Source organism: Rhinatrema bivittatum, chromosome 16, assembly GCF_901001135.1.
Source record: "Rhinatrema bivittatum chromosome 16, aRhiBiv1.1, whole genome shotgun sequence".
Taxonomy (NCBI): Eukaryota; Metazoa; Chordata; class Amphibia; order Gymnophiona; family Rhinatrematidae; genus Rhinatrema; species Rhinatrema bivittatum.
In genome coordinates this window covers 2,096,391-2,168,479 of record NC_042630.1, presented here as the reverse complement: position 1 = coordinate 2,168,479, position 72,089 = coordinate 2,096,391, and the positions used below count along the sequence as shown (strand labels likewise).

General features: G+C 45.5%; 1 protein-coding gene across 1 annotated transcript; it reads right to left on the bottom strand.

Annotated features, from left to right (window-relative positions):
• Nucleotides 1–33,937: 33,937 nt before the first annotated feature.
• Nucleotides 33,938–71,196, bottom strand: RIMKLB (ribosomal modification protein rimK like family member B). Its single transcript, XM_029581959.1, is given in 8 exon segments — nt 33,938–36,331; nt 36,333–36,454; nt 36,456–36,682; nt 37,324–37,528; nt 38,048–38,133; nt 38,710–38,940; nt 67,727–67,941; nt 71,173–71,196. Coding segments are annotated over 7 exon segments (1,182 nt in total). The 5' UTR covers nt 67,899–67,941; nt 71,173–71,196; the 3' UTR covers nt 33,938–36,192.
• Between the last annotated feature and the right edge of the window lie 893 nt (nt 71,197–72,089).

The window sequence follows — 72,089 nt, the reverse complement described above, 5'->3', positions numbered from 1 at the left end:
GTAAATGCATGCTGGCTGTGTTCCATTAAACCATGTCTTATCTATAGGTCCTGTGATTTTGTTCTTTATTATAGTTTTCATGAATTTTCCTGCACTAAAGACAGGCTCACTGGGCTATAGTTTCCCAGATCTTACCTGGAGCCCTTTTTAAATATCAGGGTTTCATTGGCCATGTTCCAGTTTAAGTACAATGGACTATTTTAATGACAGGTTACAAATTACTAGCAATAGATCTGAAATTTCATTTTTGAGTTCTTTCAGAAGCCTGGAGTGTATAGTATCCAGCTGGATAATATGATACGCTTCAGTTTCTCAATCTGGCTTACTACCTCTTTCAGATTCAGTGATTTGGTTCAGTTCATCTGAATCATCACCCTTGCAAACCATCTCTGGAACAGGTATCTCCCCAACCTCATTAGTAAACACTGAAGCAAAGAATTAATTTAATCTTTCACTGGTGGCCTTATCTTCCCTAAGTGCTCTTTAACCCCTCAATCATCTAACAGTCCAACCAACTCAGTCACAGGCTTTCTGCTTCAGATATATTTTTAAGTTTTATTATGAGTTTCTGCTGCTAAAGGCCAACTTCTTTTCAAGTTCTCAGCCTGTCTTATCAGCAAATGTTGCTTACCTGTAACAGGTGTTCTCACAGGACAGCAGGATGTTAGTCCTCACATCTGGGTGACATCACAGGATGGAGCCCAATCACGGAAAACTTCTGTCAAAGGTGCCAGAACTTTGACTGGCCCCTACTGGGCATGCCCAGCATGGCACCAACCCTACAGCCAGCAGGGGTCCCCCTTCAGTCTTGTTTAAAAGCTACAGGCAGTGGTGAAAAATAAAATAAGAAAACATAACTAACCCAACACTGCGGGGCGGCGGGCGGGTTTCGTGAGGACTAACATCCTGCTGTCCTGTGAGAACACCTGTTACATCAGGTAAGCAACATTTGCTTTCTCACAGGACAAGCAGGATGGTTGTCCTCACAAATGGGTGAGTACAGAGCTGAGGCTGTCCAAGAAATGCACCAAATGTATCCAGGTGTGCAAGGTACTAGGACTAGGATAAAATTTGGCCGAGGGCATCCTGAATCCTAACGGGCAGGGGGAAGGGTGTTGGTACGTCACGTTGTAAACAGGTTACGAAGGACAGACTGGCCGAAGATGGAATCTTGTCTTCCGGCTTTGTCCAAGCAATAATGGGCTGCAAAGGTGTGGAGAGAGCTCCAGGTGGCAGCCCTACAAATGTCAGGATGCGGCACTGATCGCAGGTGTGCTACTGAAGTCGCCATGGCCCTCACAGAGTGTGCTTTAACACAGTCTTGGAAATGAATGCCTGCTTGCTGGTAGCAAAAGGATATGCAGTCCGCCAACCAGGAGGAGAGAGTCTGCTTACCCACAGGCTGCCCCAATTTGATAGGATGGAAAGAGACGAAAATTGAGTGCTTTTCCTGTGGGCCGCTGTACGGTCTAGGTAGAAGGCTAGAGCACGTTTGCAGTCAAGGGTATGCAGAGCCTGCTCTCCTGGGTTGGAATGGGGCCTGGGAAAGAAGGTAGGTAGTATGATGGATTGATTTAGATGAAAATCCAAAACTACCTTGGGTAAGAATTTAGGGTGAGTGCAGAGGACTGCCCGGTCCTGCAGAAGTTTAGTGTAAGGCGGGTAGGTAACTAGAGCCTGTAATTCACTAACTCTGCGAGCTGAAGTGATTGCCAAAAGGAAAATCACTGTCCATGTGAGATATCGAAGTTCACAGGAGTGAAGAGGCTCGAATGGTGGTTTCATGAGCCGACCCAAAACCAGGTTAATGTCCCAAGAAGGGGCTGGAGGACGCAGTGGAGGCTTAAGGTGAAGCAAGCCTTTCAGAAAACATTTTACAAGGGGTTGTACTGATATAGGAACGAGGGATGTGAATCGTTTTAAATCGTCAAAAATAGAGCCGCGATACAATAACAATTCCCCCGATTCATCGTCAAAAAATCATAAATCAGGGGAGGGGGGGAGGGCGGGAAAACCGGCACACTAAAAAAACCCTAAAACCCACCCCGAACCATTAAAACAAATCCCCCACCCTCCTGAACCCCCCCAAAAAGTTTTTAAATTACCTGGGGTCCAGTGGGGGGGGGGGGGGGGGGGCCGGCGCGATCTCCCGCTCTCTGGCCAAGGCTGCATTAAGAGAAATGGCGCCGGTGGCCCTTTGCTCTTATCATGTGACAGGGCAAAGGTAGCGCCGGCGCCATTTTGGTTCCTGGCTCCCGACGTCACGCATGCAGGAGATCACCCCCGGACCCCCGCTGGACCCCCAGGGACTTTTGGCCAGCTTGGGGGGGGGGGCCTCCTGACCCCCACAAGACTTGCCAAAAGTCCAGCGGGGGTCCGGGAGCGACCTCCTGCACGCGGGCCGAATTGCCAATATTCAAAATGGCGCTGGCGCTACCTTTGCCGTCACTATGTCATACGGGTGACCGTCGGCGCTACCTTTGCCCTGTCACATGATAAGGGCAAGGGCCATTTCTCTTAACGCAGCCGTGGCCAGAGAGCAGGAGATCGCGCCGGGACCACCCCACTGGACCCCAGGTAATTTAAAACATTTGGGGGGGGTTCGGGGTGGGTTTTAGGGTTTTTTTGGTGTGCCGGTTTTTCCACCCTCCCCCGATTTTTAACGATTTAAAAAAAAAAAAAACACGACGATCAGATTTCCCTTCCCCCCCAGCCAAAATCGATCGTTAAGACGATCAATCACACGATTCACACCCCTAATAGGAACATCCGATACCTTTCTGGAAGGCGGCTACCGCACTGACATGCATTCTGATGGAAGAAGTTTTTAGACCTGACTCTGATAAATGCCAGAGATAGTCCAAAAACTTCTTAATTGGACAGGTAAAGGGGTCAAGGGACTGAGAAGAGCACCATGGCATGAACCTGTTCCATTTGTAAGAGTAAGCTTTTCTCATGGAAGGCTTCCGTGAAGCAATCCAGACACGGAAAACTGGTTCAGAAAGGTTAAGTGGCTGAAGGATTAACCTTCAACATCCATACCGTCAGGAACAAAGCATGAAGATTGGGATGGCGGAGGCATCCGACGTTTTGAGTAATCAGAAGGGGGTCCTTTCCCAAGGAAATGTGCCTGCGAATGGAGAGATCCTGCAGTATTGGAAACCACACTTGGCGTGGCCAGTGAGGTGCTACCAGGATCATGGTTCCCTTGTCCTGATGTAACTTCACGAGACTCTTCGAGAGAAGAGGAAGTGGAGGGAATGCGTAGAGTAGACCGGTTGCCCACGAGAGGGAGAATGCGTCTCTGGGCTGAGAGTGTTAGCTGCGAATGAGAGAGCAGTAGTTCTCTACTTTGCGGTTTTGAGGAGACGCAAAGAGGTCTATCCAAGGATAGACCCATTGTTGGGAGATGGAGTTCGCTACCAAGGGGTTGAGAGACCACTCGTGCGGTTGAAAGATGCAACTCAGCTTGTCTGCCAACACAATTGGCCACTCCCTGCAAGTAGGTGGCCCTGAGGTACATCGAATGGGAGAGAGCTTCGCCTATATCTGTGCAGCTTCCTGACACAGAAGGAAGGATCCCGAACCTCCCTGTTTGTTGATGTACCACATGGCCATCTGGATCAGGATAACTTGATTTGAGAGGCAATCCTGAAATGCCCTGAGAGCATATCTGATTGCTCAAAGCTCCTGGAAATTTATTTGGGGTTGGCTTCCTCTGGAGACCAAGAGCCTTGTGTCTGCAGATTGGCCACATGGGCTCCCCATCTGAGGGTTGGACGCATCGGTGGTGAGAATTAATTGAGGGACTGGAGCCTGAAAGAGCAAGCCATGGAGGAGATTGATCTGATTTTTCCACCAGGCTAGAGACTGACGGAGTGAGTCAGTTACATGGACAATGGTCGACAGGAGCTGAATGCTTTGAGTCCATTGAGACCATAGAGTCCACTGCATGACTCTCATGGCCAAATGGGCCATTGGTGTGACCTGAACTGAGGACACCATGTGTCCCAGGAGGATGAGAAATTGGCATGCAGTCGCGGAGTGCTGAGACTGCAGCTGGTGTGCAAGAGACACGAGAGTGAGGGCTTGCTGTCGAGGCAGGAAAGCCTTTGCCTGCAAGGTGTCCAAGTCTGCCCCAATGAATGACAAGGTTTGAGATGGGACTAAGTAGGATTTGTCATAGTTGACGAGAAATCCTAATGACAGAGTGTGTAAGGTTAGATTGAGGGATGACAGAGCAGCTTGCCGAGTGGGAGCCCTGATTAACCAGTTGTCTAGATAGGGGTAGACGTGAACACCTTGGGGTCCTGAGGAAGGCTGAAACTGCTACGAAGCATTTTGTGAAGACTCGTGGCGCAGACGCTAGGCCGAATGGAAGCACTCTGTATTGATAGTGCTTGGGGCCTACTAGAAACCTCAGGTATTTGCGATGAGATGGAGTTATCGCAATATGAGTGTATGCATCCTGGAGGTCCAGCGAGCAGAGCCAGTCTCCTCTTTGTAGAAGAGGAAGAAGCGAGCCTAAGGTTACCATCTTGAACTTCCCTTGCTGGAGGAACTTGTTGAGGGCCCGTAGGTCCAGAATAGGACGAATGCCTCCCGATTTTTTGGGGGATTATAAAGTACCGGGAATAGAATCCTAGGCAATGCTGAGAGTAGGGTACAGGTTCTATTGCCTTGGACTGGAGAAGGAGGGAGACCTCTTGATCCAGATGGATGGAGTGATCGGATGTTCTCCACATTGGTAGAGGTGGGGAGTCCGGTGGCACGGAGATAAAGTTCAGATGGTAACCCTGAGCAATTATCGCCAGTACCCATTGGTCTGAGGTGATTGTGCCACTTCCACAACATATGGCACTCAAATCGACCTCCCACTGGTATGTGAGGCATGGAAGCTGGCTGCTGCTTGGTGGCAGGTAGGACTTCTTCGGGCGGAAGACCTCTATTATATCCCCACCCCCCATCAGCCATCTCATCTCCAAGCTGAAGCTCTCTAACCTTTAGCCTTTCCTCATAGGGGAACAATTCCATTTCCTTTAGCATTTTGGTCACACTTCTCTGAACTCTTCCAATTCCACTATCTTTTGAGATGTGGTGACCAGATTTGCACACACTATTTTACATGTAGTCTGAATCACCTTCAATATGCCTATATGCTTTTAATGAAACAAGCACCAGCATTGGAGTCAAATCTCAGGTCTCACCGACAACCTCTATAGCATTTTCACCTCTTTTTATCTGCCGGTTATACCTCACTCGATGCACTCTAGCATCACCATGGCTCCAGCCACTAACTTATCATATTGTTTCACTATCTTGAGGTCATCATACCTGAGCACCCACAGGTCTCTCTCCTAATTAGTGCACATTGGTTTCTAACCCTCATGTACTGCACCCTTGGCTTTCTGCTCTCAAGCATAAGACTACAATTTTTTTTGCACTGAATCTTAACTGCCAAACACTCAACCAATCCTTGAGCTTTCTAGATCTTATGTTCTTAATTGTCTCCTCCCTCAGGGATGTCCATTCTGCCTATTTGCAAATAACACAAAGATCTGCAACAGACTCCTCCACTATATCACCTACAAAGATATTGAATAGAACAGGTTCAAAAACAGATCCCTGAGGCACTACACTAATCATCACCTACCTTTCCTAAGATTGAATTCCATTTGCCACCTTTTAATCACTTAACCAGTTTCTAATTAGCCTCCCACCATAGGTCCCAACCTTCAACAGAGTGCTCAGTTTGCTCATGGGTCCATGGGGATAGTATGAAACGCTTTGCTGTAATACAAGTAAACCACAGTCCGCACATGCTCTTGATATAAATTCTCTAGTTACCCAATCAAAAGAATTAATCAGAGTTGACACGGTTTCTCTCTGGTAAAATCATGCTGCTTTGGATCCTATAAGCTGCTGGATTGTAGATACTCCACTATCCTTTCTTACCATTGAACTCAGACTGGTAGCCAATACTTTCCAACCGCCTCTCTTACCCTACTCCAGTCTAATGGGACTAGTTCCATCTCCAAAGATCTATTGAAAAGATCATTTAGATGACTTGCCAGAAACTCTGAGCTTAATTTCTCAGAATACATCCAATGCAGCCCCATAACATGCCCTTTCAATTCTGCTAGTCCACACCAACCCTTCTCTATCATAAGGATGCAGTACTTACCCCACTACCCTAGGTACCCCTGCCGACCCTCAGCAGTCCATCTCCAATCCCTTCATCACTGACTATTCAACAAAAATATTTAGCATGTTTTCATTACCACCCCCTCCCCTTTTCTATTACTGCCATCTCTCAGACACACCTGAAAAAAATTGTTGCTTTTCTTTACCATCTTAGCTATCCTATCTTCCCTGCTTCTTTCAGTTTTTCCAGATATTTTACCCTGTGCACCCAAATCTAGAAGTAAATCATGGTTTGCATGACAGCTGGGATGTAAAGTGAAAGGTTGAGGGAGGCTTGCAATGTGTTACCTGCGTGGTGAGAAGAAAACAGATAGAAACAGCAAAATTGTATGTGGCAAAAGGGATACAGATTCTCTCATCTCATCTCATCTCATTAATCCCCTTCAAGAGAACTACTTTTGTAGTTCTCTTGAAGTATCCAATCATTTCAATTCCAAGAATGTGAGACATTCACAATCCTGATTTTGCTTTGGCATAATAAAAGATGTGTAGTTCCTACCAGTTCATCAGAAATGTATTAACTTACTCTAACATTTTGAGTTTTAGTTTTGTTCTGAAGGCATGATTTTAAGTGGTTTCTTTTACTTCTTTCCTTTAATAGTTTATATGTGCGCCATGGGTTTTATCTGTTGCTGTGGTTATTCATCTGCTCTATGAAATGATTTTCTCTTTGAGAACTTTTTTCCCCTAGTGATTTTAATTAACCAGCAGGTGGCAGCATAGTCATTGCAGCCAGTACTCACAGGGTGAATATCATGCAGTTCTAAGGCAGTGATGTCAGGGTTCAAGAGACTGAGTGCTGGTACTGTCGAGGTGCCATTATTGTTCAGTAGAGCGTTACTAGACAGAAAGAACCATAAAAATCAGAAACTAACTGCTCAGCCATTTCTAATATAAGAGCCTAAGAAGTCTGGCTGTGTGTACCTCAGAATTAGCTCCTCTCCTACTGGGAAAAACTACAATTCTTAATTTTGTAGATGTCCATGGTAAAAGTATTAAATTAGTGTGAAAAATATATTTTGTTTTTCTCTGTTTGTTAATAACCTTTTAATTTATTAGCATTATGTCTGAGACTGATTACTAATCCATAAAAGAAAACTCATTGGACAATCCAGAGTTTTCAGTAGTGGTGCGTGAATGCCTCTTTGAACTCTAATCTCCCATCGACAAGGGGTAGTTTCATAGGCAGGTATTTACACAGTGGGAAGTGGAAAAGCAATTGGTGTGTGGGAGATTGCCAGGACAGAGGACATGTGCAGGTGAGGCCTATGCAGTGCTTGATAGGACCCTCAAGTGGTCAAAGGCTATCTGATGGGTACTGGTGTTAATGTAGAGGCATTATATGACAGATTACATTATCAGTTATATCCATTACCCAATGTGGTTAGCAACTTAAATGTCTACAATTTAAAATGCATAAAACAAGAAATGCAAGCAGATAGCAAACCAAAACATCCACACAAGCAAATACAAATAATATCAAGAAATCACAACCCAGAATTATCAAAACCCAAAAGACATCCACCAAGCATTACAGCATAGCCATTACGCAAACTAAACGAAACCTGAGATTTGAGACACTGTGGCTTTTTTTCTAAAGGCTACATAATTCAATTATGAATTAATTTTCAAAGGAATATCATTCCAGTGGGAAGGAGTGCAGCTCTGCCACACATTTATTTGTTTATGAACCTCTCCAACTAATGGAATCTGGAGCAATTCATTTATTTTATTTAGATTTTTATATTGTATTTTTGCACTTTTTTCAGCACTTCAAAGGGGATTATATTTAGCTACTGTAGGTAGTTCCCTATCCCAGAGGGTTTACAATCTAAGGCCTGGATTTATCAAAATTCACTAAATATCGCATGCGATAGGAAAAGGGGTGTGTTTTATGGTAATAGGCTGTTTATCGCAAAGTAGGTATTAGCGCAAACTGTGATAAATTTGTTGCACTTTGTGATAAGTGCCAGAATTGTATTTCCTGAGAGAGAGAGAGACTAACCATAATGCCCTCATACAAGTTAGGTATTTATACCTCTATAGGAGGCCCACCTAGTTACTCAAGGTGAGGTTTAGGTATTAGTGTAGGGGGGTAGGGCCACTTTGACATTCAACATGAGACGTACGAACAGAACAGTGGTCTCTTGTGAACATTTGATGACCTTCGGAGTGAGGAAACTCGCCCAAAGATGAGATTTGTGCAATGTTCTCTCAACCTAGCTTGATGTTACCTAGGTAGAGAGTCCATCATATTAGGTTGAGAGAACATTGCACAAATCTCATCTTTGGGCGAGTTTCCTCTCTGAAGGTCATCAAATCTTCACAAGAGTGCATTGTTTTGTTCGTATGTCGCACTCTGAATGTCAAAGTGGCCCTACCCCCTACACTAATACCTAAACCTCACCTTGAGTAACTAGGTGGGCCTCCTATAGAGGTATAAATACCTAACGCGTATGAGGGCATTATGGTTAGTCTCTCTCTCTCGGGCCGATAGGCTGGCTCTCCAAAGCACGATAAAGCCATATCACATGGCTTAACGCAAATGAAAAAGGTGTAGTTAAAATCCACGTTAAAGCCTTTGCATCGCACTATGTGTTATGGCATTTTCGCATGCGTTAAAGGCATTTTTTGGATGCAAAACACCATAGAACATAGAAATGACGGCAGAAGACCAAATAGCCCATCCAGGTCTGCCCAGCAGCTTTCACACTTATTTTTTTCATACTTATCTGTTACTCTGACCGCTGAGGTCAGGGCCCTTATTGGTAACTTTTTGGTTCTAATTTCCTTCCACCCCCCTCCACTGATGTAGAGAGCAGTGCTGGAGCTGCATAAAAAGTGAAGTATCAAGCCTAATTCTTTAGGGGTAGTAACTGCTGCAATAAGCAAGCTACTCCGCTGTTTGCCCAGCCTGTGCAATTTGGTTGTTGTCTGAATATAATTCCTTTTTCTTCATTCCCCCCGCCGTTGAAGCAGTGAGCTGCACTGTATATGTATTCGAAGTGAAAGGCTTGATTACTACCCTGAACCAACCGCCATAAGCGTGGAGTAGCTGGCTTGTATTTGTGAATGCAGATCCTTTTTCCCACATTTCCTCTTGCCGTTGAAGCATAGAGCATGTTGGAATTGCATTAACCGTGTGTATGTTTATTGAATAAGGGTAGTAGCCATCATTCCCATAAGCCACTCCCACTCCTCATCTCTTCATTTCATTCACCTCCTCTAGACTTTATGGAGCCACAGTGTTTATCCCATGCCATTTTGAAATCCTTCATAGTTTTGATCCTCACCACTTCTTCGGGAAGGGAGTTCCAGGCATCCACCACCCTCTCCATGAAGGAATAGTTCCTGACATTGGTTCTGAGTCTTCCTCGCTGGAGTTTTAAATCATGACCCCTGCTTCTGCTGATTTTTTTCCCAATAGAAAATGTTTGTCGTTGACTTTGGATCATTAAAACCTTTCAAGTATCTGAAAATCTGTATCCTATTACCTCTGGCTCCTCCTTTCCTCCAGGGAGTACATATTTAGATTCTTCACCATATAGCACTTTGATAAATGACCCCCTAAGTTTGTACCTGAGGCAATGGAGGGTAAAGTGACTTCCCCAAGGGCACAAGGAGCGACAGTGGGACTTGAACCTGGTCTCCTGGTTCATAGCCACTGCTCTAACCCCTCATGTTGAGTTAAGGGAATGACAAGGTGATGTCGATCCAGTCTTTGTCTCAGATAGACTTGGCCACTATCTCATTACAAGAAAAACCAAGAGAGGTATTTTAAAACCAGCATCAGTCTCTACAGGAAGCCAGTGGAGTTAACTAAGCCGAGAAGCTGCTTCCGTCCTCCTTCAACCATCCAGAATGACTGACATATTTTGAACACTGCAATTGCCATACAGTGAAACCCACATACAATCTGTTACAATAGTCCAAATGAGAATATAAGAACATGCCATACTGGGTCAGACCAAGAGTACATCAAGCCCAGCATCCTGTGTCCAATAGTGGCCAATCCCAAGTCGCAAGTACCCAACATTAAATAGATCCCAAACTATGAACGCTGGTAATAAGCAAAGGCTATTCCTTATTGAATAATAGTTTATGGATTTCTCCTCTAGGAACTTATCCAAACCATTTTTAAACCCAGTTACAATAACTGCCGTAACTACATCCTCTGGCAATAAATTCCAGAGCTTAATTACGCGATGAGTGAAAAAGAATTTTCTCCAGCTTGTTTATTATTTATTGAGGTGTTACTGATTTTCTTTCTTCTATATTGTTATGTGTAGTATTTTATCTTAAGTAGTTTGTTTTGATTTTATTACTTTGATGAATCTATTTTTGCTGTACCTCACCTCTTGAGGTGAGCACTTGGGAGTAACGCATTTGAGGTTGTATGTTAAGGATGGCATAGAACTGAGTAGGAAGAAAGTTCTGCAGCAAACAAACTGCACTCTGTAGTTTATATAGATAGAAATGTTATGTATAGATATGGGAAAAAAATATATCATGGCACTCACCTAAATGAGAGACTCTCTTAATTGTTTTCCATTTTATCACAATGATGAAACAAAAGGGCAAGATTAAACATAGTAACAGTAATGACAGCAGAAAAAGACCAAATGATCCAATCTGCCCAGCAAGTTTCTTATGGTAGTAACTGCCACTCCATGCAGATTACCCCCAAGCCTTATTTTAAGGGTAATAGTTTGCCACTGTATTCAGGTTACCTCCAAGCCTTACATAAGAACATAAGATATGCTATACTGGGTCAGACCAAGGGTCCATCAAGCTCAGTATCATTTCCAGCAGAAGACTAATCCAAGTCATAATTACCTGGCAAGTACCCAAAACAGACAAATCACAAGCTACTGCTTATTAATTACTATAATAGCAGTTTATGGATTTCTCCTCTAGGAACTTATCCAAAACTTTTTTAAACCCAGTTACACTAACTGCTGTAACCCATTCTCTGGCCATGAATTCCAGAGCTTAACTATGTGCTGAGTGAAAAATAATTTTTTTTTCAATTTCTTTTAAATGAGCTACTTGCTAACTTCATGGAGTGGCCTCTGGTCCTTCTATATTCTGAGAGTAAATAGCCAATTTATATTAACTTGTTCAAGTCCTTTGTAGACTTTATCATAAACCACCTCAGTTGTCTCTTCTCCAAACTGAACAGTCCTAATGTCTTTAGCCTTTCCTCATAGGGCAGCCGCTCCATGCCCCTTATTTTGGTTGCCTTTCTCTGCACTTTCCCCAGTGCAGCTATATCCTTTTTGAGAAGTGACCAGAAATGCACACAGCATTCAAAGTGCAGTCTCACCATGGAGTGATACAGAGCATTATGACATTTTCCGTTTTATTCACCATTCCCTTCCTAATAATTCCTAACATTCTGTTTGCTTTTTTGACTGCCGCAGCACACTGAGCCGATGATTTCAATGTATTATCCACTATGATGCATAGATTTCTTTCAAGGGTGGTAGCTTCCTAAGATAGTACCTAACATTGGTGTAACTAAAAGCAAGGGTTATTTTTTCCCTATATGCTTTACTTTGCACTGGTCCCTGTTAAATTTCATCTGCCATTTGGAAGCCCAATCTTCCAGTCTCACAAGGTCCTCCTGCAACTCATCAAAATCTGCTTGAGATTTAACTACTCTGCATAATTTTGTGTCATCTGAAAATTCAATCACTGCACTTGTCTTACCCCTTTCCAGCTCATTTATAAATATATTAAAAAGCACCGGTCCAAGAACAGATCCCTGAGGCACTCCACCGTGAAAACTGACCAATTAATTCTACTGTTTCCTGTTTTTTTTTGTTTTTTTTTTTAAACTAGCTTGCAATCCACAAAAGGACATCACCTCCTATCCCTTGACTTTTAGTTTTCTTAGAAGCCTCTCATGCAAAACTTTATCGAATGCCTACCGAAAATCCAAATACACATCTACCAGTTCACTTTGTCCACATTTATTCACTCCTTCAAAAAAAAAAAAAAAAAAATGTAAATTGGTGAGGCAAGACTTTCCTTGGGTAAATCCATGTTGGCTGTGTCTCAAACCATGTCTATCTAAATGTTTTGTGATTTTATTCTTTATAACAGGTTTCACAATTTTTTCCTGGCACTGAAGACATACTCACCGGTTTATAGTTTCCCAGATCACCCTTGGTTCCCTTTTTAAATATAGGATTTACATTGGCCAGTTTGCAATCTTCAGGTACAGCAGATGATTTTAATCATAGGTTACAATTTTAACTAATAGATCTGAAATTTCATTTTTAGTTCAATACCTTAGGATGCATACCATCTGGTCCAGGTGTTTTGTTACTCTTTAGTTTGTCAATCTGGCCTACTACATCTTCCCCCGTTTCACAATGATTTGGTTCAGTTCGTCTGATTCATCACCCTGAAAACCATCTCCAGAACTGGTATCTCCCCAACATCCTCATTAATAAACACAGAAGCAAAGAATTAATTTAGTCTTTCTGCAATTACCTTATCTTCCCTAAGAGCACCTTTAACCCCTTGGTCATCTAATGGTCCAACCAACTCCTTCACAGGTTCTTGCTTCAGATATATTTTTAAAAGTTTTTATTATGAGTTTTGCCTCTATGGCCAACTTCATTAAAATTCTTCACCTGTCTTATCAATGTTTTACACTTAACTTGGCATTGCTTATGTTTTATCCTATTTTCTTCAGATGGATCCTTCTTCCAATTTTTGAAGGCTTTTTTTTGTGGCTAAAATAGCCTTTCACCTCATCTTTTAAACCATGACAGTAATCGTTTTGCCTTCCTTCCACCTTATTAATGCGTGGAACACATCTGGACTGCGCCTCTAGGATTGTATTTTAAACAATGTCCATGCCTGATGAACACTTAACCTTTGCAGCTGCACCTTTCAGTTTTTTTCTATTTTCCTCATTTTATCAAAGTTTCCCTTTGAAACTTTAGTGTTAGAGCTGTAGATTACTTATTGTCCCCCTTCCGTTATTACTTTAAATTTGATCATGTTATGATCACTATTGCAAAGTGGCCCCGCCACCCTTATCTCTCACCACAATCCTGTGTTCCACTAAATTAAATTTAAAATAGCTCCCTCTTGTTGGTTCCTGAACCAATTGCTCCATGAAACATTATTACATCCAGGAACTTTTATGTCTCTAGCAGTCTTGAAGTTACATTCACCCAGTCAATTTTGGGGTAATTGAAATCTCCCAGTATTACTGCACTGCCAAACTGGTTAGCTTCTCCTGATTTCTCTTAGCATTTCATCATCTGTCTGACCATTTGTCCAGGTGGGACAGTAGTATACTCCTATCACTATACTCTTACAACAAACATGGGATTTCTACCCATATAGATTCTACTGAGCATTTAGACTCTTGTATGAATCTTTATCCTGTTGGACTCTATACCCCTCCCGGACATAAAGTGGCACATCCCCACCAAGTTGATCCTCCCTTTCATTGCGATATAATTCATACCTGATGTAGCACTGCCCATTGGTTATCCTCCTTCATCAAGTCTCTGTGATGCCAATTATGTCAATCTCATCATTGCTGCTATACACTCTAACTCTCCCATCTTACTCTTAGACTTCTGGCATTGGCATACAAAAACACACTTTGAAATGTCTGTATTAACCTGTTTTCAGTTGTTAGGGATCATTTGTAAATCATGAGCTTTTGGTGATTTTTACATATAGGGCACATGGACTACATTTGCTTTTATTGGAACCTCTCGGTTGGGATTTATTTATTTATTTACTTTTATATATATACCGGGATGTCCTAACTCTTCTATTCATTAGTATCCTTCCAGGATACATTTTCTCCAAACCAATCACTGCTAAGTGACTTTCTGCTTTCCCCCTTGTTCTAGATTAAAAGCTGCTCTCTCTCTCCTTTTTGAAAGTTAGTGGCCAGCAGTTTGGTTCCACTCTGGTTAAGAATCTCCCCAGTTCCTTACAAAACTGAATCCCTCTTCCCTGCATTCATTGTCTCATCCACGCATTGAAACTCTGGAGCTCTGCCTGCCTCTGGGGACCTGCACATGGAGCAGGAAGCATTTCAGACAATGCCACCCTGGAGGTTCTGGATTTCAGCTTTCTACCTAAAATCCTAAATTTGGCTTCCAGAACCTCTCCCCCACATTTTCCTGTCGTTGGTGCCCACGTGTACGACAGGCGGCTCCTCCTGAGCACAGTCTATAATCCTATCTAGGTGACGTGTGAGGTCTGCCACATTCACACCAGGCAGGCAAGTTACCAGGCAGTGGTGGAGGAGTAGCCTAGTGGTTAGAACAGTGGGCCATGAACAGGAGACTAGGGTTTGAGTCTTGCTGTCGCTCCTTGTGACCTTGGGCAAGTCACTTTACCCTCCATTGCCTCAGGTACAAACAGATTGTAAGCCCTCTGAGGATAGAGAAATACCTACAGTACTTGAATGTAATCCACTTTGAAGCACTGAAAAAAGTGCTAAAAGCGGAATCTAAATAAATAAATCCAACCAGCCACCCTGCTCTCTACATTTCTAACAATTGAATCACCAACTATGATGGCTGGCCTAACCTTTCCTCCTGGGCAGTAGCCCTGGGAGACTTGTCCTCAGTGTGAGAGGACAATACAATCACCTGGAGAGCAGGTCCTTGCTACAGGATCACTTCCTGCTACACCAGGGTGATGTTCTCCTACTAGGAGAACTTTCTGATCCAAGGCAGTACTAGGGCTGCCAGACTGGATTTGGGACTTGGCTACTATGTCCCTGAAGGTCTCATCAATGTACCTCTGCCTCAGCTCCTCAAAATCTGCTACTCTAGCCTCCAGAGATCAGATTTGCACAGAGTGAACACATACAATCTCTCACGGCAAGTAAAAAATAAATCTTATGTGACACTCAATATAAAAGACTGTAAAGCCCTCCTCTTGCTGGACTGCTGCCTTCATCTTAGTTTTATTGAGTTCCTAGTTAAGTTTAGGATACTAAGGGAGTTGGAATTAGAGTACTTTAATTTTACAGGTGAATTTACTAATTAATCAGCTAGTGTCCTACAAGGGGATGATTAAACTTTCAATAAGGGCTGGTACAATAGTATGACTTAGATAAGACCCCGATTGATCTTTAATGAGAGTGTCTCCTGCCTAAAAATCAAGGGTTGAGTGGATGGGAAAGACAGACACCAGAATTAACTATCTCTGGCTTGCTTATTACCTCAGGCACACACAAACTCTAAATATATCGAATTCACCTTTCACCAAACTTTTATAAGTGCAAAGATTTCCCAAAGCTATGCTTATTAATCCTCTTTAATCAACCATTAAATTGTATCATATGCTTCCCATCCTCTTCTACATTTTCAAGCTTCTACTCTAAAAGGATCTTTACTCTGCAGCTCATCTATCTCACTCTATAACCCTCCTTAAAACTTTCATCAGTGCCACCCTCCTCCATCAGCTTGCAACTCCACACCTTGTTATACCCAAATGCCTGGAATAGACTTCCCAGGTTGGTGCATCATAGCCCTTTTCTGCTTAAAGCTCACTTTTTTTTTTTTTTTAGAATGGTCTTAAAATCTTGGCAACACTGCTTACATTCATTAATTTTAACCAATCTTCTATAAACATATTTCAGACACCTATGCTGTGTCTCGACTAAACTCCAGAGCAGGGATTGTCTTATGTGTATCTGTACAGTGCTGTATATGTCTAACAGCACTACTGATATATTAAACAGGGGGCAGTGCTTCAGGGTGCAAGGGGCTCAAAACAGAGCTGGGGTTCACATGATCAAATGTGCATTCCAGGAAACAGATGAACCCTTACTCAATTTCTGAGCAAGGAGCACACACCCATCTTCCATCAAAACAGCAACACAACTGACCATTTTGACACAGAACAAAGGCGCTTTAACTGTTACATTTCAAACTGAAACATAGCAATCTGCAGAACTGAAAAGAGGACCAAACCAGATCCCACAGCCAAAGCCTTCAGGATATAGGGACAGGAGCTAGTTATTACTCTACATAACATTCCAGTAATGTATCCAGCCCCATTGCCATTGTGTAAATTTTTAAGCAACCACCCCTCCCTATAAAAGTGATAGATGCCAGCATCATACCATGACTTTTTGGTATACTCTCCCTTCCATCTGCTGAAAAGGGGACACAACCCACTGGTATGGACTAGCCCGGACTAGTGTATGACAAAAAATTTATTTTCAATCTAAACAATATCTGTCACTGGCTAAACATTCTCCAAACCAGAGCCCCTGTTCTGATACATTGAATAGACAGGAGCCAAGCAAAGTAATGCAACTCAATCATCCCCTGGCACTAAACACAGCCTTTTATCTAACCTTTGGGGTTCCCACTAGCAAACAACTTGCTTTGGAAGTTCCTGACGTGGCCTTCATGGCCCCTCATCCCAAACCTTCCAGTCTCCCCCAGGTTACCCCTTTCTACCTTTCAGGCCGATACAGTAAGGAGTGGTAGGAAGAGCTGCGTTAGTGCCGGGCGCACTGGCGTTTGCCGCACGCACAGTCCAGCTCACCTACCGCTCGATACTGTATGTAAATAGCTTGCAAATGCAAGCTGCATCCAAGAAGCGTCCGTGAAGTGTTAGGCCCGCGCAACCCATTTTACTGTATAGAGCGCTATACAGTATCCTGGGTGCGCTGGCCTAACGCTTCACGGACACGCTGGTATCTGTCATTTCAAATGACAGGTACCAGGAAGTGGACGGTTCTCCTACGCTCAGGATTGCCAGTCCTCTCTCCCCTCCTCCCGAAGCAAGGTTCAGGGAAGGGGGGGGGGGGGGGAGAGGACTGGTGAAACGACATGTAAAGTGTAAAGCAACGAAGCAACTTACTTTTCTTGCAGCCCTCCTCCGGAGACGGACCGCGGCTCCCCTGCCTCCCGGAGGTAGCTGCCAGCGAAGATGGATGCCTACACGGGCGAAAGCTGCCCCTGTGCATGCAATTGGCCGCTCAAGACGTGACGTCACATGCCGTGACGCCAAACATCGTGACGTCACGCCTTGAGCGGCCAAATTGCATGCATAGGGGCCGCTTTTGCCCGTGCAGGCATCCATCTTCGCCGGCAGCTGCCTCCGAGAAGCAGGGGAGCCGCGGTCCGTCTCCGGAGGATCCGTGATCGCTGGAGACTCGATTTTTTTTTTCCCTTTTCCCGCCAGCGGAGCCGCTTTCGCCGCCAGCTGCCCCCCGGGAGGCAGGGGAGCCGCAGTCCGTCTCCGGAGGAGGGCTGCAAGAAAAGTAAGTCTCCGGAGGATCCGTGATCGCTGGAGACTTGGATTTTTTTTTTTTTCCGCTTTTGTTGCTTCGGGAGGGAGAGAGGACTGGGGCTGCCCCGGAGACCAGCACCCATGGACGCGGCCAGGGCAGGTGAGCGGGGGCTGGGGGAAAGTTTGCCGCCTACCTTACCCCTGCCTCTACGCAGGGGTAAGGGTAGGCGGTAAGTTAGCAGGTTAAACGCACGGCAAAACGGCAGGGTTAAAAAAGCGATAGTTGGGGCGCGCGTTACTGTATGGGAGGGAATAGCTAATTCGATCGTTTACATCTAATATACATGCTGCGGGCGGAAGGGGTTACCCGGCGATTTAAAGAGGGCTGTAAGAATGGGTTAAAGGGGTTAGTGTATCGCGGGTTGGACTAACGCGGCAGAAAAGTGAGTAGAAAGCAGGTTAGGAGCAGGGTAACAGCGGCCGCACTTTACTGTATGACCTGTTTGTTTCAAAAGCACTGTACACATATTGCACCCGGCTAGGAGTACTACCATAGGCAAGGGCTTCAGCTGCATGACTTGCAAATAAAAGTAACAAGCAATTGAAGCCAGATGGACATAATTCATCATCTTAAGCAGATGTGCCTAGGTCCCCACACACATAAGCCTCATTAACCAACCCCACCCTACACACACACACATATCCTTATCCTGTATATAATAGGGTGCAGAAGGCTTGAGGACCTCCCACCGGCTCACTACCACTATAAAACAGCAACACCGAAGGATCTGGCCAGATAGAGTTGAATTTGGGATAGGGGCACAGTTTAGGTAATCTGAGATTTCCTTCTCACTATTCTTTAAGTCTGCTTCAATACAGTGCAGAACTCCCAGAACAACAAGTCCAACTCCTCCCCGTACTTCCCAGCTTGAAGACAGAAAGGACGAAGAAGCAAGAAGAAAAAAATGTTAAATATGTTTATTGTATGGGTAAAGGGTCCTCTACCCCCTCCCCCAAAAGCACAGTGCGACACCTTCTTTTCCTCTAAAACGCCATCAGCTTCCAGGACTCCTTCCCCTTGCTGTCGGGGACTTGTTTCCAGCCACATTGGTAAAACTCTTCTCTTCTGTAAGAGGCAGCAAAGGAAGGCATCCTCACAAGACTGTTATATCCAGAACCTACAAAATAACTGAGCCATACACACATACAAAGCATGAATATCTATAGTGTAAGACAGAGAATGAGCAAAGAAATATTCATTATACATAAGCACCAGAGGCCTGAGGGATGTAATGGTGTTTCTGGCAGTGTAACTCATTTTCCATTACTCCAGGAAGCCAGGTCAGACAACAACTTTGTATTTGCAAAATATGACTGTGGGGTGGAAATGGCCCAATTCCCTTTCCAGAGAAGGAGGTGCAACAATCCCATTTGCATAGCATACATTCTTTCCTTCATGCTGCTTTCAGGATCCCTCCCTCTTCAGAGAACCCATCTCACTGTTAAACTACTTCCAGCAGGGTATCTGAAAAGAGCACCACACTCATGAGCTTCCCCCACCCCCAGCTCACATAATGTATTTTGTTTTCTTAAAGAGCCTTTTCTCTGTAATGCATGCCAGTATCACTGCACTAATCACACCACTCCAGTTACATGCACCCAGAATTCAACTGATGAAATCTAACATCACAGCAGGCCACGGTGACCCTGGCTTCCTATTTACCCTTACTCCCCTTTTCTACTGTCCTCTCAAATTGTGCTGGTGCAGGTCCTCCATCCTAAAGGCTGGAGTTACCTGCTCCACAAGTGTCTTGGTTTTTGATTTCTTAAATGCACTCTCTTTTAATGGCTGGATTCTTAAAGGCTCAGATACTTTAGAGTAATACAAATTATCCAATATACAAATTCAATGAATAGTAACTACAAGAAATACAATTATGAATTCTTGCCACTAGAGGGATGCATTGAATAATTTGGGGAAAAAGGAGAAACGCCTTTCCTGATGCACCAAAGATGATCTCCTTTCACAAGGTCAGAAAGAAAAGGCTGGAGTTGTGATGTCAGCAGAATCCAAGCAGACAGCAGCTGCAGCAAAATACAGCACTGGGTGGGGAGAACAGACTACAGAGGTTCTTTAAAGCCTCCCCCAAGCACACACATTTATTCCTGATAAACTTGTGTTTTCTCTTGAAGCTGATCAATTATCCCCTTTCTCCCTCCCATTTCCCCCAGCAGTTCCTATATATGTTCAATGCCCATGCCTGGCCCCTTCACCCTCCCTCAGCAGTTCCTGTACCTCTATTATTGCCCCTGCAACCTCCATCAGTTCCTATATCAGGTTTATTGGCCCAGTTTTTCCTGAGAACTAGCATGACTACTCTGAATTTTTTCAAAGGCCTTTCCTGGATAAAGCAAAGCTGTTTACCTGTAACAGGTATCCTCTGTAGACAAGACAAATCAGCCATGTGGGTGATGTCACTGGATGGCGAAGATTCAGACAGGCTGATGCAGAAAGGTGCATACAACCAAACACAAAAGCTTTACCCACAATTGAAAGTGCATTTTGTGAGCATAAACCTTACAGCCAATGCTCACAAAGTATTGCTTAATGCCTTTGCACTGAAATACCATACAAATGATGTCACCAAGCAGAGAGGTGCACTGGCCCTAATACAGGTTTTAATGCTGTCACCTTACACAGGCTCCCATGTTACCCTCAGCCTGCAGTGTTCTGCAACAAAACTAAGAACATACTAAAACAAATTCCCCCCTTCCTTAACCAGGGTATTTCAAACATACCAATAAACCACAATTGGGATAAATCTACTAGATTAATATCCCCTTACCTTATCCATTGAAGGTTTGATTAAATGTATACATTTTCTGAGAAGAAACAATCGTAGAATACCATACGTTTGGCAGATAAGGGTGGGTCAGACTGGTCTTGCTGGACTCAAGGAAAATATATTATCAGGTAAGAACTAGTTTATCCTTCCCATTCATCCAGCCAGACCAGTCCAAATGAGGAATTGCTTGGGTGCATCCCATTCAAGTGGGCAGGACACTGCCAAATCCACTCTCAAGAGCTCCAAACCAAAGGATGTTTCCCTCCTTGGTTTTAATGCAGGGACAAAGTATTAGTAAAGAATGCAATTAAGACCAGGTCACCATTTTGTAAGTCTTTAGTGTTGAAACTAACCAAAGCTTGACCAGAAAAAGCTACTTACATCCTGTTTGGGAGTAGTAGTCCTCTATGAGGGACTCAGCATGCAATCACATCCCTCTTTAAATGAGCCCACAGAGGACAAGATGATCTGATCCCCTAAAACCATTCTAAGAAATCTAAGCAAATAAACTGCCCTACACAACTCTATGGAAGGAGGGAAGACACTACCCAACTAAGGTGAAAAAGCAAATTGCCTTTGGAAGAACAACAAACTGTTACAAATCTGTACCATCTGCTTCGAAAGATCAAGACAGACTCCCTGCATGAACGAACTTACAACTCAGAAATTCACCTGAGTAAATCGCCACTAGCAATTCAGCTAAAAAAAACACAAAAAACAAACACCACCTTCTTTAAAGGCTCAAAAGTACCTGCCAGAAAGGAAATCACCAAATTCAAATTCCAAAACGAGTTTGTTTCTGTTACTGGTGTTTTACTTGTTTCATTCCTCAAAAAAAAAACAAACTCCAGATGACAGGCTAAAAGTATACCCAGAACAAAAACCTCTGAAAAGGAAAATTGGTCCTTACCTAATTTTCATTCCTGTACCACCACATATCAGTCCAGACTCCTGGGTTTTGCCTCCCTTCCAGCAGATAGAGACAGAGAAAGTGTTACTGACACTGTAATATCACCTGGTGCTCCACCTGAATCCTGCCAATATTTACCTGTACCCAAGCAATGGAAATAAAACCCCCAAAACGGGATTCAAACTAAGGTCCATCTCCCGCCAACGAGCAGGAGAAAACACCGAATCTGAACATGCCTTATAACACTTAAAAACCAAAAATGTTCAACTATCACCTGAGCCAGAAATTACAGTGGAAAATCATTAGAATACACTTCAGCAGGACTAATTGAGCAGACTCTCCAAACCCAGGCGGGGCTCTGGACAGATCTGTGGTATTACAGGAACGAAAATTAGCAGGTAAGAACCAATTTCTTTTTCCTTGTATGTACCCAGAACAGTCCAAAGCTTCCAGCGGGACTGTGAGTCCCGCTGGAAGTACACTCTCCACAATCGCCAGTCAGGAACCTGGACATCAGTGTGCAATGACTTCCAAGTGGACACTCTACAAATCTCCTGCAGCAACACTAGCTGACATTTAGCCCAGGAAACCGCTTGCGACCGTGTAGTGTGAGCTCTCAATCCCTAAGGCACCGGGCAGCCCATGCAGAGGTAAGCCGAAACTATGGCCTCCTTAAGCCATCATGATATGATCGCTTTCGAAGCTTTCTGCCCTCTTCACCACACTCCAGAGCATGAATAAATGATCAGAAACCCGTAAACAGGAGTGCAGGAGTTCGAGTCCTGCTGTCGCTCCTTGCGACCTTGGGCAAGTCACTTTACCCTCCATTGCCTTAGGTACAAACTTAGATTGTAAGCGCTCTAGGGATAGAGGATAGGGAAATACCTACAGTACCTGAATATAAGCCACTTTGAAGTGCTGAAAAAAGTGTGAAAAGTGGAATATAAATCTAAATAAATAAATAAAAAGTGACTTCCAGGTACCTCAAGTCCTTGTCGAAAGGAACCGACCTATCAATATTCGGGAAGGCCAGTAACTCCAGACTGATTCAAATGAAAAGAGGAAGGAAGGACACCGACGGAACCCCGACGCCATGGCTATAGGCCAAAAATTTAGCCTCGGGACTGTCGACTGCCAACGGGCCTCGAGGGCCAAACTCGACGGTAGTCGACCAAACGACGGCAAAAACTTACCGAAGTTCCGCGGAGTGAAAAATTTGAAGAAGGGAGACCCCTGAGGGGCAAATTTTCTTCAGAAATTTAATTGAAGAATTCCTGTCAGGAACGTGGTTAAAAGCTCTTTGACCGCGTGGCTACTGCTGCACGTAAAAAAGAAGACTGAAGGGAGACCCCTGCTGGCTGCAGGGTTAGTGCCGTCCTGGGCATGCCCAGTAGGGGCCAGTCAAAGTTCCTGAAACTTTGACAGAAGTTTTCCGTGGTTGGGCTCCATCCTCGATGTCACCCATTTGTGAGGACAACCATCCTGCTTGGCCTGTGAGAAACGAGAGTTTGTGCACGCTGTTGAGGCAGGAAAGCCTTTGCCTGCAAGGTGTCCAAGTCTGCCCCAATGAACGACAAGGTTTGAGATGGGACTAAATAGAATTTGTCGTAGCCTGCGAGAAATCCTAATGAAATTAAAATGTGTAAGGTTAGATTGAGGGACGACAGAGCAGTTTGCTGAGTGGGAGCCCTGACTAACCAGTCGTCCAGATAGGGGTAGACGTGAACACCTTGAGTCCTGAGGAAGGCTGCAACAACTATGAGGCATTTTGTGAAGACTCGTGGCGCAGATGCTAGGCCGAATGGAAGCACTCTGTATTGATAGTGCTTGGGGCCTATTAGAAACCTCAGGTATTTGCGATGAGATGGGGTCATCGCAATATTTAACACTTTTCTATACCGACCTTCATGGTAGAGACCATATCAGGTCGGTTCACATCGAATAGGGGAACTGAACCAAGAACAGTAACCAAAACAAAAGGTTGAACGTGAAAAAGCAAAGTTACATTTAACAGGGAAATTAAACTTGGAGGCATAGACTGCTGGAAGGAAGGAAAGGCTAGAGATAGCGGAGAAATTATTAGTATAAACAGAGCAGTCAGGAGGCTCTTATTCTGGGCTTAGGGGTAATATGAGTATGCGTCCTGGATGTCCAGAGAGCAGAGTCAGTCTCCTCTTTGTAGAAGAGGAAGAAGCGAGCCCAAGGTGACAATTTTGAACTTCTCTCGCAGGAGGTACTTGTTGAGGGCCCGTAGGTCCAGAATAGGACGAACGCCTGCCGATTTTTTGGGGATTAGAAAGTACCGGGAATAGAACCCTAGGCCGTGGTAAGAGTATGGTACGGGTTCTATTGCGTTGGACTGGAGAAGGAGGGAGGCCTCTTGATCCAAAAGAATGCAGTGATCGGATGTTCTCCACAGCGGCAGAGATGGGGAGTCCGGAGGCACGGAAAGAAAATTCAGATGGTAACCCTGGGCAATTATTGCCAATACCCATTGGTATGATGTGATTTAGTGCCATATGTTGTGGAAGTGGCACAATAGACCTCCCACTGGTATGTGTGGCAGTGGAATCTGGTTGCTGCTCTCTAGGTGAAAGTCAAAAACCTGAAGCAGGCCCTGGTTGAGGAGCTGCTTGTGGTTTTTGTTTACATGTTTGATGAGACCGTGCTTTTTGAAAAGGTCTTGTGACACGGGATCTGGTTGGTGGCAGGTAGGACTTCTTCGGGCGGATGAATGACTTTTTTTTTTTTTTTTTTTTAATAGAAACAGAAATGACGGCAGAAGACCAAACGGCCCATCCAGTCTGCCCAGCAAGCTTCACACTTTTTTTTTTTCATACTTATCTGTTTCTCTTGGCTCTTAGTAACCTTTTGGTTCTATTACCCCTCCACCCCACCATTAATGCAGAGAGCAGTGCTGGAGCTGCATCTAAGTGAAATATATAGCTCAATTAGCTAGCGGCAGCAACCGCCGCAACAAGCAAGCCACACCCATGCTCATTTGTTTACCCAGATTATGTAATTCAATCCTTGTTGGTTGTCTGTATATAGATCCACTTTTCCTCATTCCCCCCGCCGTTGAAGCACAGAGCTATGCTGGATATGTTTGAAGACTTCCTCCCCTGCCGCTGAAGCAGAGCGCTATGCTGGATATGCTTGAAGTGTCCGACATTCTCCCCTGCCGTTGAAGCAGAGAGCTATGCTGGATATGCATTGAAAGTGAAGTATCAGGCTTATTTGATTTGGGGTAGTAACTGCATAAAAAGCAAGCTACTCCCTGCTTTTCTGTGAATGCAAATCCCTTTCCCTTTTTCCCCACATTCATTTACGTCCTCTAGACTTTATGGATCCACAGTGTTTACCCACGCCCCTTTAAAGTCTTTCACACTTCTGGTCTTCACCACTTCCTCCGGAAGGGCATTCCAGGCATCCACACCCTCTCCGTGAAGAAATACTTCCTGACATTGGTTCTGAGTCTTCCTCCCTGGAGCTTCAAATCGTGACCCCTGGTTCTGCTGATTTGTTTCCGACGGAAAAGGTTTGTCGTTGTCTTTGGATCATTTTAGAGTCCTTCCTGAAGGGCTGTTTAGAAGAATAGTCTGACGGCATCAGAGAGAGCTGCCTTAGGGTCTCATGATGGTCCTTTAATTCTGCCGTCTGTTGAATCTGTTCGCCAAACAGATCACCACAGACACAAGGCAGGTCAGACAACCTGTCTTGTACTTCAGGGCGAAGGTCAGAAGACTTAAGCCAGGCCCACCTTCTTGCCGAAATAGCAGCTGCAGATACTCTAGTAGAGGTATCAAAGATGTCATAAGATGTTCTGATCTCATGCTTGCCTGCCTCAAAATCCTTGACGACTAGGGTTTGGAGCTGTTCTTGAAATTGTTGAGGCAGGGAGTCTGAGAAGTCTTGCATTTGTTTGAAAATGACCCTGTTATATTGGGTCATATAGAGCTGATAGGTGGCAAATCGGGAGATGAGCATTGACCCTTGGAATACTCTGCAACCAATGGTGTCTAGGAACTTCTGTTCCTTGCCAGGGGGAACAGAAGAATGAGGCTTTGACCTCTTCAATCTCTTCTGTGCAGACTCCACCATGACAGAGTGGTGATCCAGTTGTGATTTCTGAAAACCTGGAGCCGACTGCACCAAATAGGTAGTGTCAGCTTTCCTGTGAACTGGAGCAATGGAGCCAGGATGTTCCCAGTTCTTCTTCAGGAGATCCAGAGAAACCTGGTGGATAGGGATGGAGGTTATTACTTTGGGGGCATCCAGGAATTGGAGCAATTCCATCATCTGGTGCCTATCATCCTCTGTTCAGTCTGTAATTGGAAGGGAACCAATTCAGACATTTCCTTCACAAAGTTTATAAAGGAGAGGTCCTCTGGAGGAGAACGCTTCCTACTTTCAGTGGGTGAAGGTGGTGAAGGTAAATCATCGGTGTCTGTCGAGGAATCATCAGCCTAGGTATCTTAAGGATCAGCATGTGTCCCTCTAGGAGCTAGAGTGGGACAGGGTGGTAGGATACCTGAAGGTCCCGGTCTAGGCTCCGAAGGAATCTGAGGAATTATCGGAGGCACTGATGATGGCATCGAAGGCACCAGCGCAGGCATCGAGGGATGGCTCGGTGGCGACGGACGTATCGGCACCAATGGTTGGATCGATGGCGATGGACGTATCTGCATCGATGGCTGAAGCAGAACTCCCGATTGAGGGATGCGGAACGGTGTTTCTTCCTCCCGATAACACTAAGTGGGGAGGGCACCGGAGCCATCTGTGGAAAAGCGGCCCCAAGCGCTTCCATCCTCGAGAGCAGCGGGTCAGTGGTCTGTTCCGCATCTGTACCGATGTCTGTGCCGAAGGAACCTGGATTCTATGCATTGCCTTGTCGATGGCCTCCTGAACCATTCGGTCCAGTTCTTCTCGGAGACCTGGAGCAAGCAGCCCCGGCTCCAGAACAGAAGGCGGCAGAGGCATAGCCGGAGGGACCACCGTTAAAGGCGGAGTCTCGGCTCCCAATCCCCTTTCAGGTGAGGGTTTGCCCTGGTGACCCGGTCGCCAAAAAGGTCTGTGCCTTTTCTGGACGGGGTTTCTTCGATGGCGGCTCGGACGATGGAGAGGTCGATGATTTCGCTCCCCCTCGATGGTCTGAGATTTTCGATGCCGGTGGCGATGTTTATCTCTAGGATCCCTTGGTCCTGAGGGGGAGTAGAGGTGGTTGAAGGCAGAGAAGTTGTCGATGTTGGACGGTCACCGGCTGGAGGGTCGATGCTGGCGTGAAGTCGACTGTGCCGGTTCAGACGACATCGATGCAATTGACGGCATCTGGGTTTGAGCATGGAAGAGAAGTTCCATTTTCTCCATTCTAGCCTTGCGACCTTTTGGTGTCATAAGGGCACATTTGGTGCAGGTTAGGACATCGTGCTCACTTCAGAGAAACATTACATAGACCTTGTGAGGGTCTGTGATGGACATGGTGCGATTACAGTCCGGGCACCGACGGAACCCAGACGCCATGGCCATGAAAAAATTGAGCCGTGGTACGGTCGACGGCCAGTAGGCCGCAAGGGCCAAACTCGATGGTAATAGACGGAAAATGGGTAAAAAACTTACCGGAGTACCGCGGCTTGAAAAAGTTGGAGGGACCCCTGTTGGGTAAATTAATTTTAGTTATTCAGTGAGGAAAATTCATATTAGGAATCTCTGCAGAGCTCCTTAACCGCGTGGCTCCTGCTGCGCGGAAAAAAGAAGACTGAAGGGGGACCCCTGCTGGCTGCAGGGTTAGTGCCATGCTGGGCATGCCCAGTAGGGGCCAGTCAAAGTTCTGGAAACTTTGACAGTAGTGTTCCATGATTGGGCTCCATCCTGTGATGTCACCCATATGTGAGGACTACCATCCTGCTTGTCCTGTGAGAACATAAGGTGCACTTCCAACTTTTTGTCCTGTACATTCTTCAGAGCCACGGCCCCCGCCACTGGGTTGGTCATTTTCTTGGTAACTGCAGAGATGGAGGCATCCACCTTTGGAACCCGCAGGAGTTCCAGGGTTTCCTCGGGCAACAGATACAGCTTATCCATAGCCCGGCTCACCTTAAGGCCAGTCTCCGGAGTACCCCATTCCCTGACCACCAATTGTTTCATGGACTTGTGAAAAGGAAAAGTCTTGGCCACCCGCAAGCCCACCATGACTGGATCCATGTCCTCGTGGTCAGATTCCTCTTGAGAAGCTGCTATACCCAACTCTGCCAGGACAAAATGGTATCAGGGAACCCAGCTGCTCCTCCTGAAAAAGGCGAAGCTCCTTTGGATCATCTCAGTCCATAGTATGGATCTTTGCTGGCCCCTCGGCCAAAATCTTGCATACCTCGTTCCGGCTCAGTGTCCGGGGGGTACCATCCCCCGGTGACAAGCCTTGGTCAGAATCATCCGAGGAAGCATCTTCAGTGGCCCCTGATGCCAGGGGGGGGACCATGGACCTTCCGAATCCTGGTGGCCCCCAAGGACCTCGAAAATTTGGACCTCTTCTCACAAGGGGTTCCAGCTGACCTATTACGCTTGCAAGAGGGCTGCCCCAGTCTGGCGGGCCAGAAAAGCCTTGTGCATTAAAATCACAAATGTGGGCAAAAAAAGGAGAGAAACTTTCAGAATCCTCATCCAGAGGGTCTGAGTCCTCCCCCATTTGCCCTCCACAGGCCCCCCTGGCCTCATTAGGGCTTAAATTGGGTGGAGAAAGCGCAGGTGGAAGATCCCCTCCCGCCACTGCAAGCTGAGACAGCCACGAAAGACTCCAAAATGGCTACTGTTCCTGTGCTGAGCAGGAATGGATCGTTGGCCTTGCGCTGCGCAGCTTTCGGCCCACCAGACAGATGCTGCAGAGAGGATTCCACCGCCGTTTCCCCGACATGCCCTCCCTGCTGAAATGCATCAGGAGCAACGGCCGTCCCGCAACAGAAGAGTAGAGTCATGGCAACAAAATGAGCAGCAGACACCTAGGCACTACACCAACCATGCAGCAGACAGCCATATGGGGGAAAAACCCCCCCCCCCCCCACTAAGTAATCCCCCAAGCTGCCTCCCTACACCACCAGCGCTGGGGAAAAGCAGAGAAGGTGCCGTGATCATTGTCTGCAACACCTTGCACTTTCATTCATATATATATATATATATATATATATTTTTTTTTTTTTTTAAACTTTACACTAAAAACAGCAAGACAGACAAGAAAGAAGAAAAGAGCAGCCTTATCTGAAGCTTAGCAGAGGCTTTTCCCCCCTCCACAAACTCCAGGAGGTGAGAGAACTGGACCATCAGCTTTCAATCTCCAGTACAGAATTCAGAGCAATTTTGGGTTTTCAACCCGTGCTCGCCCACCCCTTTAACTAGGAAGGATGGTCTCACCAGGATCTGCTAGCCTCCTAGGAGGGAAATCTTCTTGGAAGAAATTTTTTTTCTGAGGTTCTGAACTGCAGGTTTTGCACCTCCATCTGCTGGAGACCGAGAAATACTGAGGGACTGCAAATGCTACACCAGGTTGTGTGTTAGTGGCTGTGAAAATTTCTGTTTCCCATCTGCTGGAAGGGAGGCAAAACCCAGGAGTCTGGACTGATCTACGTACCTACAGGGGAAAAACGACTTAAGAGTTTCATGAGGCAGCATTCCAGTGGGAACTCCTGCACATGCTCAGTACAGTAAAAACTCTGCTGAGTTCTGTGGTCTGTTCAGCACCGGATGTCGTTATGGTAATTCAGCCCTGCTTGTCAACAGAATATATATATTTTTTTTAAATTTTACCTTTTGTTGGAAAGTACAAGGGTGAGTTTAAGGGATTTCACTCAGTGAGAGTTGGCGGTAGCAGTGGAATGTAAAACTGGGTTTGCAGGTAGCATAGCTCTATGATCTAACAAAAAGAACTATGCTGCCCCAACTCTATGAAGCTCCCTTTCTCCAGCATAAAGGAACGTTTTATTCCTTCATACTGAGGGGAGATCTCTTATAGAATCTATTCAGTTAGGATCAAAAACAGTGAAACTAGAAAAAAATGCAGAGAAAGGTATCAAAAATGAAATAATGGAAGGACTCTTATGAAGGGTTAATAGGTTAGGGCATTTCAGCTTGGAAACGTCTGAGGGGGACATAAAGAGTTTTATAACATCATGGGTAGGTTGGAACAGATAGGAAATAGTTTAGTGTTAAAAAAAAAAAAAAAAAGAAGACGTGCACACACTCACCACTGAAAATGAATTCTGGCTGGAGTCTGGAGTCCACCTGTGCCAGCTGGATTCTCCTTTGCTGAGCAGCATCCTCAAGCCTTCTCCCACCAAGGGGCTCAGTTAGTCTGCAGGCAGCAGGATGTATATACAGAAGAAAACAAATTCACTGCACGAATAACCACTGATGGAGGGCTCCCCCAATCCTTACACTATACCATTATCCCATTGATTAAAGCTAGCTAGGTTTAAAAACTATTCATGTAAATTTAAAAATAAAACAGTAACAGCATGAAGGGAGAAACAATGGGATGCAGGCAGCACAAATCCAAACTAAACTGTCCTCCACTAAATCTGGAGAAAGGACACCCCAATTCAAAATTTCTCCTTATATATATAGCAGGTTACTAATTTCCTTTCTACATTCCACTCCCCCAATCAACATAACCACTTTAAAATTAGAAACTACAGGCTAGATAAGGCTCAGAGATATCTCTTACAAGAAGCATTCAAAAATAAATTCAAACATTGTCAACTTATAGCACACAAGTCTATTAGTTGCCTTTATCTTTTAGAAATCTGAAATCTCTGCAGGCCATGAAGTCTTATGAGCCAAAGATATTATCCAAAATGGAGTATACGAGCTTTAGACAGCATGTCTAAAGGGACATAAATAGTCAGCAAAAATCCTACCATTACCATCAAGAGGAATGAACAAACAGTGGATGACTAGGATACTGGAGTAATCCTGAGTTTGTTACCTAGTATTTAGGATGAGTTAACGACAATACATGGACACGATCCGTGCAGACACGTGCTAGTGACCTTTCTTCCAGTCACTGCTTGTGATACACATGAAAACATTGGTACAGGAGGATTCCTGGTGCGCACACACGTAACTGATACCATCCCCATCCCTTCCATCTTTAAGGAGTGAGTGAACCCTAAAAGCAGCCAAGGAGCCCTGAGTTGCAGCTCCATTCTCAGAGATCTACTCTTATAAGAAAAAGTTTATGGAAAAAATGTTCTTGGTGTGCAAAGGTTACTGGGTGCAGGACGTGTTAACCTTGTCACTGGCCTCCCACCACACACATTCCACTCTGTTTACAAACAAAGTGAGACTAACTTTCTTGATAAACCTAATAGCTGGAAGGGTACCCAGGCCAGTTTCTCTTCCACCCCTTCCTCCAGCTATGAAAATCAACTCTAACCTAAAAGGTATTTGGTGCAGCCAGCCATTCACCTCCTGAGCTCATTCTGCACTGATCAAAACTTGCTGACAAGGTCTGCAGACCTTTATCTCTACTTTGCAGGAAAAATGGGAAAGCAAGATGCCTGTCCACAGGACAGAGCAATGGAACAGCTTGTTATGACTCGTTTTTACTGCCTCAACAGCAGAAAAGCTGTTTTGCTAACAGCCTCAAGACACATGGGTATTGGGACTGCACAAGCCGTTCTGAACAAGTAGAAAGGTACTGCTTTGGGAGCAGTTGTCATCAATAGCAGGCTAAGCCTACCCTGAGGTTTTGTCCCATCAAGTCTAGGGACTTCAGATTACAAAGTACTATGCCATGGCCAAGGTACCACTACTCCTGGCAATACTACATAGGCAGTGGAACAGAATGGGCCACTGGGACCATGGCCTGACCAACGTTTTGCCCCACACTTGGGGCAGGGGTTGGATCTGTTTGGCTGCATCAACCAAAAAGGTATTCCGCTGCCACTGTACAAGTTTCAAAGTTCAGCTATATAAATATTACTTTGGAGGAAGGTTTTGACTTGGGAAACAAAACACTTAATCTCTCTTACATGTGTCCACTTCCCCACCCCCCAACTGCAGAAACTGTGCAAATATATAATTTGAAAAATACAGATGGAAAAAATAAAAACAAACAGTCTTGAACTTTAGCACTGCAGTTTGTTACACTGAGGATCATGATGGTGGGGAGGTGAGGGGGCAGCGGGAGAAGTGGCGTTTCCATTTCGTTCACTCACTGCCTTCCCTGGATGAGATTTCCTCCTTCCCTAGCGAGTAAAAAGCACCGGGGACAAATGGTTAACCATTTTCACGAAAGTCACAGGAAAAGTCAGCACAACCTAAGGCTTCTATTTTCACCTTTCCCAGTTGTCATTGTTTATCTACTTAGCATATCAGTGTCCTAAAAACTACAGAAATTTCAAACTCCACCCACCCAAACACCAGAGCTCCCCCTCCCAAAACCATGCAAAATTATAGTGGAAGGGGAGGAGGCAGGTATAATTACAACTGCATTTACTCAACCCCCTTCTCCACCCCAGCCTCCCCTTCCCCCACATCTGACTCAGAGGAACTAACCTGGAGATCTGGTAGAGGAATGGGAAGGAGGAGATGGACAGCCTTACAGGAACTAGGACAATCTGACTGTTTACAGAGCGAGGGAAAAAAGAGCAGAGTAATTAAAAGGCAAAGCAGAAATAAAAAGGAATTTACCTGTGAAGGTTAGGGGTTCGAACTCCTTCTCCATCCGTCATGCTGCAATTTTTGTTTTTAATTTAATTTAAATTTTTTTCGTAACACATTTTTAGCACCTGGATATTGGGGGGGAGGGGTCAGGTCTAGAACACACTCTCTCATAACCCGTGTGTGTGCGGACTCTCAGCCGGGGTGAGGATCCCTCCTGAAAGGTTTGCAAGAAGAGCAGTGGGTGAGGGGAAGAGAGTTAGAATCAGTCTGGGTTGGAATCAAAGAACTTTTTTGTTTTTTCTCTAGGAAAAAAAAAAAACAAAGAAAAAAGACAAATTGCATGAGTTATGAACAGAAAACGTAAATTCATCTACAGAAAAAAAAAAGTAAGAAGACTTTAGCACTTGAATAAGAAAAGACAGGCAAGTATGGTCACAGAAAGGCGACAAAGCAAAAAAACGCAGGTTCTCAAGAAGCACTACTGCCCACCTGTCAAAACTATGCTAAACATTTTAGCAAATTCCTATAATCAACAAAATCAGTCTGCATTACAAGCCCCACTTCCACCCTCCCCACCCTGCAAAGCTTAATACACTTAGCTGTTTTAGTTTAAACCTACTCAGATGAAAGTAGAACATTTTTCCTTTCAGAAGTGGGCAGGTTTCCTTCTCATTGTAACACATGCATGAAAAGGAAAAGAAAAACCAGACAACCTTTCCCATCCCAGAACCCTGCTTTAGAGGTGCATTTTCACCTTTGCTCCACCAGATAACAGGATCTGCTGTGGTTTTTGATGGCTTGGGTTTAGATTTGATTTTTGCTGTTGTATGTATGAGAGTCACTTTGCTGTAATAGTCCAAGGTCATTTTTCTTACATATATTTTGGTTTGCAAGAGAGAAATAAGTCTTAAGCCCTCAGGAAGTAGATATTAAAAGCAGCTGGCGATTGTATGGCAGAAGGGAGATGTGTGTGTCTCACACACTCCTACAATCTACATGTGAGGGAGGGGGAAGCAGCAGGAATCAAGTTAGTCCATATATACAAGTCCAGTTCCCACATGTGTTTCACACACAGGAACATGAGTTCCAAAGAAAGAAGGTTGGAGTGCTTACTCAAAGGCGGTGGGGGAGGGGGGGAGGAAAAAAAACAGAGTAAAATAAAAACTACAAGTTATAACATGCAGTACATGATCCAGCATTACAATTGCAAGGACTAAAAGTGACTTAGAAAATATACATTTATCCACAATACATTTTATAAAAGCTTCCACAGCACAGAAAATGGAGAAAAAACTAGTTAAACAGCAGAATAAAGTCAGGAGGTGCACAGCAACCCACCATTTCAAAGGTGTTTGCTCAGATTTATGTATTTCATCCCACCTGTGTGCCTCCGTCCAACCCAGAGCACAAAAATTGATGATTAATGAAACCCAGCACATGATCCAAGCCAGAAAGCTTCCCTTTCCACTCCTGACAAACGGTTTTGGATCCCCCACAGCAGCTTTGTATATGTGTATATAAGTACATGGTAACTCATTTGTTCTGCAGGGGCACTTGAAGCAACCTGAACAAACACACAGGACACAGCACTTGCCCATATGCGTGCATTTTGTTTTGAGAATGCGGATTTCCAGCAGATCCTATTAGCAGTGCCATTGTTGCAATAGCAGTTCATGTCATTGGTGGTCTTTAATAAAGATCACGGGTGGGGGGTGAGACTTTTACCGGCACCTCACCTTTTAACTGCTTTTTGAATTTTTTTCACCCCAAACCCCATTTTTGTATTCCTATAACCTCTTATCACATGAAATGTGACCCAACATACCCAGAGAATACCTGGACCTTTGAGATCAGCCTTAAAAATATATGTATAGCATAAAAATGAAAACCCCAGCAAGGAGTGGACTTTGTTTTGAAACCAGAACAGATTACTATACAGGAAGGAGATTTTAAACGCATAAGCTAAAACCATGTAACATCAGGGAAAACTCCCTTGATTTAAGGTCATTAAATTAGAGTTTTGCAACCACCATTCAATCTTCCACTCACCCTCAATACTTCCATTTAATTCTACAAAAAATGCATTTCTTCCTTTTATTACATTCTTCTTTTAAATAAAAAAAATAAAAATAAAAAACACCCCCTCCCCCCAAAAATACTGTACAGCATTAAGAACTCCATGAGCAGGACTGCTGATGAGCCTCCACAAGGTCAGTCTTCTTCGTAGTGTCCGTAAAGTTGTCATATTCTAGTGTCAAAGGGAAGGTTCTTTTAAACAGCTCAGCCCCTGGAATAGGCAGGTGGGGAATTTCATTTCCAAGCATCCACAGCAGGGGCTGGCCGAGCCCTCCTCACGTCCATGGAATCCCAAGAAGCTGTATATGGAAGGTAGAGCAGCACCCCCAACCCTCTTTCACAGAACCATTTAGGAAAGAGTTTCCCCCTCACCCCATATAATACTTAGCACTGCCCAGCACTCTCACTGCTTTTCAGAAGCAACAGAATAAGCAGTAAAGGGGGGTGCTAGATGGAGATACCTAACTGAGGAGGAGGAGGAGAGGTGGCAACACAGAACCCCCAGCCCCACTGTAACTTCAGTCCTCCAAGAAAAGCTAAAGACATGAGATGAGAGGCACACAGACCTAGTACTGTTAGAAAGCTCACAAGTGACCGCAGAGTTTTCACATCATGCTGGAAGGGGAGGGGAAGAGGCAGCAGCACAGCAGCTGCTAGGAGTAAAAAAAAAATACAAGGACTTTTTTTGGTGGCTCTAGGACTCAGCTGGTGGGCCCTCTCTACTGAAACACAATGAACAATGCATGAAACAAAAGAGTAAGCAGATGGGAAGAGGAGGCCTGGAAACACAATCAACCTCCACCCTCCCACTGACAACTTTATAAACTGTGGCCCTTGTAGGAGTTTGGTGGACACCAAAAGAGAGAGAGTGCAAGAGAGCGCGTTTTAGTTTAGTAGAATAACCACATTCCTCCTCCTTTCCCCACCTTTTGCAAACTATAAAGCCATCAAAAGCAGAAGCCTGACATGAGACTTTCCAGAGAAGCCACTCGAGCTTTCAATAGAGTTAAGACTACAGCATGTGAAAGACATACGAGACATGTACAGAAAATAATCAGAAGCATCTCTAGCACTAAGTCTCTTGCCCACCTCTCCTTCTCCAGTAGAGAACAGGGCAGGTTAAGATTAAAAGTGTAAGTAAACCCCCACAATCGCTGCGTATTGGAGGGCTTGTTTTCTCTCTGAGGATAGTGTCTTCACAGCAGCAAGCGATATACACACAGACAGAGCGAGAGCAAAGAGCTGCAACAGCACATGTTAAAACTTAAGTCACATTTACACATAGCATATCTATAAGAGAAATACTCCCCTACCAACTAAAAAAAATGCTTACAAAGCAAACGCACAGTCAACTTATTGGGGGGGGGGGGAGGAATTAAATGTTATTTTGTACAACCGCACGTGCAACGCCGTTATGCCCTCATGGAAGGAAAAGGCACACAGCCAGTGCCTCAGAGGGACAGAACATGCAAGGGAACATTTACAGGGAAGAGGCTGCCAGGAAGGGACCTGGAATATCTACATGGAAAAACAAACATGAGAGACTTTTCTTTGAAAAGATCCTAGGGATAGGACATGGTGTAAAAAAAATTCAGGTTGACAGTGCCACATGACTATTGCTTGCATGGAACACTGCCCTAGAAGAAGGCAAGTTCTGTGAGAACTAATCCATCATATTCTGTCCTGTGCAATAAACAATGTAACAGACTTCAGGCTGAAGCGCTCCTATACTGCAGAAAGGAAAGGGGCAGTGTAACTTGCATCTGCACCCTGGTCCCAGCACCATGAGGGGAAGAATGCCTTTTCTCCTAATCCCCAAAACAGGACACAGGATAGGAGGCTGAGGATCAGCAATGCCCCTTAGTTAGGAAGGGAAAATAAACCACTAACCCACAGAAATAGTTGGCAACTGGACTCTCAGGCAGCCTGCTCAAGTATTTGTAACAGGGGAGAGGAGAAATAAATGAAATACTTCCATATTCCCTCCTTCCTCCTCCTACTGTAAACTTTGCATGCAGTCATATGGGAAAGCTAAGCTGGAATCTGGCTGCTTCCTGCCGTTCTGGGGGACGGAAGTCGGGATACGTAAAGGAGACTGACATGTGCCTGTGCTGCCTGGAGTATAAATTCTATATTCTCTCCCTCGAGCGCTAATTAACGGCGTTGCAGCACAGTCTAATTTACAGGTGGCTTTGTTTTGAATATTTGTTATTTACACAGATTGTTTGTTGGGAAGGGATGGGGAGAGCGGCACAGCCATCACTCCACTAGGAGCTTCATCTCGCTAGCCAGAAGCTGATTCATGTTGAACAGGCTCCCGCCACCGGGCAGCTTGGCAAGAAGCTCCCGCTCGGCTGTGGCCATCTCCGGGTCACTGTCGACTGAACTGGCGCTCATTGCTGTCAGCGGCATCAGGCGCAGCGCAGGCACCGGCGGCTCCGACGAGGATCTCGGGCTCGCTGGCCTCGCTAGCGCTGGACACGACAGAGAGCAGAGACATGCGGCGTGTTAAGCGCTGGCTGGGGCAGCAGGGAGATGGCATAGTCGGCCACTATAGCGGCCACGTCCAGGTTACAAGCCTTGTCGAAGGCAATGAAACCTACGTTTGCATTGGCCTCACAGACGCAGAAAGAGCCATCATCCTTCATGAGCAGGTCAATGCCACACACGTCCATCCCCAGGATGTTGGACACCTGCACAGCCAGCTGCTTGCCCTGCTCACTCAAAGAGCACATCATTCCCACGCCACCTGCAAAACACCAGGGGAGAGGTGGTCAGATTTCTTCACAAAACATCTTCTAAGCTTTAGACTGCACCTTCAGGACCATTCATAGTCTCAAAATGTCCCAAAGACCTTTTATAAATCTAAGGGAAGGTCACTTTCTGGCTTCAAGTCAAAGCAGGTGGGATGGTGAATCTGCTCCTGTCCATCACCAAATCCCTCCAAAATCCACTTCATCAGCACAGGTCAACTCAAGCATTTTTGCTTCCCCAGGCAAGAAGGAAAATCAGTAAAACCAGAATTTTTTAAATAAATAGTTACATATCAGAAAAAAAATGTTTGTCCAATTTAAAAAGGAGATTAATTCCAAAGGATTCAAAAACATAAAAAAAGTTTAACTGAAATTTATTTCAGGCTGTAAACTAAAGACGTTTCAATATACAAAGGTTAGGCTGAAAACCTGCTGAGGGAGATTAAATTAAGTGCTACTATTCAGAAAGTCATTCCATCTCCTTCCACCTTCCCTATACTGCTACATGAATCTCTCTACCAATATAATGGAAATGAAGACCTGGTCTGGTCATAGTACTCAGTGTCTTAGCCTCTGAATAAGAAAGTGTCACACAGGTTTGGGAATTGTATGGTAAGAGCAGAGAAGAGATACATACCGAGTGAGCAATTGCTCTGCATTCTGCCATCAGTTGAGCAGCGTAGCATGGTCCCAATAACACGACCTCCAATGACAATCACTCGCACATCACGCCCATGAGACTCCTTCACATATTTCTGGAACAAGTATGGGGCCTCATGCCGTATCAGATGGCTCAGGTCCGCCAGGTGGTGCTTGTCTCGTGCCAGGAAAACTGCTTTCCCCTGAAAAGATTAAGGAAAGGGAAAATGGGGGAGGTGTCAAATGGTTAAGAGAAAGGGAGAGTTGTACATCCTACGCTAGCAGTTCCCAAGCCTGTCCTGCGGGACCCCAAAGTCAGTCTGGTTTCAGGATACACACATGAATGTGCAGGAGATAAAGTTTGCATGCTATGGAGGCAGTGCTTACAAATTTATCTTATGCATATTCACTGTGGATAGCCTGAAACCAGACTACTTGGGGGTCCCTTCAAGACAGGTCTGGGAACTAATGCCCTAGGCTAAATGAACTGTTGGGCCCTTCTTGTCCTTGGTCACCCCCAACTGGTGGTGAGGAAATGGAAAATAGTTCAATTTGTATAGTGGTTTTTAGTTCATGTTGCAGTGATCAGCCAGATAAACCCCACATACCATCTAAATTTCCCTTTCCTGCTCTGTACCTTCCCATGCTACCTCTCTCCCCTCTGCTCCCGACAAGCAGCTGCTCACATACCAGAGTAAAAGGAAAGCTATTCTCATACTCACCTCTGTGACCCGGGTGTTCTTTACCACCATTGGAAACTCCAGCACCTCAGCCTCATCAATCATCTTTGCAAAATTCTCATGGCCACCTGGGGGGGGGGGGGGGGGGGGGGGGGTATTGGTGATAAGAGGAAGATTGCAAGGTGTTAAAATGCTATGCCTGGAATCTCAGGTCCAATGTCTCCAGGAACAAAATTTCCTGCACTTCCTAATCTTCTTGTTTTTTAGTTGCCACATGGCTTTCCTCTGCCTACATCCATACTGCAGAGGAAATTCATCTATCCCTCCACATACAGCCAACTGCTGCAATCAGTCTTCCTCCCATCTATTTGCTTCCCCTCTGATTAAACTGATTGCCAGCTACAATTTAAAGCAAGAGTGACTAATGGGTAAAGAGTCATTTAGGGCGGAGTCTGCGGGGCCCACAGCTAATCAGCCAAAGAAGGGCTCTGAACACTAAAGTTATAGTGTTGGGAATGAGGCTACCACGGTGGTGCAGGACCCAGGGCAGTCGCACTATTTGCTCTTCCCTGTAAGGATGGCCCTGGACCCATGTGACTTGAATGTACACAAAAAGGTTGCTGGTCTGGAGGACTTGTGCCAGGAAGTTACTAGGCAAGACTGGCAAAGTCTTCTTACAGCTTTAAAATGAACATGGTCCTCACCATAGGAAAAGGTATCTGGCAGGGGTACCCCATGCCCAGCCAGCTCCTGGAATGTCCAGAATTTGTTTACGCAGTTGAGGATGGCCTGGGGGCGGTTCATCAGCCGGCAGCCCATCTTCTCCAAGTGCCGCAGAACGGTGATGTCGCTGTCGCTCTGCACCCAGGGCGTGGGCACCCGCACCACCACCACCTGGGGGTAGGTGGTAACCAACTCTCCATTAATCCGCAGACCTACCAAGAAAAAAGCAAGGGGGTGGGGGACAGGGAGTCAGGCTCCAGAAACTCCTTTTCTTACAGCAGTATCTACTCAACTTTAAAAAACATTTCTCCCATAATTAAACACACTGATCCGAAGCTTGAAGAAATGACAGTTCTTTTTACATCAATCCCAACCTGAGAAAAGGTCAGCTTTCCCTTTACAGGCAGGAACCATTCAGTCTGTACTTTAAGCAGTGTTATTGGAAAGATTTCAGAGGTTAACAGTAATACATTGGGAAGAGATGCCTATGAGCAGTACGCAGTTATGTGCAAAATTTTATTTCAATTAATTTCTAAGTGAGAAGAAACAGACAACCTCTACATGGTACAAAGTGAAACGTGACATCTTTCTGCATATTTTAATGTATAATTACTATATGCTTTTTTTTTATTCAAAAAAAGAAAAACAATGAATATGGCATGTGCAAAACTCTATAACACCTCCTTGGCAGAAGAAACAGCTTCCAGATGTTTTCCTGTAGCCAGGCTCAGTGTCTCTCTCCTTGCTTTTGGAATTTTTCCCCACTTCCTTGTAGAGCTCTTCTAGCTTATAAAGTGCATAGCTAAGAATATTTCTATTTCAGACATTCCTACAGATTTGTATTATTCAAATCTAGGGACTATGAAAGCTGTTCCAAAACCATCTTTTGCCTGTATGTACTTCATAGCTGATTTTGAGATAGTTTCAGATCACTGACTTGGTTTTTGAAAGCAGACAGAAAATCAGACTATTAAAATTGTCTTCACCTAAATAACTGAAGACCTACCATGTCAATAAGAAAATTTGTTTCCTATCTGATAATTTCGTTCCTGTAGTACCAAGGATCAGTCCAGATTCCTGGTTTCATACATCCGTGCTAGCAGGCGGAGACAGAGAAAGTAAACTGACACTGCTTTATATATGCTGATGCCCCCTGCAGTCCTCAGTATTGATCTGTACCAAAGCTGAATGCATCAAAAAAAAAAAAATGAACTATAAACTTCGTAGAAAAAACTTGACAAAATACTTCTGATAACAGTAATGTGCAACAGGAAAGCGGACGACTCTCCAATCCTCCTTAACCCCTAGGCAGGACTCTGGACTGATCTTTGGTACTACAGGAACGAAATTATCAGGAAAAGAACCAAATTTTCTTTTCCCTGTACGTACCGTATCAGTCCAAACTCCTGGGATGTACCAAAGCTTCCTAGAGAGAGTGGGACCTGAGAGTCCCGCTTGCAACACACTTTCACCCAAAACACCAAGACTCCCGATCTGCCACACCCAGGCGATAATGCCTTGCAAAGGTATGTAGGTGACTTCCAAGTCGCCGCACTACAAATCTCTTGTGGCGATACCAAATGAGCCTCTGCCCAAGAGGCCGACTGAGACGGGTGGAATGAGCCCTCAAACCCTCGGTACTGGCTTACCTTGAGAATGTAAGCGGATCCAATAGTTTCCTTAAGCCACCTGGCAATAGTTGTTTTGGAAGCTTGAGGCCCTTCTTTGGACCACTCCACAGAACAAAAAGATGGTCCAAGCGTCGAAAACTATTCGTGACCTTAAGATAACGAAGCAACACTCTATGGACATCTAAAAGTCGAAGCTCACACGCAGGTGGTTCTGAATCAGACAAGTCTGAAAAAGCCGGCAGCTCCACTGACTGGCTTTCGGAAGAAAAGATGGAACTGTCCGTAAAGACACACCCCCATCCGATATCTTAAGAAAAGGATCACGACAAGACAAAGCCTGTAACTCTGAAATGCGTCTTGCAGAGCAAATGGCTACCAAGAAAATCACCTTCAAAGTTACAACCTTCAAATTAGCTCTTCGTATGGGTTCAAAGGGAGCTTCATAAAAAGCACGAAGGACCAGGTTAAGGTTCCAAGGAGGACAAACCTTCCTCACCGGCGGTCGCAGATTCTTGACCCCTTGAATAAAACGGGACTACATCTGGATGAGAGGACAAGCGATAGCCATCCAGATTTCCCCTCAAAGAGGCCAATGCCAGAAGGGATCTGTCTGATCTGAAAATACGGGAAAATACCCTCGACTGCTAGATTTAACAGATCTGCGAACCAAGGACAGCATGGCCACTCTGGGGCCACGAGAACCACTTCCCCTAGATGCCTCTCTATTCGCCGTAGAATCTGCCCACCAGTGGCCAAGGAGGGAAATACAGAGCAGTAGCCCCCCCGAGGCCAGGAAGGACCAGAGCATCTACACCCTCTGTGCTGTACTGCATCTGCTGAAGAACAGAGGAGCTTTCGCATTGTGATGAGTTGCCATCAGGTTGACACATGGACAACCCCACTGCTTGCGAATGAGTTGCATCGCCGCATCCGACAACTCCCACTCCCCTGGATCCAGAAGTGTGAGACTGAGATAATCGGCTTGTACATTCTCGACTCCGGCAATATTGAGATGCCGAATATTTGGAGCAAATGCTGTTCTGCCCACTGTATCAAACAGATCGATACTCTAAGGCCGCGGTAGAACAGTGCGGCAGTGTCAGGCGCCACCCTCGTTCCCCGCACGCACAGTTCTCTTCACCTACCGCTCGATACTCTCTTCTAATTGCATGCAAATGCATGCCGCGGCCTGCGAAGCCTTAGGCAAGCGTTAGTCCCGCGCAACCCATTTTACTGTATAGAGCGCCTATACAGTATCCTGGGTTCGCGGGCCCCTAACGCTTCACGGCCACGCTGGTATCTGTCATTTCAAATGTCATGTACCAGGAAGTGGACAGTTATGTTCCCCGATGCTCAGCAAACTTTCCCCCAGCCCCCGCTTACCTGCCCTGGCCCGTCCGGTCTCCGGTGCAGCCCCAGTCCTGTCCCCTCCTCCCGAAGCAAAAAAAAAAAAACCGAAAAAGTAGCAAGGCTCGGGCCTGCTACGGTAGTCCCTTCTCCCTTCTCCTCTCCTCCCGATTTCGGCGCTCAAGGCGGCCAGGTGGGCGTGCATTCATCCAGGCAGAGGGAGCCGGCGGCGAAAGCGGCCTCCGGCTCCCTCTACAGGCTGCGGCTCCCGCTCCGGCTCTACAGGCCCGACCCCCAGGGGACTCAAAGTGTCCGCCATTCCCGCAGATACCGCAACAGGATGCCTCGCAGTTGCTGCCGAGCCCAACGCTGCTGGGGAAAGGCCAGAAATGCTCCTCTGACGTTTAGCGGCCTAGGGAGCTCTGAGGGACCCTTCCCCCCCCTCCAGAAATACAAGCAGCACATAGGCTGCAGCGATTCAGCCATGCCGAGGTCGACCCGCATGCGTGACAAGCCACCCCCCTCACCATCGCGGCGCTCTCGGCCTGAGCAGAAAAAAGTAAAACAAAAAACAAAAAAACCACACACTTTACTGCACTAAAAGCAGCCTCACAGATTCCTCTCCTAGCACTGAAGAGAGCTATCCAGCTCAATTCAGCTGTTAAACAGGAGAGGAAAGAGAGGAGACTAATTTGGGAGCTAGGCTCGCGAAAGGAAGGGATCCGGACCATCAGATCTGCACCTCACGGTTACTTCGGGGTATGGGCGTACAAAAGGGTCACAGACCCCCACCCCCCCCCCCCCACCCTCAACCAAACAGGGTATAGGCTCCTCAAGAGCAACCCCGACCCCCCTGGGAGGAAGGCTCAACTTAAAATTAAAAAATCAACCAAAAAATTACTAAACCAAACTGCAGGTTCAAGCATCAGTCCTGAACTGCTAGGAGACAGAGAAATACTGAGGAACTGCCGGGGGCATCAGCATAGATAAAGCAGTGTCAGTTTTACTTTCTCTGTCTCCGCCTGCTGGCACAGATGTATGAACCCAGGAGTTTGGACTGATCCGGTACGTACAGGGAACAAAATTTTAGGCATATTAAAAAAAAAAAGTAATGAATTGGAAGGATGTCCAAACTTTTGCACATACCATATTTACTTTAATTATGGTCAATCTTAAAATTTGTTAAACTCAGCAAATACAAACATTGCAGAATGATGTGTCAAGATACAATTCAATGAATCTCTAAGTGAATACAATTTTGACTAGGATGCTTAAACTTTTGCACACAACTATACCGACAGCATCAGGACTCCAGTGGATCATTTGCAGGTGTGGGAAAAGTACAAAAGTTCTCAGAGCACATGATACTAGAAAACTGATTTGAAGAAGTTTAAGTGGGATTTAAAAACCTAGCTCTTCGGGCAAGGCATATACAGAGTGAAACTGAGATTGTTATTTTTACTACCTATTTCTTTAGTCTCTTAACTTCAGTACTAATGCACATTTTTTAGTTTCTATTTATTCTCTTAGCATTTATTTTAGTTAGTATTTATTATTGTTAAATTATGTACTACATGATTTTAATATTGTATGTTTAATGTTGAGCACTTCATTGGCTATGCATTTTTTGAATTGTGAACTATTTTGGATTTTCCAAAGTAATTTGAAAATCTTGTGGGCTACTCTAATTATATAGAAACATAGAAACATAGAAATGACGGCAGAAGAAGACCAAATGGCCCATCTAGTCTGCCCAGCAAGCAGATTAATTAAGCACCTGAGTATGAATATTTCCCAAAATGATTTAGAAAGTCATTTATAGTATATTTATTTTTGTGGTATTGGATTTAAAAAAAAATCTTAAAAAGGTGGGATATCACACAGGTTTGTCCAGATATCTATTATAGATATATATATAAAATGACAAGTTGAGAACGAGCTGTACATTTGCAGAACAGGGAGAAACAGCTTGGGTGAGGAGCATGAAAGAAACATTTTGAGGCCTCTTATTTGAGTTTTCTATACCGTCGCTAGGACGAGCCATCGCAACGGTTTACAAATTATAAGAATGCAGAAGGTTAAAAACATACAATATTAAGAACATAAGAACATGCCTTACTGGGTCAGACCAAGGGTCCATCAAGCCCAGCATCCATGTTACCGTTACTAGTAATAGCAGTGGTTATTATCTAAGTCAACTTAATTAATAGCAGGTAATGGACTTCTCGTCCAAGAACTTATCCAATCCTTTTTTAAACACAGCTATACTAACTGCATTAGCCACATCCTCTGGCAACAAATTCCAGAGTTTAATTGTGTGTTGAGTGAAAAAGAATTTTCTCCGATTAGTTTTAAATGTGCCACATGCTAACTTCATGGAGTGCCCCCTAGTCTATTATCCGAAAGAGTAAAAAAACGATTCACATCTACCCGTTCTAGACCTCTCATGATTTTAAACACCTCTATCATATCCCCCCTCAGCCGTCTCTTCTCCAAGCTGAAAAGTCCTAACCTCTTCAGCCTTTCCTCATAGGGGAGCTGTTCCATTCCCTTTATCATTTTGGTTGCCCTTCTCTGTACCTTCTCGATCGCAATTATATCTTTTTTGAGATGCGGCGACCAGAATTGTACACAATACTCAAGGTGCGGTCTCACCATGGAGCGATATAGAGGCATTATGACATTTTCCGTTTTATTCACCATTCCCTTTCTAATAATTCCCAACATTGTTTGCTTTTTTGACTGCCGCAAAACACTGAGCCGACGATTTCAATGTGTTATCCACTATGACGCCTAGATCTCTTTCTTGGGTAGTAGCACCTAATATGGAACCTAACATTGTGTAACTACAGCAAGGGTTATTTTTCCCTATATGCATCACCTTGCACTTGTCCACATTAAATTTCATCTGCCATTTTAAATGCCCAATTTTCCAGCCTCACGAGTTCTTCCTGCAATTTATCACAATCTGCTTGTGATTTAACTACTCTGAACAATTTTGTATCATCTGCAAATTTGATTACCTCACTCGTCGTATTTCTTTCCAGATCATTTATAAATATATTGAAAAGTAAGGGTTTCCAGTACATATCCCTGGAGCACTCCACTGCCCACTCCCTTCCACTGAGAAAATTGTCCATTTAATCCTACTCTGTTTCCTGTCTTTTAGTACATAAAGTAACAATAATAAATAGTAACTAAAATAAATGCTGAGAATAAATAAATAGAAAAACTAAAATGTGCATTAGTAATGAAGTTAAGAGACTAAAAGAAATAGGTAGTAAAAATAATCTCAGATGTGTTTCTAAATCATTTTGGGAAATACAGTAAGTACCTGAGAAATGAGTATCACCAACAGCTCTAATTAGAGTATCCCACAAAAAGATATGAAAATTGCTTACCTGCTAATTTTCGTTCCTGTAATACCACAGATCAGTCCAGAGAAATGGGTTGTGTATCCCTACCAGCAGGTGGAGTCAGAGAACAATTAGACCTTTGGGCACTGCTACATAACGAGTGTGCCACCTGCAGTCCCTCAGTATTGACCTGTACCCAAGCCCATGCTAGCAGAACTAAATAACGAAGGGTAGCACCCAACCAAATTTCCGGACTACCACTTCGTTGCTGGCAAAATCAGACCGAACTGCTAAAAAAACTGCTCCATGAATCATGTCTGCAAAAAAGGAGCTTCAACAATAAAAAAGCAGGTTCTGACCAAGACAGTCTTTCGGTATCTGAAGAAAGGGGTGGGCCTCTGGACTGATCTGTGGTACTACATGAATGAAAATTAGCAGGTAAGAACCAATTTTCGTTTCCTGAACATACCCAGATCAGTCCAGACAAGTGGGATGTACCCAAGCCACCCTACACTTGGGCAGGAACCCGAAAGACCCGCACACAGGACACTCTTCATCAGAAGCCTTAACGTCCAGTCGATAATGTTTAGTGAAAGTGTGAAATGAGGACCACACAGCTGCCCTACAGATCTCCTGAGGCGACAGTAACTGACACTCTGCCCAGGAAGTAGCCTGGGCCCTAGTGGAATGAGCTCTGAGCCCCAAAGGGGGCTATGTATGATGAACAAATGGCCTCTTTAATCCAACGAGAGATGGATGCCTTAGAAGCATGGTTAGTGTAGTTAGTATAGCTGTGTTTAAAAAAAGATTGGATAAGTTCTTGGAGGAGAAGTCCATTACCTGCTATTAATTAAGTTGACTTAGAAAATAGCCACTGCTATTACTAGCAAAGGTAACATGGAATAGACTTAGTTTTTGGATACTTGCCAGGTTCTTATGGCCTGGATTGGCCACTGTTGGAAACAGGATGCTGGGCTTGATGGACCCTTGGTCTGACCCAGTATGGCATGTTATGTTCTTAATCTCGAAAACGAGCCCGAGGAGGAAAAACCTTCTTTGAAGATCTCCTATCTTCTGTCAATTTATTGCCTTTGTATTCCCCGAGCAGCTTAACCAACTTATCGAGGTCATCCTCGAAAAGAGCTTGCCCTTGAAGGGGAGATTACAAAGCTGGGACTTCGAGGACAAATCCGCCACCCAAATGCGCAGCCAGAGGAGTCGACGTGCCGCCACCACTGATACCATACTTCGAGCTGAAGTGCACTCGCAACATAAGTGATGCCCGCCTCCAGACAGGCAGCCTTAGTGGCCCATTGCCGTCAGACCCCCGACATGGAAGCAGAGTCCTGAACCCTGCACAGGCATGCCCTCTGCATAAGGCTCGCGCAAACTGCCGCCCAAAGACCAAAGCGGCAACTTCAAAAAACCCGCTTCAACGGGATCTCCAGTTTGCGGTCTTGCATGTCTTTCAAAGCTGCAGCCCCCGCTACTGGAATAGTGGTCTTTTTTGTGACCGCAGAGACTGCCGCATCCACCTTCAGAAGGTCTAAAACATATGTAGACATGGGGTATAATTTTTGCCATAGCCCTGCCAACCTTCAGCCCTGCATCCGGAGCATCCCACTCGCGAGTTACCAGCTTGCAGACCTTCTTGGGCAACGGGAAAGAGGTTGTAGGCCCCGAATGCCATCAAGGACAGGATTAACCCCCTTCATTGTCAGATTCTTCCTGGGAAACCTTAAGACCCAGAACATCCAAGACCTGGGGAATTAGAGGACTCAGCTCGTCCAGCTTAAAAAGGCAGACCTCGCTGGGATCATCTCCCTCAGCAGGTGTGAGATAGTCCCCATCGGGATCATCAGGATAAACATCCCCTGGATCCGTAATGAGGTCTGGGTCTGCCCCCGGAGTCGTTCCCGGGGTTGTTGGAGTGCCTGATCCCACACCTGGATCTTGTGGCACCTGGAGGGTGTCTCCCATCTGGCGAGGCTGCTCCCCCTAAAGCTGCTGCGGATCTGCAACCCATGCCTTCTTACCAGGGGGCCCTGACAGATCCACCGGCTGTTGAACCCTCTTAGACGCCGAATGCCTTCTAGCTAGAAAAGCCTGGTGCATGAGTAAAATGAATTCAGGGGAAAATCCCTCTGGATCCCCCTTCCCAGAATCGCAGGGGGTGACATCGCCCGCGAAATCCTCCCACCACAGGGGCTAAAACGGGTGGAGAATCTCCATCCCCCACTCCACAGCATGAGGCACTCACCACCCCCCCCCCCCCACCGGGAGGGTCGACAGGCCCCGACGAGCCCTCTATGCTTAAAGCACAGGCAGCGCACATGGAAGCTGCATCTAGTGCCTGACCGTGCACCCACATGCCCAGCAGGCCGTCAATTTTGAGTGAAGGCCCATAACAGACCGTGCAGCCATAAGGTTGAACTGTGAGGGGAAAAGTCGCTGCTGGAAAAAGGCGCACTGTCCGTCGGCGCGGGAAGAAATACATAAAAAATTAAATGCCGGCAGCCCAAACAGCACGAGGAGTGCTGAGAACGTGGCGAAACTCGGCACAAAGCCCAACTCACCCTCTCCCTTCAGGAAATGCCCCGGGAGCTGAAGGAACACGCTGCCAAACTCCCGAAACAGCCACTATAGGCAGGCCCCCACTGCACCGACTCCTTACTTCAGAGAAGGATGGCCGCTGGCTAAACTTTTGTTTTTTTTACAAAAAACTTTACAGAGCCAAATTAGTGCAGGAGGAGAGGGACCAGGTAAAGCAGCCTTGGTGAGGAGTAGTCAGGAGCCCCTGGCCTTCTACCATCGAGCTGAGCGGGCGAGACCTAGACAGGGGTGTCCAACCCCCGCCCCCCCCCCGGATGCCCGGCTTCCACTGAGGAATGGCCCACGAAGGTGCCTAACACCTCAGGAAGTGACCTAATCAAAAAGAAAAAATCTCTAAACTAACTAAAAAATAACTAAAACTAGGAAGACTGCAGGAGTGCATCTCTACCACCTGCTGGAGTCAGAGAAATACTGAGGGACTGCAGGTGGCTCTCGTTATGTAGCCGTGCCCAAAGTTCTAATTGTTCTGACTCCACCTGCTGGTAGGGATACACAACCCACTTCTCTGGACTGATCTGGGTATGTTCAGGAATTTCAAATTACTTTGGAAAATCCAAAATAGTTCTCATTTCAAAAAATGCATAGCCAACGAAGTGCAACATTTAAAAAAATAAAATTCAAATCAGTTTCTTCAGTTTCAAAAGGCAGAAGTGAAAAATTACTACTTACCTGATAATTTCCTTGCTCTATGGAAAGCAGGCCAATCCACACCAGTGGGTTATGCCTACCAGAGATGGAGTAAAGCAGACAGAAATGGAAGTAAAGCTGACTCACTGACATATAGCCCTCCCCAATATAAGCCTGCCAGTATCTATAGAAAAACCAAACTGTGGATAAACTGATGATACTTGAACATGACTTAATCGTCAACCACTCATGCTTCCAAACCCACCAAGGAACACTGAGCTCAGCAAAAAGTTAACTTAGGAACTGGATATTTCACTTACCAGTCCTTCAAATGACTCAAAAGAAATAACACTCTGCATAGTCCACATATAAAAGGACAAACTAAAAGCATGGGTTGGGTTGCAGATTGGCCTGCCTTCTTTAGAAGAAAGGAAATCATCAGGTAAGTAGTAATTTCTCCTTCCTGTGCACTCAGAAAGGCTAATGCATACCAGCGAGATGTACCAAAGCTATGCCTGAAAAGGGTGGGAGGCTGCTCACGATCCCGTTAACACTGAACATGTGAAAGCCACATCTTCATGACCCTTAACGGCCAAGCAGTAATGCCTGAAGGATGACAAATCTTGATAGACAACCGAATTTCCACCTATGAGACTGCCTGAGCTCTAGTGGAATATGTCTTGACTGTTTCCACATAGGCATATTCTACTAGAATGACTTCCTTCACCCAACGGGCTATATTGTCACCTGCGTCGGCGGTTCCCCTTGTTTACCTCCACCATGGAGCACAGACAGACTATCAGTCTTCAAGGAGCGAGTAACCTTCAAATACCTCAACAGATGCTGTTTGACAACCAAGGCATGCAATAGTCTACAATCCCACTCATCTTTATCCCTGTCAAGAGTGGGAAGGAAAATTCAAATGAAACTCCAAAACCACTTTCTGTAAAAAAGGTACAGTCTTAAGCTGTACCACCCCCACCAGTCATTCACAAAAATGGCTCATGGCAAGAAAGAGCCTGCACTTGGAGATTTGCCATAGCAAATACATTACCATCAGAAAAAAACCCCAAAAAAACAGTTTTCAAGCTGAGCAGCTGCAAGGAGAGTTCATGTAGTGGCCGAAATAAGGACCTGCCAAAATTACACAATATGAGATTAAAGTCCCAAAGAGGCACGGTACATGCAAGGACAGACGTAGATGCTCGACTCCATTCAAGAATCTGGAAGTGAGGACAAGGGTATACCACTGACCCACCCCTTTATAGTAAGAGGGAGTTGCTATCTGCACCTTCGGAGTGTTTTAAGGCCAAGCCTTTAACTAAACCTTCCTGCAAAAATTTAAAAATCAGTGGAATTTCAACTTTGAAGATGAGAATCTTGCACGCCACACCAGCTCTCAAACCCTCTCCAAACCCTAATATAAAGCCAGAGATGTAGTAAACTTCCTGGTCTGGAGCAAAGTGGAAATCACTGATGAAGAATAACCATGCTTCATCAACTGAGCCCTTTCAAGGGCCAAACCGAAGACAAAACCAATCTGGCTCATCGTGCAGTATTGGCCCCTGATGCCAGAGATCCTTTTTGAGTGGCAGTCTGAGGACTATCCACCAGCAGCCACCGAAGATCAGCATACCACAGCCTCCAAGGTCCATCCAGAGCTACCAGAAGTACTGTCTCAGTCTGACTCACAATCTTCCAAATCACCCTGCCAATCACTGGCCAAGGTGGAAAGGCATATAATACCCCATTCACAGCCACACCTAGTGAAGAGCATAGATTCCCAGCGCTCTTGGGTCTCTTCTACAACTGAAGAACCATTGTACCTTCCACTATAAGTTTGGGGATGGGGGGGTGGGGAAGTGACATCAGCCTGGATGGCTGCTCATTTCTGAGCTCCTGCTACCCATGAGCTAAATCCCCGGTTTCTCTCATGCAACAGTGATCAAATTGCTTAATATTATATTGCTGAAGCGAGCCATGGGAGTTACGTGAACTGTGGATGCCATGTGGCCCAGTAGAGTCAAGAGATGACCAGCCATAATGGTCTGGTGAGACTGTAATGATCTTGCTAGTATGGATAAGGAGTGTGCTCTGGTCCGTGGGAGGAACGCTTTTGCCTGGATAGTGTCGAGATCTGCTCCTATGAATGAGATTTTTTGAGATGGTGTCAGATGTGACTTGGGGTAATTTATAAGGAACCCCAGTGATTGGAGTAGATTGACTGCGTGATGTAGGGACTGAAAAGCTCCCGTTTGAGTCGGTCGGAGCCCTTTTAAGCCAATCGTCCAGGTAGGGATAGACATGGACATTGTTTTTCCTTAAATGGGCTGCAACAACTGACAGGCATTTTGTGAAAAACCCTTGGGGCTGATGCAAGCCCAAATGGTAGTACATGGTATTGAAAATGGAGCTGACCTACTATGAATCAGAGGTATTTGCGATGAGGAGGATATATCGCGATGTGTGTGTAAGCTTCCTGCAGATCCAGAGAGCAAAGCCAATCTATTCTTTGAATCAGTAGGAGCATGGTACCTAAGGTTACCATTCTGAACTTTTCTTTTTTGAAATATTTGTTTAGGGCACGTAAGTCCAGAATAGGACGAATGCCTCCTGATTTTTTTGGAATCAGGAAGTAACGAGAGTAGAACCCTTGACCCCAATGCTGTCGAGGTACTGGTTCTACAGCATTGGATTGCAGAAGGGTCAAGAGTTCCGCTTTGAGGAGCGGGGAATGAACGTTGGTGTTTGTGAGTGGACAGGATAGCCCGTTCGGCAGTATGGTAAAAAAGTTTAGATAGTATCCTTGGCTTATTACAGTTAGTACCCACTGATCTGTTGTAATGGTGTGCCAGAGATGGTAGAAGAGGCACAAGCGGCCTCCCACTGGAAAGGCAAGAGAAGGAAGAGATTGGCTGTTGCTCTCTAGAAGAGTCAAAAACCTGAAGCCGGGCCCTGTCTGCGGGGTTGGTTGGGTTTTTGGTGTCCTAGGTTTGATGAGTCTGACCTCTTGGAGGAGGTTTAGATTGTCAAGGACGAGATTGAGGTGGATATCATCTTCTCGGTTTATATGTGTAGGATCTTGTCTGAAAGATCTTTGATGTAGATGGATAATCATGAGGAAGAGCAGATAGCTGACATAGTGGACTTAACTGTGCAACCATTTCTTGGACTTTAGTTCCAAATAAGTCGTCACCAGTACATGGAAGGTCTGAAAGACGATCCTGGACCTCTTGTCGTAAGTTGGATGACTTAAGCCATGCCCAACGCCTTGCACTGATACCTGCTGCAGAAACCCTTGAGGCAGTGTCAAAGATATCAAACTGCTCTTATCTCATGCTTACCAGCATCTAGACCTTTTAGGAGAATATTAAGTCCTTCTGGTATTCATCAGATAGAGATTCAGAATACTCCTGCACTCTCTTCCAGAGACTTCTGGAGTACTGAGTCATATATAATTTGTATGCTGCAATGCATGCAATAAGCATTGAGCCATGGAAGACCCTTCGTCCAAAGGAGTCTAATGATTTTTGTTCCTTACCTGGAGGTGCTGAGGAATGAGGCCTGGACTTTTCAGATTTCTTTTGGGCAGACTCAACTACTGACTGGTGAGGTAGTTGAGACTTTTGGAAACCTGGGGCTGATTGTACCAGATAGATAGCATCAGCTTTCCTATTTACAGGAGGAACTGAGCCAAGATGCTCCCAGTTACGCTTTAGAAGGTCTAGTCGTAATTCATGAACAGGAACTGCCATTGCTTCCTTGGGTGCATCTACAAATTGCAGCACTTCAAGCATTTTATGCCTGGCATCCTCTTCTATTTGCAAATTAAAAGGAATTGTGTCAGACATTTCCTTAATAAAATTTGCAAATGTCAAATCCTCCAGTGGGGAATGTTGATGTTCATCTGGGGGAGAAGGAAGATCATCTGAATCAGTCAGTAGTATCAACTCCCCATGGATTGAAAGGGTGGTCACCGGTGCCTCCAGGGCCTTGAGGTTCAGGTAAAGGTGGAAATCCAGTCGGATCTGGAGATGGCACAGATGGTAATAGAGGCGGCATCAGAGAGAAAACAAGATGGCGCCCTGAGCGGGAGCATAGCCGCGAGCTCCGTTTTCTTATTGCCAACTTTAAGCTCTTTTAGCGATATTTCTTTCCGGAATGCCTCACAAAAGGAAGGGCAAGGTCCGGGTATTTCCACCCGACCCAGACCTTGCAATCGGACAACGGCTAATAACAGACTTCGCCGCGGCCGCACCAGAAGTGGAGGAGGTTAGCCCCATTGGAGTTGTGGCGAGAGGAGAGCCATATTCTCCCGGGGAACTTTCACTAACCCCCCCGGATCCCAAAACGCCGGCTCGAGCTTTGCCCCTGGAAGGCGATGGAGGCGCTGAAATACATACCCAAGAGGTGAAGATATTTCAGCGGGGTGGCCCAGAGAGCGCCTTGAAGGCTGGTGACCCCGGAGGAGTCCTGCAGTCTCGCGTGGCTGAGACGCCAGGAAGTGAGGGGGAGATGGCGGCGTCTACCTCCAGGACAACAGGGGAGTCAGACGAAGGAGCAGGAACCGGGGTAAGAAAATCTCTCACCCAGCAATTTGTAAAGCCGGCAAAAATAACCCTCGATAACATCTGGGATCTCATGAATGGGATGCTGGTTAAACTAGATAATCAAGCCCTGCAACTTGAAAATATTTCAACCAAATTCGGTTTGCTAGAACGAGATACACAGCAGAAATTTGTTGAACAAGGTAGCTCCATTAAACAAATAACTGAAGATATAAAAAGCCTCCAGAATACTAATGCCTCTATTATATCAGAAAGGATGTCTACATTGAGAAGGCTAGAGTCTATTGAGAATCATGTGAGACATTTAAATTTGAGATTCTTGAATTTTCCGATCATAATGGGCGAAATCCCTCTGCTATCGTTTAAGAAATATATTTCGGAAGTTTTGAAGGTTCCCCATCAAGAGATACCACCTGTAAAAAAAATATTTTTTCTTCCGAAAAGAACTAGCACTCCCTTAACGGTCCCACAACAAGGGTCAGGCTTTCAAAATCTGACCGATTACCTCGAGAATTCAAATATAGAAATAATAGACCGTGCAGTTCTTTTTGTTTCCTTTTTTGAAGAAAGTGATGTCTCAAAAATAATGAGAAATTACTTTAAAAATATTTCCACATTATTCTGCGGTGGACTCATCCGTGTATACCCGGATTTGGCAAAATCTACTCAGCAGCGTAGAAAAGATTTCCTATTGATGAGACCTGAGACTATAGCACTGGGGGCTAGCTTCAAATTGAGGTACCCCTGCAAGTGCATTATCAAGCTGGCCAGGAACACATATATCTTCTTTTTACCAGATCAACTGAGAGCTTTCTTATCTGGCAGGAGACCACCCGAGGAGGATGAGAATCTTGGGACAATAGAAAATTAGGTGTGGAGTTGGGCATAAATTTGTGATAGATGTCGTGTGTACTCCTTGTATATTTCCTTTCTCTCCAATATTTCCTAAGTATTAAGAGACTTGATATGATACTATGTTATTTCTATTATATGTTGGAAAATTGTTATTATTTTCACCTTTATTTCCTAAAATTTCTCTGAGATTTCTAATACAAATGTTTATTTGTATATTGTTTAAAAGATGATAAATAAAGAATTAAAAAAAAAAAAAAAAAAATAGAGGCGGCATCGATGGGGGCACAGAGGATGGTGAAGGCATTGATGGCATCTGTGTTTTCGAAGGCCAGTGTGATGGTACGAAACCCCATGGACCCGGTGTTGGCTCGGGCATTGGCCAATCCGGTTCCTCGTCCGAGGATAAGGGTACTGCATCAGTGGCTTCGCAGGAGCCAATGGCATGGCTGGAACCGAAGGAAGAGCACAGATTAATGAATCCAGTCTTTCCAGCATCATCGACGTGGGATCGGGCATTGGCATAGGAACCGGTGCAGATTGGAAAGACTTTAAAGCGTGAAGCACCGCCTCTTGGACAATCCTGTCCAATTCCGCCTGAGAAGCCGGCATGGGGGACACATTTATTGGGGGTGGAGGCTCAGGTGTAGCCGGAGACTCTACCGGTGGCAGTGGAGTTCCGGATCCCGGCACAGATACCGGTGGGGAATGCCTCGTGCCCCGAGTCCAGACGGGGTTGGGGCCTAGTCTCCTCGGGGTTTTTTGGTTGGTGGCTCCGTCGCCGATGGCTGATTCCTACATCGGAGAAGACCCTTCGTCGATGACTGTGTCTATGTTTCTCCCGATGATCGGTGCATTGTTTGTCTGGCATTGAAGATGAGGAAGTCGATGCTTTGGACCGAGAAGAAGGTGGTGACGGAACATCACCGGTGGATTTTTGCCGTTTAGGCTTCGGTGGCGATAGGGACTTCGAAGACAGAGGGTTTTGGCTCAATGTCCGTTTAGTAGAAGTCGATAGAGAGACCTTAAAAAGGAGTTCCATCTTCTCCAAATGGGCCCTACGGCCTTTTGGAATCATTTGCGAAAGCTTGTACACTGTTACACGTCATGAACAGGTCCAAGACACAGAACACACACGTCATGCAGGTATGTGATGGACATAGTTCTTGGACACTCGGGACACTTGCGGAACCCGGTGGCCATGATTTTTGAAAAGAAAAAATGGTCACGCGGTTGATGACCGAATACTGTGAGAAGAAATCTCTGGGAACCAAGTGTCGACAGTGGTCAGTGGTTGATGGGGGACCCCGGGATAGGGAAAAAATATGGAACTTAAACATCAAAAATTTTATGAGGAAAATTCACAGAGCTCTAGAATCTGTAAGGCTACTGCTGCATGGAAAAAAAAAAAAAAGAGAGACCGAAGGGGAACCCCTGCTGGATGCAGGGTTGGTACCATGCTGGGCATGCTCAGTGGTGCCAGTCAAAGTTCTAGAAACTTTGACAGAAGTTTTACGTGATTGGGCTCCTTCCTGATGATGTCACCCACATGTGAGGACTAACATCCTGCTTGTCCTGTGAGAAAAAAATTCCTTAAACTGTGGGATATTACTCATGTGTCTGCATGCATATTACACGCACAAAAAGAATGTATGTGATTATCTTCGGTGCTCTTTTTATTGGTGCAATTACCCACTTTCAAACCCTGCCAGCCTCCTCTATTTTCTCTTTGTTCCTTGACCTAATTTTAAGATACCCTAAGGCTCATTAAGTACTAACACTACTTGCCACACCCACTCTGGTAACACCAGGGTGCAACAGCAGCACAGACAGGAATGGCCTCTGCTCAGGCTGCCAATGCCTGGCCTTGGAAGCCTTCACAAAACTGAGTACAGAATGAATAAAGCTCAGACAGTTAAAGGACTCAAGGAAGGATAATCTCTTAATTTGGGGAGGTGTGGCCACAATAAAAAGTATGCAACTTATTTCCAAACAAAAATGAATATGCTACAGAGGTAAAAAAAAGACATTTAAATTTATGCATAGCAAGCTTAGCAGTAATGTCTAATGAGAAAGCAATATAGCGGGAAACCAGATGATACTGCTGCTTTAAAAAGGACAGAAAAAGTAAAATTGTGCACACAATTCTGAATGAGATGAAGTCACCTTCTGCAGCTACCCCCAGCCCCAGAAAAGGTCTGAGACATAAGAAAGCTGCAGAAACTGGCATGAAACCTTTGGCTGCTTGCTCTGCTGCCTGCTCATTAACACTTTTTGTAATGCCACACTGCAGCAGGAACCCTCATTCATGTTTGTGTCAAAAGCCAAAAAGTTTCTTCAAGACTACTGGTCCAAACCCACTCCTCTCAGTCAAAGGCAGGCCTTCATCATGTACCCAGCCTTTGCAGTCAGAGCATTCCACACCTTCCATGTAAATTCTAGCTTGTGTCAAACATGACACCAGACCCCAATTCCTTCTAATACACACAGTAAGGTTTTACTGCACACTAAAAATGAATCATGTTATAGGATACAAAGTAACTTGTGGTTTAAGATGAAGCCATCTGCACCACACCCTGCAATCGCAGAACTGCTCTGTCTCTCTCCTAGTTGCTGTAATGTCCTGGGTCCTCCCAGGATGCCCCTCTCTAGTAGGCAGCTGACCCTAGGACAGAGGTCAGTGACTGTCCCCTGAAGCAGCAACAAGAACAGCAGGCAGTGTTTACCTGCCCACTCCCTCCCCAACTCACCTAAATCCTGACTGAGTAGACTTGGGAAAGCCAGCACTTATCCCTGGGAGTGAGATTCAAGAAACAGATCAACTATTGGGGATCTAATGGGTTCTTGTGACCTGGACTGGTCACTGTCAAAGACAAAATGCTGAGCTTGATGGATCTAGATCTGACGCAACATGGCACTTAAGGTCTTAATAGGAATTTCAGTTGTAAGCTCTTTGGACAGGTATTCCAGTACTGCCTTTTACAGCATTATGCATAATGTCCAAATGCCACAAAGAATGGAATGAGATTCATCACAGATTCATATCACATACCACTACAAAGCAATGGCCTGCATTCCACATCAAAATGCAGGTTTAGGAATGAAGTTAATAATCCTCCAAATATGTATTTCATTAACAGCTATCACTTCTGCAAGCTGTCCAAAACAGACATGCTTCTCTCAGGCTGTCATTAGGACAAATTCCTCTCTTACAGTATCATGTAGCCCTAAATGCTAGCTTCTGTCTTTAACATATATAATATCTATAATTTGATCAGATGCAACACCCATAATCTGTGCAAATGTGTGGCATCAGTTGGGATGAATAGTGTGAGACAGCTGAACCTAGATGTCATCCCAGGACCAAAGTTCAAGTCACCAACTCCCTGTGCCTCTGATCTAGCCCTGGTCTGTCACAGAGATCCAGATCATCAAGGTGTCTCAATCTGGCTTTCCTGGTCAACTTTATAAAATATAAAATGGTGACTAATCTAAGGGGCAGGGACAAAAGTCATTATGTAAACCTCCTATGAAACCAAGTTTAGCTAACCCTCTGGCATGAGGCCAGCTTCCCTGGGTGATGCAACTGGCACCATCCCATCTCCATGCCTTACAATCAGACTAGGAGATGTGAATGTCTGGATAAAACAAATGGAAAAAAATTGAGAAATTATTCTTTCCCAACCTCCCCCCTCCACCCCCAGGCTAGAAGTGAAAAAAAAAATAGTTTTCCAGTCTCCATCCTCCCCAACAGGAAATTCACATCTCCAAATCAGACAAAGTGTCAACATAGCAGATTTTTTTGCTTTAATGTTGGGCTCCAAGGAAAGAAAAGAACAGAAAACTGAAGCCTAGTTGTATACAAGTGAACACTGAAAAGAAAATCCTACACTAGGCACAGTATTAAGCTTTAAAAAAGGAATTAGTCCATGCTTAGAGCAGAATCAAAGAATAGAAACATCCTTAATACAGTTCTAATTTTGGATTAACTTATAATATGGTCTAGGGGCCAGCCCAGTGGCAAGGGCTGCACACTATGTGGAAGAGCTCCAGTTCAATCAGCTGGTGATGCTGCAGGGGCAGGAGATAAACACTAAAGGGGGGCAGGGAAAGTAAGAGAGAAAAACATACAAGTGCCTTGCTGAGACTAAAGTCCATTGAGCCCAGCATCCTGTCTCCCGGACTTATATCCTCAGATCAGAGAACAACTTGATTATCCTTTGCTGTCATAAAACCCTTTCCTTTTTGCATGTCTAAGAGGGCTCTCAGGACTGAGAAAGTTTATCACTCAACTGAACTTCTGGAACAGGGGACCCACTCACACCATGAATGTCTGGTTTTCCTCTTCCAATTTTGTCCGGATCAATCATCTAGATAGGGTGAACCAAAATTCCTTCTTTCCGAAGCACTGCAGCCACCAATATAACGTTAGAGAAGGTTACAGAGTTGTAGGCAATTCAAAAGGCAGAGCCAGAAACTGGAAGTGTTCCCCTAAGACTACAAAGCTGAGCTGCTTACCTGTAAAAGGTGTACTCCGAGAACAGCAGAATGTTAGCCCTCACACATGGGCAACATCAGATGGCGCCAGATATGGGACACAGTGAGCATGCCCAGCCTGCCCTATACCACACGGGGGGGGGGCCCTCTCCAGTCTCGTAACAGAATTACGATAGAATAGGTAAAATCCATCTCAGCAGGGTGATGGGTGGGTTTCATGAGGACTAACATCCTGCTGTCCCCTGAGAACACCTTACAGGTAACCAACTGCTTTCTAAGGGGACAAGCAGGATGGTAGTAGAGATGTGAATCGTGTCCTCGATAGTCTTAACGATCGATTTCGGCTGGGAGGGGGAGGGAATCGTATTGTTGCCGTTTGGGGGGGTAAAATATCGTGAAAAATCGAAAAAAACGTAAAATCGCAAAACCGGCACATTAAAACCCCCTAAAACCCACCCCCGACCCTTTAAATTAAATCCCCCCCCCTCCCGAACCCCCCCCCCCAAATGACTTAAATAACCTGCGGGTCCAGCAGCGGTCCGGAACGGGCTCCTGCTACTGAATCTTGTTGTCTTCAGCCGGCGCCATTTTCCAAAATGGCGCCGAAAAATGGCGGCGGCCATAGACGAACACGATTGGACGGCAGGAGGTCCTTCCGGACCCCCGCTGGACTTTTGGCAAGTCTTGGGGGGGGTCAGGAGGCCCCCCCCAAGCTGGCCAAAAGTTCCTGGAGGTCCAGCGGGGGTCAGGGAGCGATTTCCCGCCGCGAATCGTTTTCGTACGGAAAATGGCGCCGGCAGGAGATCGACTGCAGGAGGTCGTTCAGCGAGGGTTCCGGCGCCTCGCTGAACGACCTCCTGCAGTCGATCTCCTGCCGGCGCCATTTTCCGTACGAAAACGATTCGCGGCGGGAAATCGCTCCCTGACCCCCGCTGGACCTCCAGGAACTTTTGGCCAGCTTGGGGGGAGCCTCCTGACCCCCACAAGACTTGCCAAAAGTCCAGCGGGGGTCCGGAAGGACCTCCTGCCGTCCAATCGTGTTCGTCTATGGCCGCCGCCATTTTTCGGCGCCATTTTGGAAAATGGCGCCGGCTGAAGACAACAAGATTCAGTAGCAGGAGCCCGTTCCGGACCGCTGCCGTTCCGGACCGCCGCTGGACCCGCAGGTTAAGTCATTTGGGGGGGGGTTCGGGAGGGTGGGGGATTTAATTTAAAGGGTCGGGGGTGGGTTTTAGGGGGTTTTAGTGTGCCGGCTCACGATTCTAACGATTTATCGTTATAAATCGTTAGAATCTCTATTGTATTGTGTTCCATAACGGTTTAAGACGATATTAAAATTATCGGACGATAATTTTAATCGTCCTAAAACGATTCACATCCCTAGATGGTAGTCTTCACACATGGGTGAATCTCTAGCTTCAGGCTATAGTCATCCGCTTGGAGACGGCACAGACAAGTGCATCCACTTTCAGAAAACACAAATGCTCTCTCGCCACTGGATCCAGGAGTGCAGACCTTCCAAAATTGGACTCCCTTTGAAACTAGCCTCTGGGGTGCTCCACTCAAGATCAATCAATCAAGTCTAGAATGGCCTCCATAACAGGGAAAGCAGAGTTGCTTAGCTGTAACAGGTGTTCTCAGAGGACAGCAGGATGTTAGTCTTCACATATGGGTGACATCAGGATGGAGCCAAACACTTTTGTCAAAGTTTCTAGAACTTTGACTGGCATCTACTGAGCATGCCCAGCATGGCACCAACACTGCATGCAGCAGGGGTCCCCCTTCAGTCTCGTGTATAGCAAGACGTATGTGCGAAAAATAAAATAAGTCGCAAGCAAACCCAACTCCGCGAGGTGGTGGGCAGGCTTCGTGAGGACTAACATCCTGCTGTCCTGTGAGAACACTTGTTACAGGTAAGCAACTCTGCTTTCTCACAGGACAAGCAGGATGGTAGCCCTCACATATGGGTGAGTACAGAGCTGAGAATGCCCGAGCAATGCACCAAATGCACCCAAAGACGTGCAACAGGCACAACAAGAGGGGTGGATTTGGTTAGGTGGGCCATCCTGAAAACCCTGAACGGGTCGCTGGTAGGATGTTGGGTAGTTAAGCTGAGAAGAAGTTTCGTAGGATAGACTAGCCAAAAATGGAATCTTGCCTACCAGCCTTATCCAAGCAATAATGGGCTGCGAAGGTATAGAGCGCCGCTCCAGGTCACAGCCTTACATATATCAATAAGTGGCACCGAATGAAGGTGTGCCACTGAGGTTGCCACGGCCCTAACAGAGTGTGCTTTCACACGGTCTTGTAGCGGAATGCCTGCTTGCTGGTAACAAAAGGATATACAGTCCGCTAACCAGGAGGAAAGGGTCTGCTTTCCCCACTGGATTTCCCAATTTGATGTTATAGAAAGAAACAAATAAATTGAGGACTTCCTGTGGACTGACATGCGCTCCAGATAAAATGCCAGGGCATGTTTGCAGTCCAGGGAATGTGGAGCCTTTTCTCCTGGGTTTGAATGGGGCCTTGGAAAGAAAGTAGGTAAGATGATGGATTAAGATGAAATTCCGACACTACCTTTGGTAAAAACTTAGGGTGTGTACAAAGGACCACTCTGTCATGTAGAATTTTAGTGTAAGGTGGGTAGGTGACTAATGCCTGTAACTCACTAACTCTGTGAGCAGATGTTATAGAGAGAAGAAAAATTACTTTCCAGTTGAGATAGCGGAGATCGCAGGAGTGGAGAGGCACAAACGGAGGTTTCATGAGCTGCCATAAGACCACGTTAAGGTCCCAAGCGGGGGCCAGAGGACGCAATGGAGGTTTCAGGTGGATCAAACCTCTCATGAAGCATGTGACTAAGGGCTGTGTCGAAATAGAGAAATCTCCTACTCAGTTATGGAAAATGGCTACTGCACTGACATGCACTCTTATAGAGAAAGTTTTCAGGCCTGATTGACAGATGCCAGAGATAGTCCAGAAACTTCGCAGTGGAACAAATGAAGGGTGTCCACGGACATGGGTGTGCACCAGACCGTAAACCTTTTCCACTTAAAACGATACGAGCGTCTTGAGGAAGGCTTTCGTGAAGCTACCAGGACTCTGGATACTGACTCTGAAAGGTTAAGGGGCTGGAGGAGTATTAACTTTTCAACATCCAGGCAGTCAGGGATAGGGCCTGGAGGTTGGGGTAGCGAAGGCACCAGTCGTTCTGAGTTATCAGAAGCGGATCCTCTCCTAGAGGGATACGGTGAACTGATAGGTCCCGGAGGATTGGGAACCAGACTTGGCATGGCCAGTGAGGGGCTATCAGAATCATTAAGCCCTTGTCCCTTTGTAACTTCACGAGAGTCTTCGATATGAGTGGAAGTGGAGGGTACGCGTAAAGGAGACCGCTGGACCACGAGAGGGCGAAAGCGTCCCTCGGATGTGAGTGGCGACTGCAAGTGAGGGAGCAGAAGTGCTCTACTTTGCGGTTGTGGATAGATGCAAAGAGTATTTGTGGATACCCCCAATGTTGGAAGATTGTGTCCACTACCTTGGGGTTGAGAGACCATTCGTACGGATGGAAGGTTCGACTCAACTTGTCCACTAGAACATTGTCCACGCCCGCCAAGTAGGTTGCTCTGAGGTACATCGAGTGGGAAAGAGCCCACGCCCATATCTGTGCAGCTTCCTGACACAGAAGGTAGGAGCCCGTTCCCCCTTGTTTGTTGATGTACCACATCGCCATCTGGTTGTCTGAATCAGGATGGCTTTTGTTTGATAGGCAATCTTGAAAGGCCTTGAGGGCATATCTGATCGCCCGAAGCTCCAGGAAATTTATCTGATGTTTGGCTTCCTCTGGAGACCAGGTTCCCAGAGTCTGGAGGTCGTCGACATGAGCACCCCAACCTAGGTTGGAGGCATCCGTTGTCAGGATAATTTGAGGTCCTGGAATTTGAAAGGGAAGACCTTGAAGACGACTGGAGAGGCGCATCCACCAGGCCAGCGAAATGCGGAGCTGCTTGGTAACGTGGACAATGCAGGACATTGAATGATAAGCCTGAACCCACTGGGACTTCAGAGTCCACTGTATGACTCATGGCGAGGCGTGCCATTGGAGTGACATGTACAGAGGATGCCATGTGACCCAGCAAAATGAGGAAATGACTAGCTGTCGTGTAATCTCGACCCTGGAGGCATTGCGCTAGGGACACGAGAGTACAGGCTCGATCCTGAGGGAGGAATGCTTTCGCCTGCACGGTGCCCAGGTCGGCTCCTATGAAGGACAGGGTTTGAGATGGAACTAGGCTGGACTTGGGATAGTTGATCAGAAACCCAAGAGACAGCAATGTATGGAGAGTTAGACATAAGGAGGCTAGTGCGTCCTTTTGAGTTGGAGCCCTTATCAGCCAATCGTCGAGATAAGGGTAGACATGGACGCCCTGACACCTCAGGTAGGCCGCGACCACTACAAGGCACTTGGTAAAGACTCAAGGTGCGGATGCTAGGCCGAAGGGCAGTACCCAGTACTAGAAGTGCTGGGGGCAGACTAGGAATCTAAGGAATTTGCGGTGAGACGGAGTGATCGAGATGTGTATATACATGTCGTGAAGATCCAGAGAGCAAAGCCAATCTCCTCTTTGCAGAAGAGGAAGTAGAGCGCCCAAGGTTACCATCCTGAACTTTTCCTTCTGTAGATACTTGTTTAAGGCACGCAGGTCCAGGATTGGAGGAATGCCTCCTGACTTTTTCGGAATTAGGAAATACTGGGAATAGAACCCATGCCCCTGCTGGGAGAGGGCACCGGTTCTATCGCCCGGGATTTCAGGAGGATTGAAACCTCCTCCAGAAGAGAGGCGTGGTCAGACGATCCCCACATCGGCTGAGGTGGGGAGTCTGCTGGTACAGACAAGAAGTTGAGGTGGTAACCTTGAGTCAGTACAGCAAGTATCCTCTGATCTGAAGTGATCGTTTGCCATATATTGGTGAAGTGGCACAACCGACCGCCAACGGGTACGGACGGTAGAGGAGGTTGGCTTATGCTCTCCAGCGAGGAGTCAAAATCCAGCAGCTGGGCCCAGTGGAGGAGCTGGCTGAGTTTTTTGAGGCCTGGATTGTCTGGCCTGACCTTTCTGGAAAGGTCTGGAGGGGCGACCTCAAGTAGCAGGAGGATATCATCTCCGTGGCTTGAAGGACGGCCGCTTAGTGTCTCTTCGAAATGTCCTTTTAGAGGTGGATGGAAATTCAGAAGGCACCGACGAAAGCTGGTGTAGTGTCTCGTGATGTCTTTGAGCTGTACTACAGTCTCCTGGATTTTGTCCCCGAAGAGATTATCTCCAGGCCCAACTTCGTGCACTAATCCCCACTGCGGACACCCTAGAAGCAGTGACAAAAATGTCATAGGCAGCACAGACCTCATGCTTGCCAGCATCTAGACCCTTCTGAGCCAGGGTATTGAGTTGATTCTGAAGCTGGTCAGGTAAAGAATCAGAAAATTCTTGGATCTTTTTAAATAGGTCCCCGTTATACTGGGTCATGTATAACTGGTTAGGAAGCAATGCGAGAAATAAGCATTGAGCCATGGAAAAAATGACGACCAAATGCATCCAGGGACCTCTGTCTTTCCCTTGAGGTATGGAAGAATGAGGCTTAGAACGTTGTGCCTTTTTCTGGGCTGATTCTACAACCACAGAATGGTGATCCAGCTGTGACTTTTGGAAACCAGGGGCTGTCTGTACCAGGTAGGTGGCATCTGTTTTTCGATTCACCAGTGGTACAGATCCTGGATGCTCCCATACCTGTTCATAAATGACTTCATGAACAGGTATGGGCATGATCTCCTTGGGTGCATCTACGAATTGGAGCACTTCCAGCATTTGTGTCTGGGGCCTTCTTCCGTCAAGTTGGAATGGTATGGCTTCAGACATTTCCTTTATAAAATTAATAAAAGGACAGGTCCTCTGGAGGAGAACGTCTTCTCTCCTCAGGGGGAGATGGCTCTGAAGGTAGATCATCAGAATCCTGGGAAGAATCAGCCGTCCAAGGATCATAAGGCTGATCATCTGCTCCCATAGGATCTCCAAAGGGAAGTAATGGTGCTATTCCTGAAGGATCAGGTCATGGCACAGACTGCGGCATCGACTGAGGACAATGCGGTATCGATGGTATCAGTGACATAGATGGGCGAGTCTGTGGCAAGATCCCAGACGGCCCGGGCATAGGTTGCGGTCTCTGTGCCTGCTCATCGTCCAATGACAAAGGAATCAGGGTGGAAGGCATTGGACATACCAGTATCCTCTGTTCCACTGGAAGGGCACCGATCAATGCATCCAGCCTACTGAGTAGCGGTGCGAGCGCCGTGGGAATGGGGGTCGGTGACTAGAGCTGGCATTGGTGCCAGCGCCGATGGAGGCTGGAAGCCCTGCAGAGCCTTTCCGATGGCCTCTTGGATTATCCGATCCAATTCCTCATGGAAGCCTGGGGCGTGGAAACCCAGCTCTGGAGTAGGAGGCAGCACTGGCATAGCCGGAGGGTCCACTGGTGAAAGTGGAGTCGCGGCTCCCTGCACCAATGAAGGTGGGGGAACGCCTCGGTGACCTGGTCGCAGAGGAGGATGGGGCCTTCTCTGGACAGGGGTTTTTTTTTTTTTTGTCGGTAGCTCTGTTGACGCCAATGCCAAGAGCTTGCCTGGATCAACGGACTGAGCCTTCCTCGACGCTTTTCACAGTGTTCTCCTCGGTCCTTCTCCGGAGCTGAAGAGGAAGAAGTTGATGCCTTTGGAGTAGTTGGTGTCGGGTGGACAGTACCGGTGTCTCGCTGCTGGCGAGAGGTCGATGGCACCGGCTCAGACGATGCTGAAGCGCTCGATTGAGTCGGTGGCTTTGCCTGAAAAAGACTCCATCTTCTCAGAGCAGGCCTTATGGCCTTTCGGTGTCATTTGGGCACATTTGGTGCAAGTTAAGACGTTGTGGTCCGACTCCAAGCGGGTCTGTGATGGACATTGTCTGAGGACAATCGGGGCATTGCCGGAAACCAGACGCCATGGCTTCGACAAAAATTTAGCCATGATACGGTCGATGGCCAGTAGGCCCCAAAGGGAAAACTCAACGGGAATAGACTGCAAATGAGGGTAAAGCCTTACCTTACAACCGCGGACTACGGAATCAATAAGGGGACCCCTATGGGGCAGAATTTTTTTGAAATTTTAGAAAAGTTCCGTGAGGAAAATTCCTGTCAGGAATCTCTAGAGAGCTCCTTAACCCGAGTGGCTACTACTGTGCGGAAAAAAAAAAAAAAAAAAAGAGACGAAGGGGGAACCCTGCTGGATGCAGGGTTGGTGCCATGCTGGGCATGCCCAGTAAGTGCCAGTCAAAGTTCTAGAAACTTTGACAAAAGTGTTCCGTGATTGGGATCCATCCTGATGTCACCCATATTGTGAGGACTTCCATCCTGCTTGTCCTGTGAGAAAAGAGGCTTTATGCAAAGAAACCAAAATGGGATTTTTCTTTGGCAACAGACATGGAATCAGTCCCAGGTACTCCCAGCATCTTTAAAGTCTGGAAAATCAGAGCCGGTAACTCATCTCTATGAAAAAACTAACAGTCCTATATGGTTCTAAACCCTGTGGAATTTCCTATTTTCCAGAGAGTCAGGATCTGCCTCATCATCCATGCTCTCCAGATCCCTGTCAGGAAGACCTGCTGCCAATCTAATATAATAATATATTTCTATACCGGACTTCATGAATGGGATTCATATCAGGCCGGTTTACATGGAACTTGGGGGGATTAACAAGTGTAACCAAACAAGAAGGCCGAAACAAGCAAAGTTACATATAACAAGGGGATTGAACTTGGGGGCTAAGGTAGCCAGGAAGTAGGCAGAGAGGAATTAACTACATATAAATAATATATGACGGGTTCAGAGATTAGTAAATATCCCATTCCTTGGGCCGAGTCTGACGTGACATTTTTGAATTAGGGGAAGGCTTGGAGGAAAAGCCAATCTAGGTATACTTCTTTGCTTAACAGTAGTACCGGGCGAGTGACATGTCACCACCTGCAAACTCTGACCTGGCAGGATTGGACGGGGCTGATGACTGTTCCTGAAGACAGGATTGCAATCCTTGAAAGAATTTTACCCAGGAAAAAGCAGAAGGATCCATTCCAAAACCAGAAGGCACCTGTGCTGTGCCCACTGAGCTACCTTCCCCCACTGATGAACCAGTTAAGGGAGTTCCAAGGTCAGGCACCCCTCCTGACATGTCTTTACCCAAGCTCTTATCAGGCTGGGAAGAACCATGCTTAGTAAAGTCAGAAGGTGGTAATTCACCCCGAGTCTCCTGCGTGATTGCAGCAAAACGAGGCCACATCAAGGCCTCTGGCCTTAGCCCGCAGCTGCAGCAATGTCTGCTGTGCTGCACAAGAACTGGCATGTCAGTGCGGTCGGGCCCGCACACACAGTCAGGCCTAAAAATAAACGTAGCAGCAATGCACTGATTGCTGTCCCGGTGCTGAAATATAGTACTACCTGACCCCGATAAAGGCAGGCAATTCGGCCCGCTCCCTCCTGGCACAGAAAAAACAAACTTAACTGCTCCTGAACCCTGCACACAAATGCTGCTGCAGTCTCCCAGTCAGTTTTTGGGGGGTTTTTCTGTTTTGTTTTTTGTTTTTTTTTAAAGAAACAGGGCCTAAAGGAAAAACAGGCAGGAAAGACTACTCCCTTGCTTCTCGAGGCTACCTACTGAGGAACCAGGCACACCGACGGAGCGAAGGGCCCTGGCTATCTATCCCACTACCAAAAAAGGGCAGAGTCCTGACAGGGATTGCCAACCCCCTGCTCTACCAGAGGGATGGCCCATGAAGAAACCTAACACCTCAGGGAGCTGGCTTTTTTTTTTTTTTTTTTTAAACACACCTCTAGACTGCAGGTATGGCAGATGGTCCTCTACCATCTGCTAGAGACCAAGAAATACTGAGAGACTGCAAGCAGCACTCTCGGTTATGTAGCAGTGCCTCAAATTTTGTTCTCTGCCTCCATCTGCTGGTAGGGATGCATAAACCCACTTGTCTGGACTGATCCGGAGTATGAACAGGAATGAGAGGTTCTTACTTAAGATTATTGGTTAGTCTCTCATTATGTGCAGTTAGAATAAGACTTACTGTCTTCCACAGGACAGGATCATCGGAGGTGATCTATTCTAACCCCAGGCACAGCCATGCGCAGCAAGAACCCTTAAAGAGTTCAGCATATCTTCCCATACTCAGCTAGCAAGGAAGCAAAAACCATAGGTACACTAAGAAAATGTCCTATTGAATTAAGAGAGGAGGACAGTGAGGATGGCTGGCAGAGACTGAGCACAGTAAGACAGTGACAAACCTAAAGACATACAAACTAACAGTGTTAGGAAGAGAACTAGGGTATTAGAGCTATGACACAGGGAAATGAAGTGATTTGCCAAAAGCAGGATCCATTCCTCCTTCGAATTTTGAAGTGGTCGGCAGTGTCTCAGTTTCTCACCCAAGTTGCCCTGTTCAATGGTCAGCACAACTTCATCCATCAGCAGGGCTCGGAACTCTAGTTCCTCCTCACAGCACCTGGCTTTCAGTGCCCGCAGTATCTCTTGCTGAGGGTAGTCATCCTTGATGCGACGGTCAGTCAGGAACCAGAGTCTACCAGTAGAACTGCACATCTTATGCTTCGCTTGCTTCAAGCAACTTCCCTTTAACGGACCTCTGGAAATACAAAACAAGAAAATAAAACAAACAGTGCCACTCTCTCCAAGCTGACCATGACTTCTCATGTGCTATTCCTCTGCCTTTTGCATGGTTGCTACATTTCTACAGATCAAATGGAATAAAACAAATACAGGAAGGGTAGAGTATGGAAGGAAAGGATATAGGGGAAGGATATGGACAGTCAATTTTATAAAATATGAACTGTCAACCAAAAAAAGTACATCTTAAGAAGTAATACTGTTGCTGTTTTATGCTATGCAGTCACTGCAGTGATAGCAAACTTGTAAATGAAGATCAGACAAGATGTGAAGCGAAGCATCAAAGCCCAGTTGATATCCAGCAACTGGGGGACATGGAAGGGTAGGAGCAAGGATAAAGAAGAAATTACAAGAAAAAAAACAAAACAAAACATGTTTCTATGTAGGTTAGAAAACCCTACACAGAAACACTAGCATAAAACTTCTCTCAGTCATGCAATAACATTAATATTACAACCAGGGTAGAAACATTTACAGAACATGGGTACCAGGGAAAATGTTTTTTCCTTTTGCCATTTTTCCTTTTCTTCTGTTCAGCCTGGCAGCAAGCAGGGAGCTGAATTTTGAACACCCAGAATTTTTCCCACCCTTGATTACAATGTTTCACTAGCGTTATACAATTCTGTTTAAACTCTGGATAATTATATTCCGCTTTTTGGCATTTCAAAGCAGATTACATTCAGGTATTATAGATATCTCCCTATGCCCAGAGGGCTTACAATCTTAATTTGTACCTGATGCAATGAAAGGTAAAATGACTTGCCCAAAGTCACAAGGAGAAGCAGTGGAGTTTGAACTTTGGCTTCCCTGATTCATAGCCCACCTCTCTAATCATTAGGCTATTCCTCCAGATAAATATTTTCTAAAATAAGGGTATATAATGACCTTAGATTATTCTAATATCTGTAAAATATAATGGAGCTATGGAATCTTACAGATACTTGTAATAATTAAACACATCCATTACACAAATAATTTAAAAAGAATTCCATGCAAGAGAGGTCTTATAAAAAGGAGGCTGCACAGTATGCCCCAGCAAACTATGCTAAAACATGGTACAATCCTACGCCCAACTATGTGCCCTTGGATTCCATTTCTCGTCACTAAAAACAAATATGATGTCATCTCCCCTTCCTCTACTTAACTGCTTCTCAGCCTCTGAGTGACCTCACAGCTACTGCTTGTGAAACTGGTACAAAGTCAAACACCACATCCACCCATTCTAAAATCTCTCAAGGCTTTGAATAGTTCAAACTAAAGCAAGATTGGGTTACTTAGGATTTTACCAATATCACAAATTTAGCCCCTGCTGCAGTCTGAAAGTCACCCAAAAAAAATCCAGCTCAACAGATATTTTAAACCATTTAAGCTTAATGTTAGACATGCTTTAAACAAAAAGGCAGATATTTTAATTTAAAATATATATCTGCCTAGTAATAGGCAGAATACAAATTATTGTAAATAAGTCTTGCGGAAGCCAAGCTACAAGAAATGGTGGCAAGGACTATCACAGCCTAGTAGCAGCCAGACTTCTGCCTTTTCTTTCAAATTCAAATCCCTGGTTAGTTATCTCACATTCTCCAGACAGTTCTCCACCCTTGCCAAATAGCTCAGCTTTTGCATCTGCTTGGTACTGCTAGAGCCAGGTCAGACAAGTTTTTCTCTGTACTCACATAGCATAAGACCAATCCTAGTTTGTGTAATTATAGCGAATACTTATCCATCAGTTACTAAACATTTTCAGCCGATTCTATAATTACAAGCCATGTCTTTCAGGTATCCTGAACTCTGCTCTAACCTGGCATACAATCACCTGCAATTTAGAGAGGAAACCTCCATGCTGAGCCCTGGAGCAAGTGATCAGTATCACTCAAATATAGAGGACAGACTATCAACTGACACCCAAACTACAGAATCAGATTTACTCTTCACCTTCCCCTTAAGTTGCTACAGGACAAAATCTTTCCCTATCCTTTCCAACTGCCCCCTCCCAATTTTCCTTCGGTATGTGTCGCATTAAATGCCCACCAGCTTTATTCTCAATGCAGCTTCTTCCAGGTAGAAGTGAAAGTAAAGTAATCACATCACTGAACTACAATATCCACAATTCAAAAGCCCACTCCTAGGCAAGGCAATGCCCTGAAAAAGAAATGCTGCCATCTCAGTAGAAAGGCAACATAACCATGCACATTAAGATTTTGTATCTAATTTATGCATCCAAGAACTGTGCACAATCATGTTTACATGGAAAAGAACAGACATTTTCTGAGTTTATACTGAAGGTGGGCAAGTGACAATATGGGAATTCTTGCATGTCCACTGCATACAGCTCGTAGGTATCCAAAGTAAAAATGCTGCCATTTCAGGCAATGTATGCCAAAGAGACGAAATGGTTATCACCTACAAATAAAATGGCTTCCTCTATAATCAGATGGCATATATTAGACTGCTATAGATCATGAGTGTATTATTTTGGCTACACAGATACATTTGTTCCTTTAACACAAATCAGAGGCATGTGACTGACAGATCTCCTGTAGCAGAACATGTTGGCAATTCTTTCCTAGCAGTATACCTCCCTGAGATATATGTAAACATTATACAATAATGACTGACAGATCAGGCTGGACAACACACAAATCAAGGCTTAGTATATCTACCTCCTTATCTTCAATTGCTGCTTTCCTTCCTACGGATGGTAAAATCATATGACTTATTCTGTGCATGATAGAGGCAGGGTTCTTTTCTGTTTACAGAGCAACATTTAAAGGAACTAAACAAGAATGTAGTCTGAGGACCATTTGTCACAACACACCAGCAGCAGAAAGGGAAAAGCAGAACAACTGGAAGAGAGGCAGGCAAAGGGAAAGCAGAAACAAATAGTACAGCAGATTAAACAGATCAAGCTAAAAGCACTTCACAAATCAGGACAGCTCTTAAAGACAGAATTAACAGTAGGAAAAACATTTTCCCCGTCACCTTCAGTACGTTTTGGCGTGCCACAGCAATCCTGCCAAGCGACTTGGAGCCTCCTTTAAAACCTGCAGCAGCCTGGCCCGTGTCCAATGATAAATACCCCAATGCAGCATTTTTTTCTTCTGCCCTGCTACTGCTGGATGAGTTCTCCATAAAAATAGGGTTATTAGAGAAAATAAAAATACTGGGGTGGGGGAGGAAAGGCAGTAGCTACCGTGTCTGTGTGTCTCTGGAAACCATCACTGTGCGATTTATCTTCTCCTACTGCGGCTGTGCAAGAATCAAACAGAACCAGGGAGGGGAGAGACCAGTCACCTGCTGGTAGTATCTGACTGATGGTCCCTCCTCCCTTTTATCAAAAGAAATAAAAAAAAATAAAATAAAAAACCACACGTTTAAGTCACCAATTCTCACTTTCGCTAATACAAGAGATTTCTAAGCGCTCAGAAGCCAGACACAACCTGCAACTTAATGCGGAAAGCCTGCCCCTTATACTGAGAGCTCTCTCTACTCATGACAAACATTCCTCTCCCCACCCCATGCCATGCAGGGCACTGCGGCAGATTTTTGACACTCCCTCATAAAATAAGGGGTCAAAATATCAATTGGCAGCACACTCCCAAACTCTTGCTTATCTCAGCCTCAAACATCAGCAAATCACACACTTCTCTAATCTGGCTGTTATTTCTAATATTTAATTACCTTTGATTTCTGGCCAATTTACACATCCATTCCACCAGCTCAGCCAGTCCGCACAACCACCACAGGAGCACAGCTCTCCAAAACATCCCAAGCTCAAGGATCCCGCATTCACTCCCTCTGCCCCCTCAGAAACTCGAGTCTAACTAGAAGCACTGACTGCCAGTATCCAGAAAAAATATCACTCAATTTTAAAGCTTAAAAATGAGCATAAACAAAATGTTGGCTTTAAATAAGCTACTGTTGTGAAAAATAACTAACTTATAAGTGCAAAGACTGCACTGTGTCCTCCATATCCAAGAAGTGGAATAAAGGTAAAATGATGTAGCTAGGTCTCCCGAGAGCTCTGTGCGACAGTAAAGCTTAGCTGCCACCCTTGTCACTCCCTCCTCCCCCCCCCCCAATCTCTGAAAACAGTCTCCAACCAACCAG